General features: G+C 41.6%; 1 protein-coding gene across 1 annotated transcript; it reads left to right on the forward strand.

Moving 5' to 3' along the window:
- Positions 1–375: 375 nt before the first annotated feature.
- Positions 376–58,174, forward strand: LOC119660294 (helix-loop-helix protein delilah). The gene is made up of 2 exons (XM_038068765.1): positions 376–1,550; positions 56,338–58,174. The coding sequence occupies exon 2, from the start codon at positions 56,430–56,432 to the stop codon at positions 57,534–57,536; it is 1,107 nt and encodes a 368-aa protein (XP_037924693.1). The 5' UTR covers positions 376–1,550; positions 56,338–56,429; the 3' UTR covers positions 57,537–58,174.
- The last annotated feature ends 13,915 nt before the right edge of the window (positions 58,175–72,089 follow it).

Below are 72,089 nucleotides of genomic sequence, written 5' to 3' on the forward strand. Positions count from 1 at the left end.
TCTTTTGGTCACATTTAATCTTTTATTGGTGAACTTCTTTTGCACTGAGATCCCACTAGTAACAGTGGCGGTTACTCAGCCAATCTGCCTGTGTAGTGGGTATACCTGACTGGATTCAGCCGATCTTCAGAGTGAGGTTTCTTGGGAAGTCTTATACAAAACTCGGAGCCTGGCTTTTCGAAGAGAATCTGAGTTGGTGAGGAAGAGAGACTTGGGGTCTTGAGACTCGGTCACAGCATCTTAGGTAAAGTATCTAGATACGAGCTCCATGGAGCCTTTTTTTCTGCTCGATGAGGAGCCTATCTTTAAGAAGTGATCTTTTCACAATATTATTAAGCGACCCTCGATCTTAAGTCAGTCTAACATTGATAGCAGTCCAGCTAGGACGTATATGGACTATGCGCGGGTTTTTGTTGTCTTTAACGATTGTTGTTTAAGGAAAGTACGCGTGTTCCCAGTTTTCGAATACCAAACTGTTCGTGTTTTGAGCGGGGACTCAAGTGATTGTGGGAGTATTCGGAGATAGTGTTTTGAGTGATGAGAATTTCCTGGATAGATTCTTTTTAGTTTGAAAGAAAATGATTTTGGGAATGCACTTTATCGTATAAAGGAATACAAGTATCTTAAGTGTTCATTATAGATACTCCCCGAAAACAACTCTTCTGGTTTGCAAAATTGCCGACCATTCCTTTATGCCCTCCGATAGTGGAAATATAGCTCCATTCCTTAATTAGATTTCCACTAAAAACTTTTGCCACAATTTTTTAATTGGATTTGTTCAAAACAACGCGAAAGAAGTTTATTTATGGTTGAAGCAAGTAACCTTCTCCATGAAAAGGATTCAAGAAAAAACAGCCGACGTACCTCGTAAAGGAAATATTGTCACTTAAATTCATGATCATATATTTTCCTTAAATTATCGCTCATCCTTCCTTAAAGTGCGAATATAAGAACAGTACTTCGTGCCCAATATCGAGGGGTCCCTACGTGATCGCCAACCTGCCCGTATGTTGCAGGGAATTTAATTGCTTATTGATTTATGGTGCTCGGAAATAAATGACTTGCTTACATGCAACTCAGCGATAACTTTGTTATTTGAGTTGAAGATTTACTGGTCCCTCAGTTGCTACTGTTTTGAAGTTCGTAAATGGATTGGGAAATAAAAAGATACTTCTTTCGGAATATTTTTAATTTGTATTTTAATGCTGTTGCGTTTTCTTCAATAAATGAAAGTAAATAAAAGTGTTTCAGTTGATTCGCTCAACGAGACTAGTGAAAACTTAACCACTTCCATTAACAGAGGAATGCCAAGCTGTACCTCAGATAATAAAAGAATAAGTGGGAACGGATAAATAGTGAAATAAATTACAAAACAAAACCTACCAGAATTTTCTGTAGAAGAAAGGAGTGTGACAGTGGTCTGTGAATTCCCATCACAAGTTTACCTGGAAGTTTAAGGAGGCAACAAAGTTAAGAACTTGTTCCAAGACTGCACTCCATAATTGGATAGGCCGCTGTCGTCTCGGATGTTTCTTCGAATTTAATATATGGTAAGTCTTCTATTGAGTTTATTTTCTTGCTGGTATTAGATACATACAGTAGGGGATATATATGTGAGAATGATACAGAAAAAAATTTCGGGCTCAGAGTCAATGGACTGGAGTCCTTGCTTGTACTTGGTTTAGTTTGAAATAACGTGAATAGTGATCTCTAGTTTATTGGAATTCTTTTACAAAAATGGATAACATTTTCGGGTCTTCTCAGAATATATAGTATTATATGATTTTTGCTGTATATAAAAATTGTATTCCACTTTGTTGATTTGGGAAGGTTTCGCGGTTCATTTCTTTAATACTAGACGAGGTAGCTTGACTTGATAAAGGAAATACCCCACCATTTTAAAAGTATAGTTTCCTTACTGTGGCTTTTGTTTTCGTCCTTTTTGTAAACTCCACTGATCAGATATGCCGGTAATTTTATTTAACTCCTCGACCACGACGCTGAGGCATCAATTTTGGTCTAAAATGGGAAACCATTTTCAAATAGGAGATGCTCTTAATATACTGCCTCCCTTCGAACACTAGATGAAATTAGAAGCTGGGAACTAACTTTACTATCCCTGACTTAGCAATCTTATCTGGTGGATATTGACAAGGAAGCTAGATAAGCTGCTGCCAAAAATTTGCCATTCAAAGATGAAGATAATACGATGACACCAAGTATTATTTATACATACATAATGCTTGCTTTGGTAGACAATTTTCAATACGATTCAAAAGTTTTCGCGGATTTGGATGGGAAACTAAGGATCAGCGGTTGGGAATTTATAATTCAGGCTGACTTTAGGTCGTTCAATTTAGGTGAGGTGGAACTTCTTCTTTGAGTAACTCCTGCTTATATTAGTAGACGTGAAGCCATTATGGGTTACCCATGTATATTGTGTGTTCTACGAAGAAAAATTTAGAATGTTACGCATTGCTGAAACCGATTCCTGAATAAGAAGGGGGGAGACCATTGTCGAAATCCGATCTATATATTTTCGACACTTATGAATTTGTATCCAAATGAACCTGATAATTGTCTTACCGAAAACTTAATAAAGGTTATTTTGACTCCTGTCTGGACTACTTCATTATCAGTAGTAACATTACTGTTCTTCTCTTCTTCTTATCCCACCCTCAGTTCCTGATTTCCAGAAGACGAACTGGAAGCTTATCAATCGGAACCCTAAATCTAGACTTGCGCCATTTCTGACTCCATCCAATGACATGGTTTCGAACGACACCATCAACCGGAGGATCCCCCAGTACACTGAAGTAACTCAGGAAGTACGCAGAGAACTGATACCGTCCCGCCATCTCAACCACCGTATTTCATTCCCGGATTTTGGTTTTGGCAATATCAAATTCGAAAAGACCCTTAGGGGTAGACTAGAAATAGATATTCTCTGCAGTCCTCTTATCGCATTGAAATTGTGCACAATATCGACAAATCAATCCGTTGATGGATTTCAACTCTGTATATCGACTACTTCCACAAAGTCTCTTCAACAACGAACTGAACCCTGGCACGTTCACGGAAATCAGAAAAACTTCTCTTTGCCTGGACAGCACAGTCCAGAAAACCGCGATCCTGCTTGAAAATATCTCCACGCCCAAAAATACGACCACCCTAGCAAACCATTTTTTCCAAGACCGCCACTGCACCTTACGCATTCACAATCAAAGCTTCGAAACCGAAGTTATCGTATCAATTTTTCGACTCCAGTCAATCCCATCCTTCTAACGCACTTAACCCACAGAAAACCTCTTCAGCCGTCCTCTCAACTGCTCAACATACTTATCCATACTGTCGCACCGAATGGTATCCATCATGATATTTAAAAGCAGGTATGGGTGTTGGTCGGTAGGTAGGTATGGTGTTGGGAACTGTCAATAATTTTGCGAAGAATTTCAATCGAATAGGGACCTGGCTAAATCTTTTCAGGCTAATTATGCCTCCTAAATTCTTTCAAATCTAATAGTAGTGAATCACCCCTTCAGGTGCATTAAACTTAAAAGTCTCCTAAATGACCAAAAGTGGAGGCTTTGGTTTGTTACTTTTTTAAGTTTTTAAGGCAACTACTACTTTGAATAGGGCTCTCTATCTTCTCTCTCTTTGTTTAAAACACTTCACCCTTCTGATGGCAAGCCGAAGGTATTGCAGGAATGATGTCCCCCAATGAGTTCTGTCGGCTGATATCCTTTTAGGAAATAGTTAATTCTATGGCTAATATCTAATAGTTTATGCAAAGTCCTTTCAAGCTTAGCATGGAGAAAAAGAATGTTTCAATTAAGTTTGTTTTCAAATAGAACCATCCTAATTTAAAGTAGAATAAGTTGATGAGATCTCTCACACCCTTAAATATGCATATTTTTTTCTTTTGATAAAGTCAAGTAAATGGAAGTCCTGGAAGTTTAACATAACTGCCTGCCATGCAGGAATAATTCCGAGCTCCTCTTTGGACACGTAGTGATTTGGAGACCACAATCAGGGCCTCGCCGTGATTAGCACCGTGGTAGGCATTTATACTGAGTGCGGACTCAGTATTCATTACCAGTGGATGTAAGGCTTATCTAATGCCTCTGCCACAACTAAGGGGTACGGCGCCCGAGTTAACCACTGCAATTCCAAGTTTGAAACCTCAAGGGGTTATATGTGCGATATAAAAGGCCATCAAGGTTCCTATGGTGCCAGATAAACTCCGGTGCGGCTTCGTGGTATAAGCACTTCTGCTAAGTCCTATTGCAGGCTCGAGTCAGATCGCCCTCCTCGAGAACGGATGGCTGCTCCCCAAGGTTCGGCTTTGAAGGACAGTTACGTCCTGGTGTTTTAACGTGAGTACCTGCCATGTTGAGTTAATCCCATGGTCTTCTTAAGGTGCGGTTTGATTTTGTGACTACAATCAGAGCTCCGTTGCGATAAGACAACGGTACCAGTCTATACTAAGTGTATGGCATAATTTATTTATACTGGTGGATGCAAGATCAACTTAAATACTACGTTTGAGGCCTGAAAGTCTCTGTTCGCTTGAACTCCTATGAGATTCCCACTAGGTGGCCAAACCTAACAACCGCAACTTGATATATGTGAATTTAGGGGTTATCCCGGTTCCCAAAGCACCAGTATACCCCAGGCAAGAAGGGCAGGGAGGGAACTATATTGGGCGGGCCTACCAGGGATGGAGCAGTCCAGGGTGCTTATTGGGGGATACGAACCCATGCGTACAAAGGATTGCTTAAACCTCACCAAAAAGAACCTCCGAATCATAGTGGGAATTCTCACTGGTCATTGTAGGCTGAATTATCACCTAGGGAAGCTAGGGATATCTACGGACACTGTCTGCAGGTTTTGTGAGGAGGAGGACGAAACCTCTATGCACGTCCTGGGACAGTGTCCGGCACTTGTGTAAAGTAGGTCGATACATCTGGGAGAACCCTTAATACCAGATGCAAAGCTGAAACTTCTGGAAGTGGGGAACAACTAAAGTTCCTAACGGTTACAGGCCTGCTTGGGATACTATGATCAACAGGTACACTATAACCAGTAACGGAATAATAATAATAATACACCAGGCAAGGCTTCATGACAAATTGCCACTTCAGATGAGTCCCCGTGTAGACTCGGGTCTGATGGTTTTGATTAGGCCTTTGGAGCATTCGCCTATTGCATCATGGCCAGCAAACTGTAGTGAATACACCCCCCTCGGCCATTTGGGTATTGATTGGCCGACAAGGTTGCTGCCCCCTCTTCCTCATCGCCACCCCTTAGCACCGGGTTTAAAGGGCAAAATAATAAAAATATTATCAGGGTAAATTTAAAGCAGAAACTAACACAACTGTTTGAGTCAGCAGGGTAAACCCCCAAAAGTCTCGAGATGCAACACAAAACCCCCAACTTACCAATAGGGGAAACAATGAAACTTTGTAGTCAAATAGGTACATTGTAAAAATCTCTGTTTTTTTAAGAATTGGATCTTAAAAATATTTTCGGCTGCCCTGAAGAACATATCAAAAAAACGATATATAGCCACGAGCTCCATTTGCTAGGATGAGAGACTGGGAGAGACGCAGCTTTAAGCGATTATGTCTTTTTTCAGGTCTATTGGACTATCGCGTAGAATTTCTTACGTCATTCGTAGGGTTTTGTAAATTTGAGAACGTTTTCTAAAGGCGGAGCCTGCTCAGATTCTTCATTGAAGAGAAGTTTTTTCGAGGTAATCTCATATAAGGTTCCTATTTTTTTTCAACCAAATTTTTTTCATGTGACACTTTAAGTAGCGGTCTTTTATTAAAAGCTCTGTCAGGGTTATCATGTCCTTGCTAAGAAGTAATACTAATGCTTAAGAAAAATTTACTGCTCGAAGATGCAAGCATACATCGAAATCATGGATCTATACATCCGCTGTACTCGTTGTGGTGGAACTCCCCAGGTTTTCCCTAATGTAGTTCTACAGCATCAGAACAATTTGCAGGATTTCCCCAAACCAACTGATTATTTGCAGATCGATTCCACGATGCCTTGCCTTAATACAAATTTCTACGAACGAGGCGTACTTTGGCTCTTTGATGTCCATGAATGTGTTCAAGACAAATTTATGTTTGAATATAGCCTTCTCTCTTGTTTTCATCAGCTCACGGTCTCCGTGTATTTATCATCCCAGCGGGCATTGGCGAATGTTCATATCACTTATAGTTCGAGCTATAAACCTTTGCAGTTCTCTTGATAAAATGGAGGTTCGACTCAAGACATTAATGACGGACTAGTGGTAGAAGCAATTTTGTAAAAAAGTAATAGGTGGTACTTTGTTTAATTAAGCAATACCACAGATGCTGGTTCAGCTCTTTCCTGAAAGCACTCTCGAAGCCCTCGCCATTGTACCATCAGGAATACAAATTTAACGCTTCTATTTTGTAGCTGCTTATATAAAAACGGAACCTAATTGACATCAGTTTAATATTTGTCCGTCTGTCATAAGCACTTTTCTTGAAAATTGGTGTACTTATTGAGATGAAATTCTTCTTTCGTTCTTTTTCTTCGATCGCGCTGCAGCCCAAATCCAGGCCTAGACCTCCCAGATGCATCATTATCTAGTTAGGAAATCTTAGAATTGATCTGCAATCTGCGTCCACTGACTCCTCCCAACAACTGCTTGGCTTCATTTTTGATGCGTCGTCAAAAAATTCATGATTGTATCTGATTCGCCACGCATCTCCTTTTTTACGACTCTGAAAATCCTTCGGAAGAAATCTATCTGCTCTTCCGACAGTTGCGTCAAGGTTCACGTCTCGCATCCATACAACATCACGGGACGAATTCATATCTTGTAGATATTACTTTATGCGTAATTTATTGCGTTTGTGTACTTTTCTCGATCTCATTATGGAGAGGACCGCACTAGTAATTCGCCTATGAATTTCGTTTCCGTGTTTCGAGAGTAGGACTCCTAGGTCGACGAATTGGTCCATTTGTTCGAAGTTATGCTCGCCTTTTGCAATTTTCTGCATTTTGTTTTGAATTCATTGGCCCTGAGCCCCTCTCTACTCGCTGTAGACTCGAACTGCTCGAACACTTCCTTCGCATCAAGCGTCAATCAGACAAGAATATCCACGTCGTCTGCATATGCCACCAGTTGCGCGAATTTTACTAGTGACGTACCTCTGTTATCAATTGAGGCCACTTTTCTGTCGACGTATTCGAGCCCAAGTTAAAGAAGGTGGGGGCGAGCCTATCTTCTTGCTTAAGTCCTGACACTATAGAAAAGCTTTGATGATGAAATTCAAACAGATACAAACCATGATACATCACATACGGTGAAAGGCATCCTAATCCTGGAGAATATCAAAAAAATACCCTGGAAACCTGACCGATAACCACCACGCTAGTTTCTAGTTTGGAGGTTCCTGCAAGGGGAGTTTACCATTTTTCCGTTGATATTTCCGTTATCGTGACGTACTCTATGCTGCGTTGACCAGAAAAAGTCCAATGAAGTATGACTTCTTTCCTCAAACACATCGAATACGATGCTGACTTCTACTGACTTTATCATAGGGTCGTGGACCCTGACCAAATGGATTTTGAGAAGGAGGTGGAGATAGTCTGACTGGTCATCACACTCTGCATTAATAGGAGTTGGATTGTGGGCGTTGATTAATTTATCTACTTGAGTGGCGTGGCTTCTGCCGACGGCACAAGATCAATCTTCGCTGTTTGTCCAAAATCTGGAAACACAGCTATCCTAACAAAACTGGTCCATGGCAAAATTTTTTCTTCCCTTTCTTTGTCGCCGCTTTAATAAAATATCTGGATGGCTCAAGTGGTTGGAGCGCTGGACTGTCATAGCGGAAGGTCTCGGTTTAAATCTCACTGGTGGCAGAGGGATTTGTTATCGTGACTGGATGTCGGATATCAGTTGACTGACCTGTGAATGAGTACCTGAGTCAAATCAGGGTAATACTCTCAGGCGAGCGCAAAGCTGACCACATTTTATTGTAATGTATAATTACGGCTTACAATGAAGTGCTCTAACATATTTCACACTTCACTTCCGGTATGGATTGTTGCGCCAACGATTATAATTATTATATTAGTATAGAGCGGTACATGGAGCGTGACTCCTACACTTACTCGTAGGCTCCAAACCTTCTTCAACACTTGTCCGCATCGTGTTTACAGGGACTCTGCTCTGGCTTACTTTCAAGTGAGCAACTTTGTCAGCGAATGGGCAGATATCCATGGGATTGTTGATGAGAAGTTAGGAATGGCACGGGATCGCTCGCATATTAAGAAACTCCATTGCTGGTTCTACCATGGATTATCTTATTATAGTCTACGAGTCGTTAGCCCCAAAAATTCGCGGTGGAGAAGAGTGAAGAAGCAATACAGACTTCTCGGGAAGTTCTGGAGGCGTGCTTGATAATTTCCTTTTTTAAAAGAGACCCTCAGAAAAATATGCTGCGTGTATAGAAACTCAATATTTTTACTTATTTAGTTAGCACCTTCATAGACCCTTCGGTATAACCTAACCATTTGATTCAAGAATTGAAGAATCATATACTTTATTTCCTATTTAACAGTCGATAGAGAGATAAGACAACTTTTTTTTCTGGAAATAAATCTGGCTCCAATGTATAGTAGCCTCCACTAATTTTGCCAGGTCATTCTTGGCCTTTCCTCCCACGACATATATATATTCAAATAGATAGGATAGGCTGATAAAACGTTATGACTTAGTTTAACAAACTTATAAGCTTTCAGATTTCAGCATAAGACCAAAAAGAGATCCATAACTACTCACTTTGTTTTATTTCAAAATTCGTTCCCTCCGGTTAACGATAAGGATAAGGTCAACATTAGCCTTTGAACACATCAGTTCCTCCACAAAACTTCATGTTGCTCCGGAACCTGAAAAACAAACAAATGTCAGGATATATCGCTTGCTTATCGGAGGTAAATACGCAAGCTAAACCTAGGAAATCAAACAAAAACAATAACGGCTCGATCGGGTGCGTGGGGTCGGATAACTCTGGACCACAGTGCCGCGATCGAGAGGGAAGATCCACTATGGATCACATCCTCAATCGATACTTCTTCTGCTTCAGATATTCGTGAAGCGTGGTCTTTGGGATTCCAACCCTGCCTTGGCATCCCCAGATCATAATATTCGAAGATGTCCCTTTGATTATTGGGAATTCTGCGGGTTAAAAAGGGATGAGGGGAGGGAGTATCCTCAAATGGAAATACTAAATACTTAAAAAATAAAAAAAAAAACAAATAAAGAAATAGTTACGAAAATAATTGAGCGGTATTCAATGGAGACTCCTCTCCCAGAGCTCTAAGGCTGGTTTATATGAATAGCCCAGAATTTGATCCCAGAATTTTATTTATTTAGTTATCCCGCTTTCCATTAACAACAAATAAGTAGAAAATTTAGACCAGCATGACGTAGAATTCATTTCGCTTCCGATAGTGGCAAAGCTCTGGAGTAATTGGTTTTAGCGAATTTAGAATATAAAAGATTTTCCGAAACTCCAATGGAATTGCTGCACAACGTGGGGGAAAGTGTGGCTGAAAATGACAATTCCTCCTTGTCGCTATTTGCACTGCTTGGGATCTCTCTTAACTGTTTCCGTTTGTCGTTGAATCCTGGTACAAATCCTGTCAAAATTGGGCCAAGTGGTGTCTTTTCGATTATACTCAGAATTCAGGTAAAAGGTAGAACAAGTGAATCCTATTCTACCGCGGCCCCGAAGGAAGAATTAATAAAAATGAAACCTGGGTTGAAGTTCTAACATAAATCTAAGATAGCCGTCCTTTATCAAGGCGGTTTCCACCCAGTAAGCATCGCGCCATATCCTATCATTTGCGTTTTGTAGGCACAAAATTCCCCTTATCGACAAACAAGGGTTAGTAATGCACTTCAAAATATGCAACATGATTAAATCTACGTGCAGAGATCAACAAAGATAGTAAATGATGTTTTTCGAAATATTAGAATTACATATTAACCTTGAAAATATTTAAATGAATTTTAGGGTTTTGTGGGAAGTTAAAAGGTGAGAGAGTTTTGTAAAGAAAATTGAAAATAAAATATAACGTAATATTTTAACATGAGCGGGCATTGGAGTGGAAGATATGAAATTGAAAGGGCGCGATGGGCGTGCTGAAGGGGGTTAGGCAAGAGGAACATAGAAAGGGATGCTTGGAAAAGGTCAATGAAGTATTATACTTTTCCTCAAACACCTCGAACACGCTGATGACTTCTTCTCACTTTGTTACAGAGTTTAGACCTACTTGGGTGGAGTGGATTCTACCGACAGTATAATATCCGTTTTTACTGTTTATCCAAAATCTGGAAACATAGCTATTTCAACACCAACTTTAAGTTAAAACTGGTCCGTAACAAAGACGCTTTTGTGTAGAGATATACCTGAAACGTGACCACCACTGTTACTCAAAAACTCCATACCTTTTTCGACACTTTTTTGTCTACGTCATGTTATCGAAGACTCTGCCCTGAGATACTTTTAACTAAAGAACTTCGTCAGCTAATGGGCCAGATATCCGTGGAAATATTGATAAGAAATCAGAAGTGGCAGTGGATAGGTCGCATATTATGAAGGTGACAATTCAATTGCTGATTATGCCATGCACTATCTAATGATAACCAAAGAGAGTGGAGGAGGAGTACGCACTTCTCGGGAAGTTCTTAAGGTGTGGCTATTACCTTACTCGAATCAGAAGAACAAAATAAATGCAACAATAATTTCGCCTTTAAATGTAGGTTTGTATCGCAATTTCATGTAATTTTTTAATGATTCCTTCCTCCTTTACCAATTCGGCATACCAGGTAGTTATTAGCTTCCATTGTTTTTCTCTTGACCTTCAGGGTGTTGAGGTAACTATAGAGTTTCGACTAAATTTTCTAATTCAAGCTGATTTTTGGATAAGGAAGGAATTAATTTGATTTCATTACTGGTCCAAAAATCTGAAAATCTAATCGTTAACACTGTGTTGCCAGTTATTAGTACTGTTTTCCTACAAGGACTCATTGTTTTCGGTGAGATTGTGCTTGTTGCAATTCCTTTTTCGTAGATTTCGTCTGTGGAAGTCCTCCATTATATTTAGCCATTAATTTCGGGTTTGAGTCTCCCGATATTTTTCGTGTGGTTTCCTCACTTTTTTTCTGGATATTTCTTTTCAAATATGATGAAAAACTTAAAGTACAGTTTCAATATCGTGAATTTAATTGGTGCCTTTGCCATTTTTGAAAATTGTTTAATTTCTCCCCAAGCTTTTTACGTTTTCCGATTTCCAGTCCATCTGTATCTAGGGTTTGTGACTGTATTACGTTACCTGTGACTCAAGTGACAGGTACTTCTTTTGTAATTTAATTCTATCTTTTATCTTTTTATTAAAAATATTTGTCTTCATCTAAGATAAATATTCTCATATTCCGTTTAAAGCAATAAGCTAATGGTTCAAAGGCAAACCCCCTGGAATTTTCCGTTATCCTAAAATAAGGATAACGGACTAACTATCCCAAAGAAATAATATAGTTAGTTTATCGTTAGTGAAGATGGTGATTTCTTCATTCCCAGGAACACTCACTAAATACTTCTCAGCCACCATTAAATTTTTTACATAAATCTTAATCCCCGAAAGTGGGCGGAATTTTAAAACTAAGACTGCCTTATTAGGACTTCTCCCGTGAAAATAAAACAAAAAACGCGAAGCATCACAAAAAGCGCTGGTAAATCTTCGGGGTGGAAACAAGATTCTTGTGCTCTTCCATTTTTTTTTTTCGCATTGAAAACATGTATTGTCTCACGATTGCCAAAAATAGAACAAACTTTACCAAAAATAGAATTTCAAGCAAATTTTAATTTTATTTTTCCGACTCCATATGCGGATTTCATTTCTTTTTTCTTACGTCGCGAATATTCAGGTTCTTGGCATTCACGCCGAATAATTCGATATGACTCAAATGGATTCTGAATGAAAGTAAAATCTGGGAAGAAAAAATATTTCATTTTGAGAATATTTAAATTTTGAGAAGATTTTAATTTGAATCTGAAGTTGATTTTTGGATGAAATCTAGAATTTCTTAGTGAGATTTATTTGTAATAAAAACGCTTGTAGATTAATATGTTTTTCGTGGTAGATGTTTTTCAGATAGTGGAAGTTGACGAGTGAATTTTATGATAATTTTGAACTCATGATGACTTTTATCGGTGGAAGCGAAGATAAATTTTTGGAAATTGAGACTTTCATAGATTTATCAAGGGGTTTCATCTGAATAACAAATAGGAGAACATTAGCGATATAAAGTCAAAATAATAGTAATATATGAGCCCGAGATTGGGTATGTCTAGACAAGATATGGAATATAATATAATAAAAGGACCCATTTTTGTTCATGGGTGATTCGAATTATCGATCTTGGAGTAGTTAAGCAGTTAAGTTCTAAACCAAAGTAACGATTATTATGGGCCACTTAACAAGGTTGATGCGCCAAATAGTTCTATCCTTACAAGTAGGGCACGTCTTCCGTCAAATCGTTACTCCTTTGCAAATGTTGAAATTTAACTTTATGACCTCTCTTAGCATTTACGACTTACAACTTAGCATTTGCGAATTATAAGTGTTTCCCGAATTGAATGAATCTTACATCTTTTCTATGAATCTTAAAAAAAATAGGTGACAAAGTTTTGGGTATTACCTTTTTAGTTTTTCGATCTATAATGGACTAGACCAAGCTATTTAGCCTTGGAAAATAAAATGAATTATATATGCGAGTATTGTGGGGGAGGGGGGTCAATATCTCCTAAATGGAGCCTAACCATTCCACCATGCGCTCCACCATCGTTCCCTGCTAGACAAAATGCGCTTCAGCTCCTTCCAGGACTTTCCGGAAAACCTATTCTTTTCAGCTATCTTCTGCGATATGAACCTAGGGCAACCCACTCGTGGATCAATTCAGAAAAGTGGATTCCATTGCATAGCATAGCCAGCAAGGCAATATTTCTTTCAATAATATTTCCCATCTTTTAGGTTCAACTAGAAGATACTAGTATATATACAAGTAATATACATACAAAGTATGTGAAACATTTCAGTGGGATTAAAAAAGCATTTTTGAGATATTTTGCACACCAATTTGGAAAACATCGGCCTCTCAACTGGTTGTAGGTATCTTCCCTCTCAATTTATGCCCTATAACTTTGACTTCTAATCAACACTTGCACCGGTAACAGGCCTGTATGTCGTCTAAGGTCATCATTTCAGATTTTCTCAGTCCAGAGTACCTTTAGTAGAAGTGTTTGAGTTTTTGAATAAGACTGGTGGTCACTTTTCATGCGCTGCTCCCATATGTGCCATTTTATGTTGGTGCTAAGGTATCTGCATTTCTAAATTTTGGGCAAAAGCGTGAAGGACGATCTAGCGAATAGTTCTGAACAGGATCGATCCTTCGAAATTTCTCATTAGGAACGATTTTACGCTCGCAGGATTTACGGACAAGTCGAAGAAGCGGAGCTGCGGAGATAACTGGAGCTGCGATGAACAATTCCGCAGGAAGACCCTCAAAAGTAGCGAGTTGCTACATTTAATCGTATTGATGATTGACATGATTTCCCCTTTGTTTGGAGGAGTAGTTCACATCTGCATGTTAGGATTGCAAGTCATTTCATAGAGAAGAGGTGCGACTCGAGTGAAATATTCCCTCTACCTCTTAAGCTGCTCGTAGTCGAGGATGAGGAGTCTACTGTTAACACCCCTCATAGGGTCACCGGAAGACCAGCGGGTTGTTTTGTGACGCAGTACACGGTAGCGAAATCATAGTTGTTTGCGACGGCTCCTGCTTTCTTGACCAGCGCAGTAATGAATTCCCTTTTGTCATGGCTCATTCTGCACTTCACTTTCCGGGATTTTCCGCGAGTTTAAATGCGGCACATTTGTCTACTCTTTTAGCGGTAATAAGACCCTACAGTACCCTATGCTTCTTAATTTGCCTACATATCTTGACAGTCCGCCACATTTTATGGCACTCCTTCGGGAAGTGGGCAATAATCTCATTTTTAATGGAGAGAAGAGCATTTTTGTTCGCAGCTCAGTGTTCATCAAGGTTCTTCAGCGAGATATTCAAGATAGCCACCGATCAGCAGCACTGTCGAACGACAGTCGGGTAAGTACGCGGGCCGTCTTGAGTTTTGGTCTTCGAAGATCCCTGCCACGTCGAGAAGTAAGTGAAGGCATGCGATCATCAGGTAATCGAGACCGACGCTACCGCGTCTCTTACACACATCCGGAAGATGACTAATGTGCAAGGTGGCAGGAGCAGCAGGCAGTCGTAAAACTCTCACCATTATTGTTATGGTCCTGAAGTGTTTCCCAATCGAGCCTTGGCATTCAGATATCACATCACGATCGCAACATCCCTGCATTCAAAGCAAGCAAAAGTTCAGGCTCAATGACCTTTTTGATCGATTTGAAGTCATCCACAATGTGTTCATACCACCCGGACAAACAGTTGATGCAGTTTTTTACGTGGAAGTCAAGATAAGACTGGGGAAACGCATTGCTTGTGTTCGCCCGGTCATCACTAAAAATTGACAGCTGCACCATAACAATGCATATGGAGGAGCGTCTTGCTAAGCACACGATGGTAACGCTGAAATAGTGCCCTTTTCCTGTTCGGTTCCTGAAAATAAAATCAACGGTCAAGGGGAAGCATCACGGCTCGGTAGAGGCGGTTTGATAGGCCGTGATGGGGGAGCTAAACAGCATTCCCGTCCTGGCGTTCGTGAAGCAAAGAAAACTGGAAAACTGATTGGCAACAGTGTGTAGATGCGGCAGGATTTTTCGGTGCGATTGCCTCTCGCAATGGTTCGTTTAAACTTATTCTTTTGAAGGAGGACCAATGATCCAGAGAACAGTCGCAATTTGAAAGTTAGTATTTTTATCTAGTTAAAACCTATGCAGGAATCTGCGGGATTTTCCATTCCCCGGAGAAGTTGAATGAATTTAAAATTGATCTCGCTGTGTATGCATTCAAACATTGGAATTAGGAAGCAGTCTGATGATTAAAGGAACTCGACTCTTTATCGTAAGCGTGCATTTTGAAGTTGATTTCTTTTTTAGTTTTTAGTTAGTGCTTAAAATATTTGCACTATGAACTATACACAATCTCTGGGAGGGGATTTAAAGGAGGTAGTTGCTCATAAAGAAGGGCTGCATATTCTGAATCAGTGGTAACTTCTTTTGACAGATGTAAGCTTCATGATTTAAGCGACAAACACAGTGGAATGACCATTCCTTTGCTCAGCTTCTAAACGGTCATGGAGGTTATCAGCCTTACGTCCACAGGATCAGTAAGACAACATACGTAACTGTGCGTTCTTTAATGGGTTGGCGAACAACGCCAGTTATATCTTTTCTTCTGGTGGAAGGGGGACTGAAATTCATCAGCAGTCTATTCATTCACTCAGCTCTCTCCGGACAGCAATGGCAGAGGAATACTGACGAGTGTCGAAAGATGAAGCCTTGTTACTCATTACGTTCGGAATCGTCTACTAGCGAGGAAAATCGACGTTGACCGGCGGAGAGACCGGATGGTAGGGATTCTTCGAATCAACAAATTCCCTTCCTCCATTCCCCTTCTTACGTTGGCGAGAGGGATTCTCTATGTTGAATGCTCCATGAGGTGTGAGAATGGGAGAGTTAGCCCGAAGTACCATGTCAAGCAATTGCAGGCTAGTTCTCTGATGACCGAAATAGTGGCTTCTTTTTTCCATTGCCGTTTGTAACTGATTTGTTTCGCGCTCTTGGGGTATCGATTACTGGACCATCTCTACATTCCACGTTCTAACTGAGGTACTTCACCTTGAAATAACGCAATAGAGGGATTCCTAGTGCGTCTACTCAATTAAGATCTATGCAGATATCTACTGTACCCTTCATTCCCGGAGAGGAGTTGGGTAAAATTAAAAATGAACTCACTGTGTATTCAGTATATTCACTATTTTTGAATGGGAAGCAGTTTGTAGATTTAACCGTCCTTTCCAGGAAGCTTCTGTTGCTATTTGATACTCCTTATTTTGCCTTGTTCATAAGCTGATCAGAGAAAATTTAGTCTTTATCGTAAATTTTAGGCACATTTATTAACATCATCCTTCGCGATTGTGTGAAGACCTAAGAGCATGCGGTCCCTCGTTAAGTCAGGCTCAGTTTTCGGGCACAGCATGCAGTTTGCAGGTTGATTCCCTAACATAGCATGGCATAAAATAGTAGCGAGCTATTATAATCTGTATATGCTGCTTGTTATACTACTGAAGTTCCATGTATTTGAAATTATGCCCTCAAGGGGTGTTGATCACACTCAGTTACTTCGCCCAGAACTGAGCGATTTAAATATCTAGAGTCAATGCTATCAGCCAATGGAGAACTGCCTTATGAAATTAGTTCACGTATTAACGCAACTTGGATGAAGCAGCGTTCCACGACTGGTGTTCTTTGTGATCGACGTATTAACCAACGTCTCAAATCTAAAATTTACCGCAATGTCGTCTCCCCTATCGCTATCTATGTTTCTGAGTGTTGGCTGACTATAAAGGACAAACGGCGTCTTGCGATAATGGAGACGAAGATGTTGCCTTGGACTAGTGGCGTGAGAGTTTTGATCACATCCGAAATAAGGATATCCGCGATCGTTATGGGGTTGCGCCGCTCGTGGAAAAATTGCGAGAAAGGCGTCTTCGATGGTATGTCACGTAATTCATTCATATCATGGGATATATAGGTAGGTCAATGGCTGAAACTAAAATGGAGTGAGATCGATTATGTCCCAACTTACTTCGCAAGTGGAAGCTTTCAGCCTTACATGCACAATATCGGTCAAGCACGATCACCTGACTGTGTGTCCTGCAATAGGATCGTGGACGGTGAGGTGAGGTGGGATGAAATTCGTCAACAGTTCTCTACATAGGAGATGCTGGGGAGTGCTGACAGATAGGGCTCCACCTTGTTCCTGTTTGTGAAAGGAACTCCCTGGTTTGACAAGTTCTTGAGTTGGGAAAAAGGAAGAATTAACGCAAAGTAATATGTCAAATGATTTCAGGGTAGTTTTGGAATGTCGGTGAGGTATTTAATTGGTAGTTACAAAGTTAATTGTCGTAGTTGTTGAACACCTACTCGCCCGCCGTCACCAGCCAAAAGAATGGTGAGACCTATTTCTACCGTTCGGCCTTGAATCCTGAATCCAATCAATTTGTTGCTTCTAAGTGAATTACGTTGAGTTATTTATGGAAAATTTTCTCCTCCTGCATACAGTTTCCGGTAGTCTTATCTGGAATTCTGCATTAGAAGGGTATCCAGGCCATATGGATGTTTTTGCTTACATCTTCAGAGCAAGCACGACTAAATAGCGTCTATTTCAGACCAAATAGGCCGAAGGGATTTACGGAAAATCGAAGTATTGCTCTGAATAGCTGAGGAGAGGACTCTCCATAATTTCTTGAGTTCGTTGTTATTATACTCTAAATAAGTAGACTTTAATGTTAAGATTCTTGATGTAGTTGCAAAATGGTACTTTTTGGTGTTATTTCGGAGGTGTTTCTCATTAAAAAAGGAGGATGCAGACTGATTAGATACTCCATGTCGCTCTGAACTTGATTTTTGGCAATAATGGCCTATCTTTTCCTCTGCTATTCGTGACTTCCAACCTTTGCGCTCTTGAGTTGTCGATTAATTAGCCATTAATATACTTGACCTTTCGACTGAGGTATATTAGCTTCTAAGAATATACTGAAGCGATCGCCGGTATACCTTTTGTTGTTATTTTGGAAATTCCTGAAAAGTGACCACTGTGCGTCACTGAAAGTGTCAATATATATCGCCTGGCCTTGGCCCCACAACGTATCCCGATTTGACTAGAATAGCCTGGATTATACATATTTATTAAGATTTGATTACATCGTGTTTCTAAGGATATTTTTGCACGAAAAAATGATTAAGGGTTTCATTTTTTAAGTAGTATTAAGCTACGGAATTAGCAGGCCGAAAATATGCCACTGAATTTGAGTAAGAACTGAGATACGGGAGAAATGTGGTTTTCAGTGAAATCAATATTAACGTCTCAGATTAACACTCAAAAGTGGGCAGAATCCGTTCAAAACACTATATTTTAATGCATACTGTCTGGGGCTGTTTCTTAAACGGTATAGCATTATCATTCCCGCATGAATAGGAACTCCATTGCTGAAGTATGGTGAAAGCATGAAGATTTCATGACAATGAACTATTAACAGGTAGCCGGCAATAGTCGTGAAAACAACAATATTTACGGATTCGTGATTCCTATCTTAAAACAGCCCAGATATAATTTGATAATTTTCATCAGATGAATATTTCTTGAAAATTTTGATAACATTTACGTATCGTCATTTGAAAAACGTTATCTTTGATTAAAATAAACTTTTATTCGTCCGCTTTGTTTAGTCGGTGAATATTTAACTAGAAACATGGATAGATTTACAATGAGGCATGAGATCAAAAAGTCAAAAAGTCGAGCACCTTTTGGATGTATCTCATAATTTCCGGCGTGCATTTACCTAGGGGTTCCCTGGCCAAAGTTAAGTTGTTGAAAATGTTTTCTGTTTCCATTCTTCGAATTTTGTGAATGATTTTTGGTAAACAGCTACTCATATTCTATGCACATGGTAAATTCTCATTGGCTGTTGTGATTCTATCTATAAATTAAATTTATCTTTCTGAAATGGTGATCAGATTTAAGATACTCTGTTTGAGAATGAAGCTCGAAGAAAAAGAAGTTGAAAATGTCCGCAAACGCGGTAAAGCAATGGTAACTAGCTTCAAGTATTGGCAAACATCCATCGTATCACACATTTCGATAGTTATGTAATCCGTGTCAATCAGTTAATCAATCAATCAATCATCTAATCAATCATTCAATCAAACGATTCCATCAAGCCTAGAACACATAAAATATTTAACCTGCAGGTAGCCTGCTCAACACTTAACCCAGCCGTGAAGGTCTTCCTCCTTTACGCACTGACCACGCTTGATTGCAACCGCGGACAATCAAGCAATCTAGGTATGCAGCCTCCCTCTGTCCACCTCATGTAGGCATGTGTTTATTTGCCATCTGCAAATATTGACCACCATCGTAGAAATTCAAGCATCCGGAACGCGGAAAGGCTGTAAAGTGGCCGTGTATGTACTGTTTTCGTTGTGCAAGCTTTAAGTATGGAAGAGTTGACGGGAACGATGGTGACGGCGACAGAGAATGGAAGCCAATACTTGACCCGTGTAAATATTTTCTTAAGCTTTAATTGTTGCGTGAAAATTTATGTGAATAAATTCACTTCACGATTGATGAAGAGAGCTCTGTGGACATTTCTTGGAGAATTTTTGAAATTTTTCCAAGTATGTGAGCAAATAAATACACGCGGGAGTTATGAAGGAGATTGTTTATGAAATAATATTTTGATATTTGCATTTGGCTATTGAAGAAAGTATGAAGGAAACTTAATGGTTGATAAAAGTAAGAAATTTACTTAATAGAGTCTTTGCCTAATATGAATTGGAAGTTGCTAAGACGTTAAGTTCGTGCTGTGCAGAATGACTTTGCTTTATTGCGAGGTCGACTACAATTGGGGCTATAATGCTAAGACGGGGGTCAGAGTAGGAAGCGTTTAAGTAGGAGCCTCTGACGTTTTGCACGGTCCATAAATAGTGATGCAGTGGATACTATTTTAGACCAATAGAACCACAGTCGTAATTGTCACGAGGTCTTACAATTCAAATGTGATCGTAATCAGGGGGTGTAGGACCTCCTTCATAACAAATTCGCTTTTCAGCACCTTAAATATCAAGCCAGCGTATCTAGTACCCCAAAATCACTGGGCTAAATAAGAACAAATCATCGAGACAGACAAGTTTTTGGTACAGAAAGTGTTCAGAGATCAATCAACCGGTTGTCCTGGCACTATCAAAGCAGTTAAAAAAGAAACAAAGACATTTCCCCATTTCTGCCCTGAGGACAGCTAGACCAAAGCGGTTTGTAGTTGCACTGCTAAGACCGAAAAAAGTGGAAGCAAGCCGCTCTTCATAAACCTAAAAAGGATGCCGATTTAGGATCCCTTTATCCGTTGACAAGATATACCTTCTTAACCAATGTCCTATGTCTGTATTGCATTAATTCCAATCTGATAAAATTTTTGTGACAGTCATGGAAAGATGGCAGACCACCTTATTTGAGGGTACCAACAACGCCTCAGAGGCCATTCGGACACGGAAAGGCGTCTTCCTTTGTTGTTGTACGACAATACTATACACAGAAAGAGCAACTTCAGCGGTAAGGAATCTCATTATGCACTTTTCGGGTAAGGAGAAGGTAAGTAAGTGGTGTTGGTGTGTCGTTGTCGCCTAGATGGTTTTGTGTATGTGTTTCTCCATCTTATTTCAGCAGGAAACGGATGCATCCGAAAAATTGATTTTGGATGCATCAACTTATTTCCTTCTCACTTCCAAAGAGAGCAAACATGGATCTATTGCTGAAAATGTTGCGCTTGTTTGCTTCCACCAAGCTTCCCATAGGCGAATTTTGAAGAATAATTCGCTCAGTGATTCCATTAAGATACATTACCACTAATTTGAAATGAATCTTTAAGAATATTTTGCTTTTGGTTTTCGTTGGGATGTGGCAAGCCATAAACAGCGGTGGAATATCTATAGCTATGGCAGATGCGGCCACGTGCTCGCAGTAACTCGCAGCAATGTGGTCGCAACCACACTTGGACACACCAATGCACTGCACCACATATATGGCGCTAAAACCCGCCCCGCCCTTATGCACGGACATTTGCTTGCGAAACCCTCGTCGCGGTCGAACGTGCCCAAGACTTTTCCGCTTCCATAAAATTTCAAGGAATGTGCTGCTCTTTCATCCAGCCTTTGTAGCGGTGCTTAACTTGACAACAATTCCGGTACTAAAGAAGTGCTTAACTTGACAACAATTCCGGTACTAAAGAAAATTGAACCATCACATTATCCTCAATGAGCAACAGTATCCCTTCAGGCGTGCCTTAATAAGGAACTCCAGATATCCGCGCTCCATCTGAGGCAGAATCTGTCACATCTTTTGCTATCATAGTTACTGCCCTTATTGATTTTCCAGGTTGGATCATCCTCACTCAGATGGATTAGGTAACCCGTCCACCAATCAACTGAGCCGGATTTTATTCACAACTGGACGGTCTTGGTATCCCTCATAAATCGTCGTCGATATATACACGATGGAATTGTCCATCCTCTTGAAGGGGAATAAAAACTTTTCCGAGTGGCTAAGAGTTCCCAGTTTTCCTTGCTAAGCACCCGTCGCCGAAGAATACATGAGGACTGGTAAGTTCTTAGTCTTGTACACTAAGAGCTTGGATCCTATGATGCTTCAGAACAGTTTTTTTTAAGTCGAAAAAGGCTCTGTTGGCTTCCGGCAATCGTGACCGGATTTCATTGTCGCAGCTGTTATCGGTAGCGATTTTCAACCCTAGATAGGAGAAATTATTAACGGTCTCCAAGCTGTTGTCTTCTGTCTTTATTGTTCTTATTTGGCCAGTGCCATTTGATGTAGTCGCTTCTCTAGTTTTTGATGCTGACAGTGTCACCATATATTTCGCCTTGCCTTCTCGTTCCACCTGCGCGATCTGGATGAAAACAATTGACAAAGCTATCATAGGCGGCCTTGAAGTCGAACTAATGACCATATTCTCAACGCTCTTCCATCCCTTGCTGCACAGAGAAATTCTGATTTGTTGTTGATTTGGCTGGAGTGAAGCCTCTTTGTTATGGGGGGATGATGTTCTGAGTGTATGGGGCTTGCGCAGAATATGTAGATCATACTTAGCAACGTAATACCTTTGTAAGTGGCTGCACTGCGTTGTATCCTGTTTTTAAATATTAAAAAGATAATGCCTCTTTGCCAATCGACAGACATTGATTCGCTGTAGGGTACCTTCAGTATTAGTTGATAAACCGTTCGGGGTAATTGGTTGCCTCCATATTTAACCAGTTCGGTTGTGATTCCATCATCTCCTGCCGATTCGTAAGTCAATAAATTGTCCAGACAGTTTGTTCCATGTTTCGTGGTGGCAAAAATTGACTGTAGTCTTTAGTTGGTGGGACTTCTAATCCGCCGATATTCTGCTTATTGAGCAGTTCAACAAAATACTCAACTCACCGCGTCAATACGTCCATATTGTTGGAAATCAAATTGCCCTCTTGTCTCGGTAAGATGAGCATCGAGTTGTAAAGACTTCATCCTTGTCGCTTGTTTTGTCTAAGCTATTGGAAGCTGACGTATCCCTTGAGTACCTACTTAGCTATTAAAGTTTCCTTGGGAAGGCTTCTGGGTTTGTTGTACTGTTTCTTAGAAGGTATTCGACCCTGCGGTATCCTCTGCAGGGGCGTGATCGTTAGTGAGACTTATATCTCGAAATTTACCTCGCAAATATAGAGTGCATAGCCTATCGCCCTGTCGTCCTTGTTCAGTGTTTCTTTTGTGTTGCTGTTACATCGACCTTATATTTTACAGGATTTGTATTACCTCCTTGACAGCTCCTTTTCTATTCAGGGAGCGTACGTTTCATGAGTAAATGGAGAAATCGATAATCCGTTTCCGTTGCCGGGTTCGTCGTTGTATTATCCCTCCTATACGAGGCTTCTTTTCTGGTTTCGTATCAAATCGTTTTCCGTGTAAGGTTGCCTGGAGGACCAGTAATCACTTTGTCCCGTTTTTAGTGACGAAAAACTTGACTTCTTCCCTTCCCGTCTGCAACCTTTCATTAAGGACGAAGCTCCCAGCGGTCACTACGTGAGCGTGCAGACAAAGATTGGTAGTAGAACCGTCGTTGCTGATTCAAGTGTTCCCCAGGTTTTATATTTCATCGTGTGTACCAATGCACGTTTTCGCCCTATACTACCCTTTGCGCTCGTGGGCATCGTTCCCATCTCCTTTGGAATTTACGATGTTTCATTAATCTCTCTCATCATGAGACTCCTGTTTTCGGTTTTTAGTTTGGCCAGCGGCTTAGAAAAATCAACTTAGAGTTAGTTGTGCCGCTGTTCTTTTCAGAGGACGAGCATTCCCTGACGGTTTCCCCATTATTCATTTTTGTTCATGTTCTCCTAAATGGTTATACCGTTTCCCTTTTTTTTATTGTGCTTGGAATGTCATTGTTTCCAAAAAACTCGGCTATAGTCACCTGACTTGCACAATTAGACAAATTCGATTCTTGCCTTCGATCGATTGAAAGCTTCTGCCTTGGGTTTAAAAAAGTTTTTTTCTGATTGGGGTCGGCTTTTCTATATCAGATAGAGTGGCGTGAACGATGCTTTGCAATTGTGCTGCCCCTTCTCCTTTCTGTAGGATCGGCGATGCCTTCGCATTTAGCGTCCAGCCCTCATGCCCGATAGTTCATTTCTCTTTTCCGATTCACTTTCTTTTGTCGTCATTGGTTGATCCGGTCTGTTCTGTTTATCATGTTATCCGATGGGTGTAATGAAGCTGGGTATAAGGACATTTTATGGTTCACCAGTCCGACAACCCTTATAGACGTCCAGGGTACTTATCGCTAGAAGGCGCCTGCACTCCAGAACTCCCTTTGTGATGCGATGTACTTTGGGCTAGCGTTAGACCATCGTTTAGTTTCGAATATCCCTCCTAAGTCACTTATTATGAAGGATCCTTTTCTAAGCTTCTCAGCGGAAGTGAAGTATAGAGATCTCATGAGTCTTAATGAGATTATTCGCAAAAACGGTATTATCGAGAAAGCAAGACATGGTACTGTGAGGCGCTCTAAACGCCGGCAGTCGATATACATATGACACATCAAAGGTACTACCAATAAAGCGGCTAAGACTGTTCCAAAAGGCGGGGCAAAAATTGTCTTTTACATGTGTCTAGATTCATAAAACCAAGGACACAAAAATTAAAATTCAAAACGCATCCGAAATTGGCCCCGCTTGGAGTGTAGAAAAAATATGTTGCACGTACGTCGGTAAAAGTTTGGCTGAAACACACGTCCCCATAAGTGTTAATTCCCATGCATAACAGCTCTTTAATATCAAAACATTCGTTATAAATTCAAGACAAGATTATCGAAATTAAACTAAATCGATCCCTTTGTTCTCACCTTAGAAGGCCTTTATGCCTAAATTAACTTCGATCATGAGCTTCATTACCAATCATTTAGGAGCTGATTCATTTCACGTTTCATCCATTTTACTTTGTCTACATCACGTTAACAATGCTGCATTCATTACCCCAACAGTGAAACAATAGGACCATCAGCCGGAGCCGAAGTCATCATTACTAAACCAGTCAGTAACCCTATTTTGAAAAAGAATTATTCACCAACGTAAACACATAATAAGCATCGAACCTGAGGACAACGTTACAATATCGTCTCGAAATCTAAATACTAAAAACATTTACAATATGGTCGTGTTATGATGGAGAAACTGTGAGGCCACAAGAAGTGAACCAAATGTTGCTGTCCGTCCTCTTGAATGTCTGAAACCCTAAATGCGCCTGTAATGATTGCCGTCATTTGAATTGTCGACTTGCAAGACCTTTCCTCTCTTTACAACGGGGGTCGTTCGCTGGTACTGTCAGGAATCAAAGAGTCAAGTGGATTCTTCTTAAATGAACGCATTCAGATGAAATTATTTGTCTTAATTAAGTCGATGACGAGATCGAGATGTTGAATCATGGATAAATGCGCTGATCTGACCGATGCGGTGAAGAGGGTGCGAATCTGGAACATACGAACCCATTGTTCATGGGCAGTTTATTTGTTTCAAGGGAAATCTTTTATCCTTCAACATCCAGACAAGTCATAGGATTTATAGATGAAAGATTCAACTTTTTGGAATGCTAGTTCTTATGTTTTAACTCCTCAAGTTCAAATACTTATCTTTGGAGAATTAATTGACACAAAGCTAGGGTCAGATCCCTTCCAATTGAGGCAACTATTACTCAACCCCCAGATAACCTCAGTTGCCCGGCAACACAACAACGTTTAATACCACTAATCGATCTGATCTCATTTTACATCTAATCGCGACCATCCATCTCCATCTCGAAGATCCAGAAACACTTCCACCGAACCAACGACTGAGCGTCTATTGAAAAGTATCTTTTATTATTGTTATCTTTATGATTGTGACTACTAGCGTACAATGGATCTAATGGTCGATTGATTAATCGTTCTGCAATTTTTCATGGGTCATTGTGTTGAGTGGTTGGCGTCTTGGCATTGTTACGCTTTACGATCATTGGAACCATCAACATTACCGTCTCGGCTGCTGAACCGTGCTCCTCTTCTTTGGGTGCGGGGTCAGACTGTGTATGAAAAAGTCTTGATCTGTTTGATAGGTTCCATTCAATTCGATTGAATTTGAGGCTCCTTAATGTGTTCTGACGGTTTAATTTGTTGGAACTAATTGCGTTATTGGGTAGTATCTAATCGAAAATAATGAACGAATTATTGGTGTAATGGGAAGCGATTTTTGGGAGGCGATATGGGTAATTTAGTTAAGAAATTAGAAGTTCGTGGTATTTGAGATATTGAGAGGAGTCTTATCATGCTTAATTTGGACAAATAGTATTATATCAAAGTCATCTTCCGAAGGGATATAAGGGATCGAGACGCGGAGAATACATTTGAGTGCTTATTTGGAGACTAGGTAAGTTGACTAAAAGGACTGAACAGAATCTGATTTTTTTTATTTAAATCCAGATATGTCTGGAAAAGGGAGAAAGTAGAAGATCAGCTGCTTGGATCTACAAAATATACAGTGAGCGCAATTTCTATAGGCACACCCAATTTTTTTCAATTTTGAGATGAAATTCATGTTAAAACAAAATATTATATTCAAAGTAAAGTGGGCACATTTATTTTAAATTATAATACAAACAAAAAATAACGAAATAAATATTATTCTTAAAAAAATTAACAAAAAATAGCATTTCAGTGCGCAATTTCCATAGGTGCACTTTCATTGTAACACTTTTACCAATCGAATAAAAGACATCAATCAAACTTTAGTATTTTGTTTTTGCACCATTATTTCTTATTATTTGAAATATTCTGTTTGGCTTTGAATTAATAAGGGTTTTTAGTACATTATCATCGATTTCCCCCCAGCACTCTAATATTTTCTTTTTTAATTCAGCGACTGAGCTAAACTGCCGCCCATTTGCATAAACCCTTCTGGATAGTATTCCCCAAAGGTTTTCGATTGGGTTTATGTCGGGACTACGGGAGGGCCACTCCATTATTTTTATGTTTTTAGAATCTAAGTAAGATTTTGTGAATCGGGAAGCATGGACGGCGGCGTTATCTTGTTGGAAAATAAAATTTATGTTATTTTTCTTGTCGAAATATGGGACAAGAATAACCTCTAACAAATCGGTGTATATGTCTGAGTTCATTTTTGTGGGTACTATCCCAAGACGAAGTTTTCCATGATAGGAGAAAGCACCCCAAATCATTAAACTTCCACCACCAAAGTTTCTGCTCATACGCGGAGGGTTATCTTTTCGTAGGTCGTGCCAGTAACAACTAAACCCATCGGGGCCATCTAAATTGAATTTCTTTTCATCAGAAAAGATAACTGTTTTCCATTCATCTTCCCATTTCATATGTTTCCGTGCAAAATCTAACCGGGCGGTTTTATGGCACTGTGTTAGGTGCGGAGCTTTCGCGGGTTTCTTGTATTTTAAATTGATATCGGCCTGCAAAATTTGCTGAACACGCCTCTTTTTGATGGGAAGATTCAGTTTGGAAACAATTTCAGCCGGACTTAATTTATTTTTCGTCGCTTCATCCTTAATTTGTGTGATGAGCCTGTTTCCAACTTTTTTGTTTCCTTTCGGGTGCTTTCGGGCGGCGTATTTTTCCCCTAATTTGAAAAAATTTCGGATAACATTTAATGATCTGCCAATTTCCTTTGCTATAGCTCGCATACTGCATCCCAGATTCTTCATAGTGGCTGCTTTTACTCGTTCTGTTTCAGTTAATACTTTTCCACGTGGCATACTGTTGTTGCTATATAAAACAATAATATAAGACTATGGATTTTAACCTATATAACATTAAACAATACTATTACTAATAACACACCGTTTTTTGTACGAAAAGCCCCCTCTAAACAACACACTATAAATTTTTTTTCGTATGCACTTATAGAAATTGCGCAGTTGAAAACGGATTTTCACCATAAAAACATAGAAATTAGCACAACTAATCAGCTGATCACATTGCAAATGTCAAAACGCCTTCCCAGCAAACCCGAGAACAGATATTAATGCAAGTGGTCATGATACAGCAAGCGTTCTTTGTGCCTTCCTTGAAAATTATTAAAAATGCCATAGCACCTATAGAAATTGCGCTCACTGTAGACGTCAAGTGTGTCATTCGTAGAATAAGACATAATATCCAAGTCGCAAAAGATATTTTTGGAAATTTTCGAATTTTCTTGCTTCTTCTCATGATAAGAGAAACACTTAACCAAAATAATGAACTAGCCATCGCCATATTAGAAACAGCTATCAATGGAAGCTTGAAATAAAACGGATGGATAGTAGGGCAAAGGTAAAATCCTGTTCTGGAGTGAAACTAATGTGGGAACTCCCCACAAAATATCACAATCAGTTTAATTTTGACAATCTATACTTCTAGACAATCCGAGAATATTTCGGCCCACGTCTGTGTTCGAGGGATGGAGACTGTCTGCAGTCAGTTCTAGGGGGTGTTACGTGAGTACCTGTCATGGAGACTTAATCCCACGGTCTACTTAAGACACAGATTGATTTTGTGACCACAATCAGAGCCTCGCTGTGAAAAGCAGCAACGGTGCCAGTATATACCAAGTGCATGGCTTAGCATTCATACTGGTAGATAGAAGACCTACCTAAATCTCTACCAAACTAAGGAGTACGGCACCCGTGTTGAAACACAATACCACGCAGAAATCCGAAGATCTCTGTTCGCTTTAACGCAACCACAACCCCCATGAAGCTCCCATTAGGGGGCCAACCGCAAAGAACCGAGCTGTACTCACAACAGCAATTATACTGAGGTGTGCGAGTCCAGGGGCTATCCCGGTTCCCATAGTATCAGTATACCCCTGGTAAGGTTTCGTGACCAATTACTACTTCAGATGAGTCCCCGTGCAGACTCGGGACTGACCGTCCTGATTAGGCCTTTGGAGCATTCGCCAACTGCATCACGGTCGACAAGTCAATGCGATACAGCGTCTCCTGGTGCCACTACTATGGAGGTTCTCCTCGGTCACTTGGTTTTGATTCAGCCGACAGGGTTGCCGCTCCGTCTTCCTCTTCGCCACCTCTGAGCACCGGAGATTGTCTGCACGAAAGAAGAACTGCAGGAAAAGAACAAGAATAGTGGCAGAACAACGCTCTGTACTCTCAAACTGGAGGTCAAGGTTAATTGATTTGAATCCCCTTGAGGATCAGGTAGCATGCACTATGGCAGAGTTATTCCAACTCAACTGGTCGATCTCTACTTTTTTCTCACTTTCCTCGATCACGGCTTTACCTGAGGTCAGTACTACATAGGTTCATCTTAAATATTCTTCGTTTATCTGGGCTTTGGATTAGCATGCTATTCACCTAACATGGCGGCGCGCATGAATAATATCATAAAGGCAAATATAGGAAAAAGGCCTTCTCTGAAGATCAACCACTTTACTTACACAAAGGTTGCCATGGAAGATATTTTTCTTTTTTATTGGCTAAAAGTATCTTCTCTATACAAATGCATATTCCGGGGACCAACTTCTTCTTTATTGTTTTATCTTCTAAAAAATTTCCTTGACAGTTTGGGTTTTTATAGCAATTCCAGTGATTATATCTTAATTAAGCTTATATTCTTCCTAAAAGTACCACCATGTCTGTGTTTAGCCTTTTTTCGGGGGGAATTTTCAAGATGTAGGGAGTAATATAGTCTCTTAACGTCCTTCACTTCATTCAAAATATTGGAGTTGTCCAATGACAAATGGTGTTCCTGCTCTATTATATGTCTCGCAACGGCGGACCTTAGATGTGGGTTATTCTTATTTTTAGTGGATTCGGCCTCCTTTAGGTGTTCTAACACACTGGTGTGGCCTAGCTGCTTTATTTGTGCTACGAAAATCTTGTGGCAGTCTGGGCAGGAAATCTTATAAATGCCGCTTTTTTCGGTACACTCTTTTTTGTTCTTGACTGATTATAACCGGGTCCTAAGTGGGTATCGTCTGCTGTTCGAGGTCACCCGGAATCCACGTTTATGTACCCGGCTTTTCATTTTCCTTATCCAACCCGAGTAGGTTAGTGTTATCCATTGCTTAGGTTCTGCGTTCACCTCCTGGAAGAGTGTTGAAAGTTGCTGTCTTAAGACCTCGCCTAGTTTCTTTTTGATTCGATTTTCGATGAGGTTCCTGTTGTATCCCTTTTTCTTGGCTGTTTCTAGGATGTAGTTAATTTCTTTGTTTCTTCTCTCCTCATTGAGCGGTGTTGTGACTATCTTGTGAATCATAGAGCTGTTTGCCGCCATTTTATGGTAGAAGTCGTGTGTGTGTGTATGTGATGGTTGATTGTGTCTGGGTCGGTTTCTTATAGATGTCGAATTCAAAATCCCCTCTTTCTCCGATTATTTTTAAGTCTAGGAACGATATCTCCCCTTCAATTCGATCTCCATTTTACAATCGATGTTCCTATGTGCCCGCTTGAGTTTCTCAAGGATTATTCCTGGTTCTTCCCTTTTGATATTTGGTAATACATCATCCACGTATTTGATCCAGAATCTCGGGAGTGCCCCAGTTTCCTTAAGTTCATTTTCCAGGTTCTCGAAAAATACCTCGCATAGTAGCGGTGAGAGGGGTTTGCCCATTGCAGCCCCGGAGGTTATTTTATAAAATTTATTCCTGAATGTCAAATAGGATTCACTCAAGCACGTGAAGGCCAGTTTCTTATACAGTTTAGCCTTCTTCGTCCATTCGGATGAGTTTTTGTGTGTCGTGATCCATTCTTCGAACAAGTGTAGGACTTCCTTTATCGATACGCTTGGGAACAGCGCTTTTACGTCGAAGGATACTAGCATTTCATCACCTTGTACACCCCTGGGCTCTTTGAGTCAGGCAATGACTTCTCTTCCGTTTCCCACTGCACGTTTTCTTACTTTTAGGCCTAACCTTTTGACTTCTTCCAAGAGCCACTTCGCAATATTTTGGGTCGGTGAATTCGTTGCTATTATTATCTCTCTGACCTCGTAGACTTCTTTATGTATGAGTTCGGCTAACAAACTACCTCCTGATTCAAACCATTACATAAAGGATCAATAAGAATTCTACACTGCAAGGGTCCTTCAGTTTCTGCAAGTTCTAATTTGATCAAGGAATTCATTCACTAAAGACAATTTAGTGTGCAAATAAATAAACTTTGCGGTTTTTATTTTTGGGGGGGGGGGGGGGGGGGGGCTGGTTTTGGAACCCTAAGAAGCGACAAAGCGGCTCCCCTTCTTTCCGTCGCATAAAATAACAAAATAACTAAGAATTAGAAATGTCAAAATCAGCCTTTGTTTTCGATTTATAATCAAAAGGAAAAAGTCCCACATTGGGCGCCAGTTTAGAGTTGTGTTGAATAGTGAATTTGTTGTTCATTTCGACTTTTCTGAAAGCCGTATAAGCTTTCATTTGATTCAATTGTATCTGTTAAAACTCATTTTGGTCATATTTTCTCCTCATATGCAAAGTTCTAACTAAATTTTATACTTTAGCCCTTAGATACCCCCTTCATATCAACTTTTGGAACCGCTCAAAATTACACCTAACCCTTCAATTCCAAAAACGTGTGTAGACAGTAACTCACTCTGTTCCTTCTCAGTTAGATTTCGACCCCACTCATTCCTACCACATTTCTCTACGATCCATATCCAATCTCAACCTTTCAGAACAACATTGACTAGGTCATTCGATATCTATCTATAGCAGCAAAAACGACAAATAGTCACATATCTAATCGACCATATATATTTCATTTAAAGACCGTATACGCTGCGACATAAGAATGTTTTCTTATGCAAGATGTCTTGGATCACCTTGTCGACCCAGCGGCAAAAAGCCAGGCTGCCTACTCAACTGGAGAGAGAGTCAGCTTACCTTACTTAGCGAACGGCCTCAAACCAAATGTGCAGGAACAAGCACTCATACCGTAAAACTGGGTACCAAGGATTGGAGGACAAATCGGTGCATTGTGAATCATTAACGGTGACAATGTACGTTACGTAAACACTGATGGAACCCAAGAGATTACTTGTTAAAATATGTGAGAATTCCAAAGAGTCCACTGTCTTGAAAAGGAAGACTCAACCATTCAACTTTGTTCGGTGACAATGGGGTCTCTTTGGACTCAATTTATGGTACCTCGGAAAGAATGATATCAGGGATCTTCGTATCATTGAGGCCAAAAAGGCTATTCATCATTTTCCGAAATTATATTGAAATGAGTTAAACTGTACCAAGTCACCTAATTGTTCAGTACCCCATTAATCGAGGCTAGCGGTTATCGCGAAAAGCGTCGAGTGCAGTTACACAATATACCGCCATGGCAAGTTGTTATGGCCTTCACATGAAAAAAGACAACAAGAAGAATAAGTCGAGACTCTATAACAGTTTTCCAAATAAAGTCATTTCCATATAAATAATAAAAATCATCGATTGCAATGGCAGGTATTTCATTAATGCATTTCATCTGAAAGCTGCATCGCGGTGCATTGCCAGGCAACGAGTACGAATCGAGGAAGGGTATTCTTGTGCACCACTTGTAATCGGCGGTTATGGCAGCCTGTAACCCATGTCCGAGGAAGCAACAACGCGCTGAGTGACGAAAAAAGAACAAAAACCAAAATAAACAGCTATAAAGTGACAAGAAATAATTACTACATGTTACACCGCCAAGTACTTACACTCTTGAGGAGCTCGGAGACGAAAAAAAGGGAATCGAATGGAGGCGAGCGTCTGGAGAAAGACCAAACCACCGCGGTTGGCAAGAAATAGTGGCGACAATAACAAGATGATGCTCAAGGAGTGACGTGATTTGGAGTGTCCATCAGGGGACGGAATTATAATGATAGGATAAGCTGACAGACGGTTAGGAAAATAAGGAGATGTAATCAGGTGAAGTGGTCTAGCTCCTTTCGTCTAATGGGGATTTCCGTGAATCAAAATATTTTCTTTGAGATGTTAGTGGATTTTTAATTGGAAAAGTGAAGGAGTATCTTAAATCTTAGGATGATCGGAATTTGAAGTGAGCTCGCTTGTTTTCTCCTATCCTTTCAAAAATAAACAGATGGACATCCTCCATACTTTTTGTTTCTTCCTATAATTACCAATTATCATAGTGAACCTGATATTAAATCTAAGACTTGTAAAATTTATCTGTGGCGTTACGGGCGATGATAGATCAAAATGCAAATATCTTGATTCAACGCATATCACGTGTCTGGGCTACACTGGCCAGTCAGATCAGAACAAAAAGTATTCCAGCGCTCAACACAAAAGACAGCCCGACAATTTCATTCTAATCATGTTCCAGTGACGCCAGTTTGAATTGAATGAAAATTATCAGCAATTTTACGCCTTTTCAAGCCCCAACAGGCTTGAAGAGCAATTGAATATGACGCGTTACTTCCTCAAGCTTAAGCTGGGGCTTAATCGAAAATCTTACAGTGCGACTTATGGCAGCGTCTTTGGTTAGCTGGTGGTGCTGCTGGTGCGACTGTTGGAGCTGTTACTTGAGCCAACATCCAGCAAACCTGCGATATCTACAACATGTTGCTATTGCTCGTGCTGATATTGGATATTGAAAGTGTTGTTTTGTGGAATGGTTGTTATATTTTAGTTGCGTCGCTTAGTCACGATCTGCTGACTTAAAAAGGCTCCCGGTTTAATGACTTTTCAGTTTAAGATGTCTTTTCTGTGATAAAAGGCTTTGCTGTTTTCGGTATTCTTAATAAACTCGACCTCATGTTGATAATTAGATCGAGGTTAATTATCTTGTCACTATGGCAGTCACGGTTTTTATAATTTAATTTATTGGTTAGTTTAATCAGTGCAATGTATGGTTTTTGATATAAAGGACGTTGAAAACTAGATAAATGAGATTTTTACAAAGTAGTCGTAAGAAAAGAGGTGGTCTGTGATCCTAAGATAATTTATACTTGATGCAAAAGTTACTTCAATGAATTCAGTGATACATTTTTTTAAATTGACCACTTGCATACCTTAGCTTTAAAGCATCCTATTTGGTAACAGTGTTGACCCTTTGAAGCAGACCCGCCACTTTTGGTAATCGTAAGTCCTCAGATTAAGAGGGGAATAGGTTTGTCAAGCCATTCCTATTTCGGTTGACTGAAAAATAAACTTTCTACAATGCATGACTAAAGTGTAGTATAAGACTAGGCTGTAGCTCTGTCCATGTTGTCCACTGTGTGCCTGTGGGCCGCAAGATGTGGACTCGGCATAAACCCAACCAAAACGGAACTGATGCTATTCACCACCAAGCCAATGATACCTGAATTCTACCTACCATGGCTGAATAAACAAAGATTGGTTCTTTCCTCTAATGTAAAGTATCTGGGTGCAATCCTGGATCCAAAGCTAAATTGGAGATTCAACATAGAACTGAAGAGGAAGAAGGCCTGTAGGCCTTCTATGCCTGCAAGAGAACCTTTGCAAAGAAATGGGGTCTCCGGCCGAGAATGATTCTCTGGATGTACACCGCTGTAGTGCGTCCGATCGTAACGTACGGCTCTATTGTATGGTGGCCGGCTTTGAGCAAAAATACAATAGGATGAAGTTTAATAGGATTCAAAGGACCGCGTCTGCAGGTGCTACTAGGGCTCTGCTGTCCTGCCCGCAGATTCTCTCAATGTGCTCCTGCATCTCCTCCCCCTAGACTTCCACATTAGATACGTTGCAGTGTCCTCAGACTACGTGAGTCCATTTGCTGGGCAGCGAAGTCCAACATTTTAGACGAAGTACCTCGCAAAATCTGGACATTCCCCATGGACTACGCCACACACAAGCTGAAGTTCACGAAAAACTTTGCTGTGGACCTTCCAACCAGGGCAAAGTGGAAGACCGGTGGCGTGTTGTAGGGTTATGACTCAGTATTTTTTACCGATGGATTAAAGATGGCCTGTGGGGTCGACGCGGGGGTTTTCTCGAATACACACAGTGTATACAAGTCGTATGGTCTGTCATGTTTCCCGAGCGTATTGAAAATCTGTCGATGGCTAGAGCGAGATTCGAGCCCCAAGTGTAACATACCCATTCTGATCGACGGCCAAGCGGCTATCAATATAATGTACTCAGCAACGACATCTTCCAGGCTGGTGGGCCAATGCAGGGACGCGCTGAAATATCTGGTTACCGTCCTCTGGGTTTCCGGGCATAGGAACCTAGAAGGGGAATGAGCAGGCTGACGGATTGGCCAGGCTGTGCTCTGCTCTTGGTAGCCCTTCGGTGAATACAGTCGGTGTTTCGTTGGCAGCTGTCAGGGGCGGAGTCTATTCGCACTAGCTAGCAGCCGCGATCCTTAGATAACATAGGCTTATGAGCTGTGCCAAGTCAAGGATAATTTAGCTCGCTTATAATGTAGCCCGATAACGAGAGCTCCTGTACCAGACGAGTGCAAATGCATTCAAGATTACGGCGGTCTGCACGGGGCACTGGCCCATAGGGGACCATCTCCCTACAGTTCGCATTGCCGAAATTGTGGAGAAAGAAGGGAAACCCTGATGCACTTTCTCTGTGATTACCCAATTCTAGTTAGAGTCAGGCTACGAACACTGGGCAAACCATTCTTTCGGGACTTCAGAGAGATTTCAGGCTGCAGGGTGGGAGAACTGCTTTCCTTCGTGAATGCTACAGGCTGGCTCTGAAAATCCGAGCCGCTTAGACTCTGCCTCTTTGCTCTCATAATAGCAGTCAAAGTCTTAGGAGTTTGTGGTATCAAAACGGCGCAACGCAGGGCTAATTGGGCTCCTCGGAGCGGCCACTGATACCTACTTACCTACCTATGAATTAACCTTATTGGGACGAACTAAGGGAATGCGTGGCAGGATAAACTGATGTTGTCTACACCGATGGTTGAAAGAGGGAACAAGGCTCTGAAACAACATCCTCTTACTTGCTACAAAATGCAACGATCTTTCAGGTTATAGTGTACGCGATCCTCATCGTTAAAGAGCAGGCACATCACAATCTGTACTGATAGTCAAGCTGCACTGACGGCTTTGACCACCTTAAAATTCGTTCAAAAATGTAGAAACCGATCAAAATCCATTTCTAAATTGAATACAGTGGAATTACTCTAGGTACCTGATCAATGGGGTGAAAAGGAAAAAAAAATCTCGGAAATCTAGGCGAAGGGGGCTTTAGCTTCTATTCTGAAAGCAATTAAAAGTGGAATAAATTGACTTCGCAGTATTATTATGCTAAACTCAAAAAAGGTTGACATCCATGTACACTGTGCATAACTGGCATGAAAAGTTTGACAGCAGTTAGGGGCCTTTGCAAATTGCTTCGATACAATAATTCCTAAACCGTAAAAAACATTTATTTTATTCGGCAGATCCAACATTCAGCCAGATCTCACCTGAGTATACCAAATTAGTAAGTTCTTACGTAAGTAATATGTTACTTTTCCTGTTGGAGGTGGACAAGTTTGTAACCTACCGCTAGCCCTGGTCAACTTACATATATATGTGCCTATGTGGGTTCTTCCATTTTGAGGGTTTTGTGTGTTTGTTGGTTTGTTTGCCAGGCTGTTTTTTTTATAGAGATGGAAAGCGCCGGAAGCCACCCGCTGCCTCATGGGACTATCGCAATAACTACGTTTAGTCGTACAGGTCTCTGAAGAAGATTTCATGCTATCCTTTCTCGTTATAAAGTCTCTGATACTTTGCTTTGATTTTTGGATTCAATTAAAGCTGCCTACAGGATAACAGGCGAAATCATAATGTCCACAACGATTCGCATACCGACCACCGTACCCAATTAGAAACTGTAGAAAATGATAACATACTTTCTATAACTGAGAATAAATTAAACCCGGTTATATGAGATCAGCCTGTGTCCATTTCCCTTCGAAAGCTGTCTGAGGGTTCTTTCCACACCGTGACACCGTCATAGTTCCTTCGTATTATGATCAACGTATACCTTCCAATCGTACAATCTTCGAATCATCATATCCAGTCAAATTGTCAATGATGGTATCCCCTCAACTATGAATGCTGCTGTGTAACGTGAACTATTAACTCACACAGATGGCAGTAGCCAATCGTTTCTTTTTGTATGCTTTAACTTTAAAGTCTGCTCTAGCAGAATGAATGGAGATACTCTTGCGCTAATGCTAAGTTTGAAGATATCAAAGTTGATGCAAAACGACCAAAAGATCGGCGTAGACAACAATAGCCTGAAACGCTGGATGGTGATTCGAAAACCTCGTGGCTGCTTCGAGATCAGGCCAATGACAGAATAAAATAGCGCCACCCATCAAGGTGAGCCGATCCCACTTCTGAACGGGAAGAAGAAGAGGACCCTCAGTAGCAGCTCACATTTATATGGTTCAGATTCTTCAACGACAGGCATAGTATCGGTTCGACTATGTGTACTGCCACTGATGATCTTATGTTTTCTTTTGTTCCCGAACACTACTTATCGTTATCAGACGTTTAGTCTGTCCTTTGTACATCTTATTACAATCATCATCATCATCATCAACGGCGCAACAACCGGTATCCGGTCTAGGCCTGCCTTAATAAGGAACTCCAGACAACCCGGTTCTGCGCCGAGGTCCACCAATTCGATATTCCTAAAAGCTGTCTGGCGTTCTGAACTACGCCATCGCTCCATCTCATATATATTGCCCTTATAGGTTTTCCGGGCTGGATCATCCTCATCCATATGGATTAAGTGACCCGCCCATCGCAACCTGTTGAGTCGCATTTTATTCGCAATCAGGTGATCGTGGTATCGTTCATAGATTTCGTCGTTATGTGGGCTACGGAATCGTCCATGCTCATTTAGGGCGCCAAAAATTCTTCGGAGGATTCTTCTTTCAAATGCGGCCAAGAGTTTGCAGTTTTTTTCTTGCTAAGAACCCAAGTCTTCGAGGAATACATGAGTCCCTGTATGTTATTTAGTAGATCCCGCTTTTTTTCCGCTGTCAAAAGATTCTTCACGCTTCCCAGTAAATTCCGCAAGGTGGACGATAGACTCGAACCTACGACTTCCAGTTGAAACTTTTTTATCCAATTCTGATTTTAAATAGATAGGAATACGGGATACTTATCCGTCTCGTGGTTGCCTCCTTATGTTGCGAGAATAGTGTTGAAATAGGCATGCCTATTGTGTTACTTGATTTTCCTTAAGGCGTCTCAATAGTCTGAGGATTATACCCATTCTCAATAGCGGTGTCAATGATATGCTGTCGTTCCTTACTGAAGCCGTAGTCCGAAAGAGGGTATGTAATCAGTCGGTGAATCATGCAATTAGAGGCTGCAATTTTTTGGGAAAATGTATGGTGTAAAGTTACTGGTATCGTTCTCCGCGTTGCTGAAGACTTACGGTATATCTCGAACTTAAGCTTCCCGTTAGAAATGGACGATATTCTGACGATATTCAGATCTAGGAAGGGTAGAACCCCATCCTTTTCTACCTCTAGTGTAAACTCAATTTTATGATGAATCTCATTTATAGAGGATATGACCATATCGATATCGTCTCTTCTAACGATCGTAAATACGTCGTTTACATACCTAAACCACACTTTAGACATTATTCCCGTCGAATCAATTTCTTCTTCGGTTGATGACATGAACCTTTCAGTGAGTAACGGCAAGAGGGGGTTTCCCATCTCTACTCCCTAAAAATTGTATTTTGGAGGAAGCTACCCCGGGTCTATCAATTTGTCTTAAACTTGCACAAGACTCTCTTCTCTTCTTCTCTCTTCTTCTTCTTCTCCAGCTTTATCATTCCACAAGGCATTCTTTAGTAGAAAAAATGGTTCTTTTTCATAGGTCAAATTTAGTTTCACCACTTCGCCAAGAATACTGTATCTGCATGACTAAGGACATGAAAATTTCGTACATTGATCTATCTAGAACTAGCCACCTCCCAGCTTCTGCCGTTCCCGTGCGAATGTTCCCTTTCGACAGTCTACTCATCTGATTCCCATAAAGATCAAAATTTCCCGAAGTGCCATTTTTTGCGACCTTCCTCAACATCTAACTCGATCTCTGTTTCTTTCCAAAATATGCTTTCCTACATTTCCTTTACAAACCAGCTCGATTTCTCTGCTCTCCTTCCGAGTTCTTGGTAAGAGTCCCATTTTAAAGAGGAATCTTCAAATTTTATATCCAGGAAATGCCGAAGTACGATGGGAACTGCAAACGCGCCCTCCACCGGTATCTGAAGTTTAAGATGCATCAGATGTTGATGAGATTCGTATTACATCTTCTTGCCTTAATGGTGGCGTACGGGTATACAGTTTTTCGACGCTTCCAATCGTAAAACTAGCTTTTCACGGTTTTATGCGTTTCCAACTTGATGGGATTCGATCATACCATAACCTAAAATGCTGTGCATGCCGTGGACTGAACTGTCCAAAAGGACCTTTTCACATTCCAGAGCCTAACTTGGACCGTAGTATGCAAATATGGGCCATTTGGGTACTTAAGTGGACTTAACTGCAGGTGGCCTGCAACAATTTCTGCTTTTGGGGTAGGACTGCCTTTCTGACCATTATCAATTGGGATGGTTATTTTGGCGGTTGTGTGTTATTTAAAGATTACTAATTTGAAATATCTTATATAGGAGATGGTTATTTTACTGTTCGCACTCAGTTTATCGGAGACTCATTTTAGATATCGGGAAGAGCTTTCAAAAGGTTTTTCAGCTATTCTCTATAGAATGATGGGAGGTCAATATTGGCAATGCTTCTGTTCTCATTGGTTTTGACAACAGAGTTACAATTCGCGTTTATCGTGGTTGACTGTGCTGTTGAAGTGCTGACAATTGACTATACTGTTCCCGTCGGGAGCAAGGTTGCGGCACGGATGTATTACGATACGATACACCAAAAAGGAACTGGGAGCCGGATAGGGCTATCTTTTACAGGTTCACTTGAATGGAACAGAACAAATATTCTGCTTCATGTTCGGTGCTATTTGTAATTGACTTTGGAATGGGGTACGGTTAAACTGACCATCCTGGTTAAGAAAGATCAGCCGGGCCCACAGATTTTGCGATAGCGTAGCCTTCATTTCAGCTTTCACCATTCCCAATTCTCTAGTTCGTTACATGTCTTCTAGTATGGTGCAATATGAAGCACTCTAGTGATGATTAAGAAAGTCGAACTCAGTTACCAAATCCCAAAACTACCACAAATATCCGCATCATCCGATAGTTGCTCAGTTCTATAGCTGAATGCTAGGCTTTGAGAAAGCATAGGCGATTAGTACTAAAAGAACGAACAACTTCGAATCGCACTGGTCAAACGAAAACAATGAAGATAGGAGACTATAACTTTCAGACCGTTGAAAATTTCTCCTACTTAGGGTCGAAAATCACAACCGATAACACCTATGACGATGAAAGCCGCGCACGGTTGTTGGCAGCCAACAGAACCTATTTCAGCTTACAAAAACTGTTCCGCTCGAAACGTCTCACCATAGGGTCAAAGGTCTCACTGTACAAGACAATGATCTTGCCAGTCCTTCGTCTTAGCAAGAAGAATTGCGAACTCTTGGCCGCGTTCAAAAGAAGAATCCTCCGAAGAATTTTTGGATCCCCACATGAGGATGGACGATTCTGTAGCCTACATAACGACGAAATCTATGAGTATGGATAAAATCAGGCTCAATAAGGACAATATCTATGGTAGAAAAGAAGACAAGGAAAACCCTGCCTGAGATGGAGCGATGGGAAATCGAATTGGTAGACCTCAGCGCAAAATCGGGATGTCTGGAGTTCCTTATTAAGGCAGGCCTAGACCGGATACCGGTCGTTGCCTCGTTGGTGGTGATGATGATGAAGTCCGCATCAGCTTGATGCAAATTTTCAATAAAAGATGTTTCTGAATACTGATAATATTTGCTGTCAAAATCTATTATGGAAATATCCCTCGCCTTTCCCTAACTTTATATATCATGTTCGTTTAGGATTATGTGATCTGTTAGTCTCCAAGGCTTAGACCGGTGGCTAATCCTCTCTTGACATTTAAATCTACTTCAAAATTACCCAAAAGTGCACGTTCCTTATTTCGGACGCATAGACGGGGCTTATACATGACTAAAGAAATGTAGAATTGCCTAAAAATCGTTTTCAATCTTATTTCAAGTTGTCCATTATATCTTTTATCCCACTCATCCAAATCATCTGTGAATACAGAAGCATTTTTGTATACTTTTTTCTGTCACTACCAAACATAATAGACACGAAAGTATCTGATAATGATGTGTTAAGATATCGAATTAATCCAAATGTTCTTCGATCATTAGTAACATTGTTCAATTTTCAACCACTTTAAATACCAAAATTTGAAGAAAAGTAAAATTTCGAGTGATTTTTAAATCTCAAATCGTGGCCCTTACGGGTTCTTATCTTTTCAACTATTACTCAGGAATTTGAAATAGTTCCCACGATACCTTCCCCTTTCAATGAAACTTTATTTATGATATTCCCTTTTTATCTCTCAGTAATTTCCTACAAAACCTGGACATTATCTCTTAATACAATGTCAAATTTGTTAAGTCCACACATAATTATAAAGCTTTATCTTGCACCACTTAAGATACAATATTTGTTTCAAGAATGCAGTTATTGAGTGACTTAGATTCCAGGTAAAGTTATGCATTTACTGGAGACAGGTTTCAAATCAATAATTATTGAGTCTAATGATCACATCAAAAAGTCAATGGAATAAAACATGAAAACGATGAGAAACTAATCCATTTACATCTCTTTGGGAAGATAAGATAGTGGTGATCTGACTTGATGACAGAACAAATCAAAAAATTTTTACGAGAAAAGTCGTAAAAGAATGTTGGGATTCATTCTGTAATTTGGATAATGCAATGTACGGTCTGGACTAGTTAAAAATGTCGTTAAGTGTATGTTGGATTTTTTTATTATCTCAAGATAATCTTTGATATCTGGACAGTCAATTTGTTATAATGGACCCTTATCAGAATTTGTAATCTTGGAAGAATGCTCGAGTTGTGAGCGAGCTTTAGATGGAATTATTTTATCTTGGGAGGGTTTAATGTCTCCTCGCGTTATGGGATTGTTGCAGCGCAGCAGGGTAGAGGTGAATATCTTCGGAGTCATGAAACCCGCGAGATTCATTGTAGTATTTTGTGTTTTTCTTAGACTTGATCGCTTTGAAAGTCCTTAAAAAGCAAATTATTTCCTGAACCTCCTTTCACGCCTAAATTGCTGTTTGCTGGCCGAAAACACATGAAATACACCAAGTCAGAAACATTCCGGCCCAAAACAAACACTTAAATCACTTGACATCCCGTTGTGGGTAGTTACAGTCATGTAATTTGATACGTAAATTGAGAAATGTTCATTTATAGGACTTTGTGTGTTTGTCCGCGGATAAGTGAATGAACTGAAAATTCAATTAGACTCTCTATTCTGTTTACAAATTGCTCTACACACCCAGAACACAACGCCTAAGACACGCCATTGCATCCACTTTGCACGACTAATTTATGAAATGACCAACCGACTTGAAACTCTGCAACATAAACATAATGCAAAATGTCGTTACAACCTGACTCGGTGAAGAGTTGCAACATTTATGGAGCAAATATAAAATGAGCACGAGGTTCTGATGGTGGGCAGGGACAGCGAAACTAACAAAGTAAAGGCAACAGCAACAAATGACACTAAAACATTTTCTATTTGTTTTTACTGCGAAGACAAACAAGTTATTACATTTTGAGGGTAAATTAAACAAATTTATCGGTTACTTGTTGAGACAGTTTTGATAAAAATATTAATAACGAACAAGTTCTGCGGACTCTCCGCGAAAGATAGAGCACGTACTGAAATTTCAGAAATGTTTGAAGTTTAAAGTGAACGTAGGTTTGACGAATGCAAGAAACATTGGAAAGTCTCGCAAGGAACCTGAATTCTAGCTGGGTCGGGAAAATATACGCAACTAAGTCATTATATTTGCATTCGCCATCAATTAATCTTTCACTCCACGTCAATTTTTTATGGGACTCGATATTAATAGTGCTTATTATCCCAGGAATTGGCTAAGCGATAATAGTTCCTTCCAACCTCTAAAGATATTGCAGACCTCGTTTTGAAGTATGGCTCTAGCGAGGATAACGGGGTGGCCAGTTGAAGCAAGGGAGACGGATAACTTAACGCATTACTTTTCTGCACTAAAGTGCTAATGAACTACGAGTGAGTAGCAAATTAAACATAAAATAAAGGCTACCATCAACCGAATTTTCGATAGTTTTTTTAGTCTAAACCTAGCCTACATGGGGGACAGTAAGGCAGGGGAATGTGTTTACGCACAGAGTGCCGGACTCCCACAACATAACGCCGTCGGACTACTAAATAAACGCCTCTTTGTCGTCAGAGAACTAACCTGAGACCGACACATTACTTCGGGCTAACCCTCCCTCTCTTCCAGCTTTGGGAACCTTCAAATTAGAAACTTCCTTTCAAAAACGGGGGGGGGAGGGGAGTTGTTAGTTCAGTGAACCCCTTGCCATCCGGTCCCTCCGCCAGTCGAGCTCAATCTTCTTCGCAATAAAAAGAGCCCGAACATAATGCGGAACACGACTCCAGCTGCCAGCGCTCCTTAGCGTCTCTCTGAAAATGTTGTCTGGAGAACGCTCCGCTCCGCTGCCAATGAAAGCCGTCCCACCTTTCATAAGAGAAAAAGGTATGTTCAACGTCGTCTGCCTCTCCATTTCACAACACAGAATCACGAGATCGCGCCTTCCCCATTTTGTGCATGTAAGACTGAAAACATCCATACCCACTTAGAAGTTGGGTAAGGAGGTAATCAATGTCCCGTGCGTTCGGTTCAGCCACGGGTTGATGAGCCGTGCAGTCCATCTGCCTCGCTCCCGCGATCTCTATCCCGGCCAGTTCAGAAACAGTCCGATAAGCGGACGTCACTCGTAAAGCTCCCCGTCTCTGTAATTGAACAAGCCGCTTATGATGCACCTTCTTGTCAAGATTGTCAGCCCATATCTCCGCGCCATAGAAGAGAACGAACTCCCTTGCTCCCATAAAAAAAATGTCTAATAGTAGATATAAGGACTCCAACATTCGCCATTAGCCAACTCAAGGCCGAGACTTCAGCGGCTGTTGCTTTAATTCGCTCGAAAAAATGAGATTAACAAACTAAGGCATTTAACCGCTGGTTTTGATTCTACAGTCAACTCGCCGATCGATGTGGGACGCAGGGTTGGGAGTCTTTTTCAAGCCAAGATGACTACTTCGGTTTTTTCCAGCGCAAGGTTGAAACCATGAGCAGTCATCCATCCGCTTAGCCGTCTCATAAATATGCCAAGTTTGCTTTGCGCCTGTTCAACAATGCGTCCCGCAACAAGTAGTGCAACGTCGTCTGCATAACCGACCAGACGCGACTCTTCGGTCATATTGAGCCTCAGCAGACTATCGTACGAAGCGTTCCAGAGGCCTGGCTCTAGGATGGATCCCTGTGCTACTCCCGATGAAATTTCCATCCTCCTCTAGCACCTCATAGAGCAGAGAGTAGGCCTTCAGATAATCCCTCAGTATCCGCAAGAGGAAGGTTGGTACATTTCATGAGTTTTATAATGTGCTAAGCATATCTGTCCATCTTACAGGGTTGAAGGCATTTTTGACACCAAGTGTTATAAGGAGCACTATCCGCCGAGATTGGTGGCTGTTTACCTCGGCTCGATGAAACGTATCCACGACCTCCATAATAGCATCCACTGTGGATCTCCCTATTCTGAACCCGAACTGCCTTGGGGATAAGTCCCTGGCAGCGTGGGTTGCTTCAGCGAGGTAACTCCTGATGAGTCGTGTTGAGCATACAAATCGGTCGGTTGCCTACCGGCAGCTCCAGGTCTGCTTTTCCCTTGCTGATCAGCGGGAGTTTGGCCCCCTTCCAGCGACAAGGAAAAATGCCCTACTTCAAGCAAGTGGCGAACGCCCCGAGCAACAAGTCTGACCTTTGGAGGAACATCGGTTTGTAAACTTCCGCCGGGATACCATCAGGACCTGGCACCTTCTTGATTTTCATAGTGAGAACCGCTTCTTTGAGCTTCCTCATTATAAAAACGGGGCAGTCCTCGTCACTTTCTGCGCTTTTAATATCAACCCGTATAGGATGTCTGGGGGATAATGGAGTCCATCTGGTCGGTATTGAATATGCAGGGTTTCCGCAAATCCCCAATTTTCCGGGTGACAAGCTTATAGCCAAGCCCCCTTGGGTCCTCATTCACCACATTAGTGAGCAGTTGTTCAGTTGCATACTACTTTTCTACTTCTTTTTTTTGTACAACTTTTCCGATTGCTAAAATGTGGAACAACTTTCCAGTGGCTCCAATCTTTTTCACCGAATATAGTCATGTTGAGTGTGAAATGAAGGGTCTTGATTGATGGAATGGAAAATTTACTGCAACCCACAGTGCTAAATATCAAAATCACACTAAAGTGAGTAGCCTGACATGCTAAATGTATTTACGTTACGGAATACTTACAAATTATATACTTCTGCACTTAACTATACTTAAATAAGAAACAAACAAAACCTTTCATACCTGAAGCGCTGAGCTTTCGGTTTCCCGACTTGTTTTAATTTAAAGGGCTCCGATGAAGACAAAGAACATGTAAATTACTCTATAATAATTTATGGGATGAGGCGATGATTAGAAGACCATCCATCTATGGTTAAAGTCACACCAGAACCTGAAAAATAAAAAAAAAATATTTTGCTTAAAACTAGCGGAAAGCAACATAGTTAAAACTGCAGAAGAAAAAGTAATGACGGGTTCGCGGGTGAAGGCCTTTGCGCATTTTTTCCCTTCAGCTCTGGTGCATGTGTGCTCTTCTGCTAGGTTGTTTGATTTTTGTGGTTTCAGTGCATGACACGAGAGGGGCCGAAGTGTTCAAAAGGACCCTCCCACACTCCTAAGCCTGGCTAACAAAGAGGCCTGCAAGCGCATGTCGACAGAATACTTCAGTGCAGGTTGATGTTCGTTGATGTGTCGTCCTTTTTACAATTATGCCTCCGCTGCCACTGAGAATCTCATATGCTTTCTTCTGGCATGAAATCATGTTTCCGAAAGTTTGGTTGGCTTTGAAAATATATGCGAAAGGCTATGCATACTGCGCTTGCGAGGCAAATTTAGAAATATAATCCTCATAAACGTTCACGCCTATACAGAGAAGACTGCAAAGTCGGAGAAGGATAACTTCTACGAGGCAGTTGAGCAGACCTTTTAAGCCTCTCCGAAGCCAGGCAGGGATGGAGTCCGTATCCGTGGGTCTCTCCAGACGGTAATTGAACGCCGCCACCTCTCAATCTTGATGAATGTCGGAACATATAGGGGGACCAATATATACTCGGATCACTATCTCGTAGGCATAGTGCTCCGGGATCGAATTACAACACCACCTACAATCCCCTCTGGCAATTAGATGAGAGTGGATACTAAATCTATTCACAACAAAGCGCTCCATGGCACCTTTAAGGGGCAAATGGATGTTGCAATAACCGCAACTAACAGATGCCTTGGAAACAAATCAACAAATGATCTTCGCAACCACCTGAAGAGCTTTATCATAAATACGGCCACAAACATACTTGGCCCCAGCCCCAAGGAAAGTCGGAATGGCTGATTTGACAATAGATGTAAGGTAGCAACGGAACGGAAGAACGCAGCATACCGAGTAAAGTTTCATTCTCAAAGAACACGGGCACGCGCAGAGACCTACCAAAAAATCCATCGAGCGGAGCGGCGACTTCACAGACGGAAGCTTGGGAGAATCAACAGGTCCGAGAACTCGAAAAGTACAGGAAGCAACCACACCAGGCGCCGAAGTTTTCCCAACAAGTCTGCAAGATGAAGCCTTATGCACCTCGGTGCTCATCCTGCCGAGACAAAGAGGGAATTCTTTATTGACAAAATTCATCTTCTTTAAACATTGAGGAAGGGGACAGTTAGTTCTGGAAATATTGTATTTATTTTTATTTTTTTACCTAAAACTTTGGTTAACTAACCCAATCATCAAATGGATTATCTTGACCCTTCATAAGCTAGTATTGACACATAGTCTCTGCTCGCTAATTTTCTAATTGTCTAAATTAATTAATTTAAGGAAGGTCTAAGTGATCATTAAGTTATCCTTTATGTAAATTCATTAATTAGAGGATGTAATTAAGGTTTATCAGTATCAGCTCATTTTGGAAGGTCATTAAAGAACTAGTATAAAATGCCAGGATATTTTTCAAAGCTTCAATTCAGCCCTAGCAAAGGAAACAAAAGCTTCTGGTATCTCCTTCCTTCACCGCTTTATACTAAAAAATGGCCGAAAATAATATTAGATTCCTTACACCCCGTCGGGCTTTGTTTGATTTACCGAGTGATAATACATCACCAGCTATTCGTAGATTAAGTCTAAACTCATCCTTGACGTGGCTAGATGAGGAAATTATTCGTCAGCGAGGACGACGAAGTTTCGACTTGAGCCCTACTCCTCAAGAGAATAGGCGTAGGTCCTGCCGGAATCCTTTACCAGATGACGCAGAAGAACGACGAAGATTCGACTTGAGGCCTATATCTCAAGAGTCTGGGCAAAACAGGCGTATCTCCTGCCGAAATCCTTTCCCAGATGAGATGGAAGAGCAAAGTGGGTGCACTATTCTTGAAAACAGCGAAGAAAATACCGTCAGCCCATTCTTGGATAAGACGCTAACTATTAATAAGCGACAAAGTCGAAATCTATTCTCAGATGAAACAGAGATAAATGTAGGACCAGGCAAATATCTTGATATTAAGAGGGACGGGGTCAGGCTGGGTAACCCATTATCTGATAAGGGAAGGCCGTTTCACAAGCGGCGAAGTTTAAGGCGACTCTAAAGTCGATAATGGGCCAAGGCCAGCAAATGGTTATAAGACTACGGGTTCCGAAAATGCTCCTGGTGAAGTACAACTTCCTTCATAGATATTATCATTGTTGTTTTGTAAATAAATTTTTAGAAACATAGAACCTTTTTGTGTAGTTTTCTGGTAGTGAAGTCCCTTTCATCCTATATATAACAAACCCGCATATGATGCCAACTTCCCTTGGTTCCCTTTGATAGTTGTCCTTTATTTTCATTTATTTATTTTTGTTAAGGACAAGATTCCTGAATCATGGAAGCTCTGCGAACTACATAATGGAGCTTTTACACCTGCGAACTGCTTGTGCGACGCAGTGTCTGATCAGTTGCTTCTGACCTGTTACGAAACCGGGAAAACGTCTTTGCTTTTTAACATTCTATCAGTTTTTTTGTGCACGGACCCCTCGTTTTGGCTATGGTACCTAAACTTAAAAATGCTTTCGTTAGGGCAGAACCGATAGTCATTTTCTTTATTTGAATATTTGAGCGCTGTGTCCAAACAACAGATGTCGGCCGATCAGAGATGATGAGTTGCTGCTACTTTGAACGAAATGGGTCGTTTTTTTGAAAACTTGGGTGACATGCCCCAAATAAGAATAAGCTGTTCTCCATTTCGTCCGGTCTCACATCAATAGGATTTGGGATTCCTCAGACCGTAACGATATACTACAGCATTACGGTATACTAGAGGATTACAGCACCCTTTAATGGCAATGTGGTCAGTATTGCGCTCGGCCGAGATTATTACCCTGATTTGACTCAGGTACTCATTCACAGCTGAGCCCACTGGTATCCAACGTCAAATCACGATATAAGCCTTGTGCTCTAACCACTCGGCTATTCGGACAAACGAAGATGATGATGGCTTTCAAACAACACCAATAAGCCTTGAATCACTTACGAAACAAATAAAATCCCTCAGGTCGTTGGAAGGGGAGGAGAACTTGTTGAAGTAGTAACCTGTATGAGTGGTGCTAATGGACATACTTCCCGGCACTTGCACTCTTCCCTAGAAAAAATTAATCTGCTGAGTCGATAAAAATAAAATAAAACCGTGTACGTAGCATTCATGGTTTATATCGAAATATATCATGCTTAGGGCCAAGAAATCGCTCTCCAATAGGAGAAGAGAGAATTGCAACCCGGCAGTTTGGAATGTTATTATGAGAATCATCCGAGAAAGCTGTAAATTTGAAAACAGTAACCATCGTTTAAAAAAAGGCAGGTTTTCCCCACCGATAGAAACTCTCTGGACCACGATGACTACTTCTCGGTTATTTGTTGGGTACAAACCTGAGAAGCTAGCATTCATTATGTTATACCTTTGCCTAAGCTCGGGATTGTAACAAATTCGACTTAGTTGTCATTCCTCTACTATATGTTTATAGATCAAATAAGTAGGGGGTTTCCGGATGGATACCTTTTGAACTTAGCAAGGACGGAAAAATAGACCTTCAGAGTCAGCTAATAGCATTCATGGAGGATAGCAGCTTCACTATCCTGCAACTAGAGATCATTTTGGAGCCCCGAAAAAACTGTTTACCTAGCGTCCGCAACCTAGTTAGAGCTGCGCAAACCAAGTGCCTTAACGTCCTGCTTCCTCTTTACAGTTTGAACTGTGAACTGTATTCATGCGTCCCGGCACTGACCCCCCAGCCTGGAGAATATAGTTACTGAGTACATAATCTCAATCTGCGGCTGAAGACGTCATTTCTCTCAAAGGTTCTGAGCCCTCAGTTCTATGTTCAGTCTAAATTTTGATATTTTTTCCACCATTGTTGAGGCGTAAGTGATACAGTCGATCAAATCTCAATCGAGCAGCCACCAAACACAAAAATAGAGATGCTTTTGTAGATCAGATTGATAAGTAGCTAAAACAACCTCTGAAAAGAAGACATTCGGGACCAATACGACATATCTTTGAGAAAAATACCTTCAAAAAGTCGGAAGGCTCCTGGACGGACTCTTCTAGCGAAACCATGGAGCTGCTGGTTCAAACGCACTTTCCCACCAGCGAGGAGGACTGTAAGTCAGAACCTTGCTCGGAGGGTTTGCGGCAACTCCCGGTGTGCGAGACTATCAAATCGATAATTACCGATGGTAGAATCGGCTGGGCTATAAACAGCTTCTCCGCGTACAAATCTCCGGGCCCAGATAGCATAAAACCAGTCATGCTACAGAAGCAACAGGAAAGGGTTGTACCGTGGCTTGTTGAGACTTACCGGAGTTGCGTCTCTTTAGGATACGTACCACAGTCCTGGAGGCGCGCACGAGTGGTTTTCATACCGAAAGCGGGCAGGCATGGTCATCACTCCGCGAAGGACTTTCGACCAATCAGCCTGACCTGTTTCGTGCTGAAGACCCTAGAACGGGTCCTGGGCATTCACTTCAGGACGATTATGGAGAGAACGCCTTTCTCAAAGTCCCAGCATGCCTACGTCAAAGGAAAATTCACTGAAAGCACAATCCACGAGGTAATTGGGATGGTTGAGCGGTCGCTGCAGTACAAACAGTATACCCTAGCTGCCTTCTTGGATATAGAGGGAGTTTTTAACAACGTCAGTAACAACGTCATCATGGAAGCCTTGACCGGCATTGGATTGGAGGGGAATCTTACGCATTGCATCATATCCATGCTAAATACCAAGATAATCCAGTCGGATCTGTAAGGCAACCACTTGAGAGCTGTGAACAGAGCCACGCCCCAGGGTGGCGCCATCTCACCGGTGTTCTGGTTAATAGTAATTGACAAAATTTTACGTACACTGGACAGCAGCAGGGTGAAGGTGTTGGCATATGCCGACGACGTGGTGATATTAGTATCTGGCATATTTCTGTCCATTATGAGCGACATCATGGAAGGAGCGTTGCGAAAGGTGTGCCTGTGGGCCGCGAGATGTGGACTCAGCATAAATCCAACCAAAACGCAACTGATGCTATTCACCACCATGACAAGAATACCTGAATTCCATCTATCACCGCTGAATGAACAAAGATTGGTTCTTTCCTCTAATGTAAAATATCTGGGTGTAATCCTGGATCTAAAGCTAAATTGGAGATTGAACATAGAACTGAGGGTTAAGGAGGCCGGTATAGCCTTCTATGCCTGCAAGAGAACCTTTGCAAAGAAATGGGGCTCTGGCCGAGGAAGCTTCTCTAGATGTACACCGCTGTAGTGCGTCCGATTCTAACGTACGGCTCTATTGTATGGTAGCAGGCTTTGAAGAAAAAATACAATAGGATGAAGCTTAATATGGTAGGATTGAAAGAACCGCGTGTGTGCAGTCCTGCCCGGCAGATGCTCTCAATGTACTCCTGCATCTCCTTCCCCTAGACCTCCACATTAAATACGTTGCAGCGTGGATTGCCGTCAGACTACGTGAGTCCAGACGTTTGGCAGCGATGTCCTATGGCCACATCCTAGATGAAGTACCTTGGGAAATCTGGGCATCCCCCACCGACTATGCCACACGCAAGCTGAACTTCCCGGGCAGATGAACATAGAGTGGAATGAGCGGGCTGTCGGAGAGCCCCTAGAGCCAGGCTGCGAACACTGGGTAAAGGCTAAGGAAGAAGAGAGTGGGTTGATTTTTGCGTGCCTGGTATAGAGTTCTTAGGAGAAAATTGGATGACCCTCAATACGTTTGAAATGTGAGATGACGACAATTTTCTTAAGTATCTTGGTCTCCAATATTTTTGAACTTCTAAAGTTGATACTTTGTTGAACCCATAGGCTTATCTGAGAATAAATTACTTTTTTTGAATAAGCTACTCCCGTGGCATATTTCAATGGCTTGAAGCTCCCATTCTCGGCCAATCATAAGTACCTAATATGACATAAATAATTTCTGTACAACTTGAAAAAACTCGTTAAGATTTAGTGCCCCTAGCCAGAATACGTAAATCTTCTCTAGCCATTTATCAAGTCGTCTACAACTGCAAAATGAAGAATCAACAATGTTCGCATCCATTCAACAGGAAAAAAACCTCAAAGAAAAAACTATAAAATTGGAAACTTTCTTGTTCGCAGTTTTGTAGTTTTGTTGTGTACATGCCCCGGTGAACATCAACCAGGACTATAAATATTTGTCCTGAACCATCATTCAGACAATTCATTGCATCTTCTTCATCCATCTAAGATTTCCTCCTGAGACATACAGTCGCAGGCCGGAGTCATAGACATCATCTGAACGAACACCCACATAACAAAGGTAAACACTCATCATCCCGACAAGTAGTTGTCCCTTGTTGGAAGTGTTCTTCGGTGGAAGTTTTGTTGTCGTTGTCGGCAATCTTTTTTTTAATGTACAAAGGTGACAATTGAAGATACCTTTTGATGACCGTAGCTTAAATAGCGTTTATGGTTACACAGAGAGATTTGACTGACGCCGCGTTTGCAATAAATTTTTCTTTGGGTTTTTTTGGAGAGATTGGAAACAGAAAAGATCATCTTTCAACGGGTGTTTAAGACGTTCTTCATTGTAACGGTTTTATGTGCTTTATATTGAAGAAATAGATGCGAAAGCACTAACTCCGCGCCATTTAATTAATTTCAAGAGAATAACGCCCTTTTTCTATCGATTCTTTCATTCCTTTCTGAGTTCCGAGAGTTCTAACAACAACTCCAAATAAGGTTTCGTAACATACCAGACCTTAAACACCACTTGAGAGAAACCCTCCTTCTGGAATCGCCCTGTGCAGTATCATCATTTTATTGATTTCTTTTTTAAGTGTCGGCGTTTAGACTATCGTAAAATTGATGGTATGACCGTGACTAGGTGTGCATTTACTACACACAAATTGCGCGAATCTTGAAATGTTGATGTGATAGCGTCTCTTTAACGATCGCTTAAAAGTTGATCGAAGATCTGTTAGGGTGGTATATGGTCAGCGTCATCTGCAAGCAATTTACCATCCGTGTTCAGGCATCATGGGCCTTATAAAAATGGACGTTGGCGTGGGAATTGCTTGATTAGGTTACACTAAAGACGCGGAAAAAAGCCTAGTATTCATTCTAAGTGGTAAGGATGGCGGTTACAACTTTTGTTGTTTCTTTGTAATCGGAGGAGGCTGGGTCGGGATGCTTGGATAGATGGGGATGGTTTTGAAGTGAGAAATAGCGTCGATGACTATGATCTTATCGAGAGTGCATTTATGACCTTCTAAGGCGTAAATCGAATTTATTCGATTAACGTGTGTAGGTGGCTCACGATAGCGATTTTATGGAACTCGATACTGCAATTATTTTCACCAATTTAGAAATACTTAAAAATTTTCTGCAAATGTTGAGGATTATCGTAATTTAATGATGCGCTTAAGGGAAGTGTAAGTAGCTCTTAGCCTGTGTTGCAATATGGCAAGCTGTGGCCTTGTGGTGTCGTAAGATCAGATAAAAGAGTGCTGCGGCTAGAGTACAGAGCAGTAACATCGGTGGTTCCTGGTTCCCTGCAAATACGACAGACAAAAATCTACTTCCCTGTGACATGGCTCCGCCAATCTTTTACAAACCACATAGTTCTCGGAGTTATAAGTTCTGTAACAAAAATTGCGATTCACTCTTTTTTGTTAGCAAGAATACATTTCTGCAATAGAGATGGGCCTTGAACTGCTGGCGCTGTAGCTAGTATTTTTCTCCCCCAATATTGTTGCAATGGGCCCAATTGAGATCGCAATAGCACGCTAGGCAGAAGACCCCGGGAATTTGTATTTTAAAACGGACACTTGTCAGTCTTGAAGTTGAGCTGCAATAAACCATGCAGAAAATCCAACATTCCACCGTTTTACCATCAGCTGAAGGATAGCCCAATTATAAAAGCATTTTGCGGATACCCCGCAAGCCCAGTTTCAACTAGCCTTGCCTCCGCAAAAAGGGGCTCTGCCTAGATCGACTTACTTTCCTCGATAAAACTGCAGCCATGGCAGCCAATTATGAGAAAACAAAAAAAATAAAAACAAAAACCTTTTAAAATGGACGGGCACAAGCAAGTCCTTTCTGTCAGCACTCCTAACCCCAGGCTCTAATCGGCGCCACTTGCTGAAGCTAAAGTCTTGCCCATGGGTAAGCACCTGTCAACGGACAGTCAGCAGCCCTCGGGCAAACCGCTTCGGGGCAAATCAGAACCCATGGGCTATGCCAAGCTGGATAGGAAACCGAAGCGGTAGCGGTCCTCGGACGATCCCAAGTCTTCGACACAGAAGACAACGGAGGGGCCTCGGCCGGCAATGGCTAGGCCTTTATTTGCAGCCAAGGCTATCGAAGTCGATGGATGCGGCTTATATGACGACTCTAATCCATCCGGTTACGATACTGAACAGTGCGAACACGTTAGGAGGAAACTCCTCCTAACTGTAAGGATTGCCTCTGCAAGGCATTAAGCTTTGTTTTGAGTCGGCAGGTCTATACCATAAAATGTTATGGCTAAAATTTGCCGACGAAGACACGAACGAGTGGCTCAGGCAGTACTGCTCCTCCCTCAACGATGGGTGGGAGAGTGCGCGACTAACCCTGAAAAAGGTCTCTGAGCTGCCATTGTTAAAAAAGGGCTTCCTCTAGCTTCCAGAAGAAGAGCGGAGTGGTGCTGGAGTTCTGGAACAACTTGGTGCCCAGGATAACCTCAACACTTCCACCTAGATGCTGCTGGGCAGCAAAACAGGTGAGAGAGCCGATAGGCGGGAACTTTTCTCACTATCGGCGTTCTCGAATCCGATGTTAAAAAGGTTCGGAAAAAATCACACTGCCGGCTCTACTAGAGCTAAGGACCGTCACGTCACAAGTGTCGGCTCCTAAAACGGTTGAAGGGGACGTGCAGCCCTCGCCATCTTCATTTGAAGTTTAGAAGAAGTGCCACATTTCCTGTATGATAGTCTTAAAAGTCTTCCAGGCTAATTAGGTTAACGACCTATGTCGACCTAAATCAGGGAAACCCACCTACATAGACGCAAAAAGCTTTCGACCGATTAGTCTAACGTCCTTTCTACTAAAAGGACTAGAAACACTAATAGATAGGTTCATAAGGGATACACACATTCCTAAGTGGCCACTTCACCATAGCAACATGTCTACCAAAAAGATAAATCCACGGAGACAGCACTCCATGAACTCACGGCAAAATCGAAAGTGCCTTCAATTATGCCTCATTCGCGGAAATTTGCGATGTGGCAACACAGCATGGAATCGAACCGCTGTTAATCAGTTGGATATATCACACGCTAGAGAGGAGAAAAATCAACATATTGGCCGGCCAGTAGTCTATTGAGGCCGGATGTTTTAGGGGCTGGCCACAGGGAGGGGTTCTCTCTCCGCTGTTATGGCTCACACAGCTAAGACATTCTAGAGTCAGGGAGAATGGGAGCGCCCTTAAAAACGCTAAGCACATTAAGTAGTTAAGGATCAAGGGACGGTAAAGATTGAATTTGGTCCACCTTAAACAGAAGATTAAGTGTAGCTGATGCCCCTTTCGGCTAGACTGTGAAAGTCATCGCAGCATGTGGTACTGCGTTGAGCTATATAGAGGAACCGGAAGACTGACAACAAAAGGAGGTCGCTTAGTTTAGCCAGGAGAAGAAGTGGGGAGTTACTTATATCGTTCGTGGCTTACGGATCTCTCATGTTCTATGAATGATTATTGTATGTTGAACATGTTGACCAAATTACGAAGGAAAGATGACCAAAAACTTCCGCGGGGCAAAATAAAATTTTTGTCTAAACAACTTCGAATACCAAATTACTGATTTCCGTAACTGGTTGGAATGAACCTTAGGATTCGGCTCTTGCTTCCAGGTTTGCTTTGCCATTGCTAATATCAATCCTCCACACTTCCCCCAAACCTCCTATGATCAAAAATATGGTAAAAGAGGGGCCGACTACAGAATTGAAATTGTTCAAACTAGCGCCGTCAATAAGATGGGGACTCCGATGTCAAACACTGCCTCAAAATGGAATTCGCCAAGGAAGGGGATCTGATAATTCAACAGAAACTGTTCTTCTCAAAAAAGGTTGCCATTTCCCAATAGGTAGGGTCATAGGAACAAAATCCGGGTCGAAGGTTTTAGTCTTTCCTCAATGGTGCAAAACATTCAGTTTTGGTGAATGCTATATTCTGCTCCCGCTTCTTTTGGAGAAATCCAAACCGGGAGGAACGGGCCACTCGCTACTCTCTAGAAGGACCTTACAATGTACCCTTACTAAAGTCAACCGACCCCAACAAGAGACCAATAAACCTTTAAAAAAAAGACGAATCAGAAACGACAAAAAGGATCTGTATTATAGAAACTGATAGAAACTCTCAGCTCTCAGAGGTAGATGAGACAACTGGCCAGTAGCGGGACCAGTTCTTCATTACCTAAAAAGGACAATCAGTTCTGCTCATATCCCCGCAGCTGTTCATATCCCGCAGTATACTTAGTACTGATATTTTCGAAGTCCCTTTCACGGGGCTCGAAATCTATTATTCACTCCCCGATTCCGCGATTATGTTGGCTCTACAGCGCCCTACAGATTGGGTCTTTTGGTTATGTCTCCTTCCTTAGTTTTCAGCGTAAGTTGGGCAACTTGCTTGCTCCTCCTTCTGAGGACAATATCTAGTTACAAATTTACTTTTCTGTGAACCATTTAGTCATTGAGGTGGGGGCAACATTTGTTAAGATTGGCTGCAATATTTTCAAGTAAGTAAGATGTATCCCTGCTACTGCATCCCTATACATATGTGATTCTAAACAATCAGCATCTATTTGAAATGCAGTTCTCGTCCAGGTTTTTCATATTGCCGAAGCGAATGTAGTGAACATGTTCGTTCGCAAACAATTCAATTTTTCTAATGCTACAAAGTAAGAATTAATAATGTTGAATTTCACTTCTATATTTTTTCGTTATCCTTCGACATCTCACTCCTGTCATTAGTACAAATAACGCAATAAATCAAATGTAAAGAAAGACTTTTTTCCAGCCTAGAACCTAAGCCTATTGTATGGAAACAGCAAAACTAACGATCCCATTGTCTCCTTTTTTCTCATTTTAGATATAATTGATCAAGAGACTAATCACCAATTTCGTGATCGATCGAAGAACGGATCCATACTGCATCACTGACTTGGCTTGCACCAATACACAATGAAGTCAATGACTTTTGATCAGTCAACCATAATGTCGGACGCGAATAACAATAGCTCCGGGAGTCTAGGGGGAAGCATGTTGAGCGGGAGCGGTACCAGTAGCAGCATCAATAATCCTATCAGTAATATTGGCGCCAGTATCAACAACAATAACATTAAGAAAGCAACAAATGAGAAATATTCGTTACGACAAAGACAAAAACGACAAACAAGCGGCCGGGGAGCGGCCGCGGCTAGTGGTGCATCGGCAACTTCTTCAGCAACCTTGAAAGACATTAGCTCCGATCAGCAGCCGACCGTTGCCAAGGAGAAACCTAAACCCAAGGCAGCACCGTTGAGCAAGTATCGCAGAAAAACAGCAAATGCCCGCGAACGGACAAGAATGCGTGAGATAAATTCTGCATTTGAGAATCTGCGACGATGCGTTCCGCATTCGATAGGAGGCGGTGGTCGGACTAGTCCTAGCAGCACCAATGAGAAACTGACTAAGATTACGACACTGAGACTTGCCATGAAGTATATTAGGACGCTGAGCGAGGCCCTGACGAATCCTGGGTACGATGTTAGTTTCCTATGCGCCTCGAACAACAATAGCAATAACTTCAATAACAACAACCAAGTCAGCAGCATTCCCTGCACCGCAACCAGTAATTTCGATAATCTATTCACACAAACCGTAGTGGAAGCACCGATGGTACCAGTCAAAGTCCGTGCCACCGCGGCTAAGTCCCAGAGCAGGTCCCGACAGAAAGCCAAGCAGAAGTTGGAGCCAGCAAGTATGGATATTAGCATTCCTATGCCGTCGACCTGCTTAGAAGATAATCCTGCAGACTTGGGATTACTATTGGAGTCCGACGGAGAATCTTTGCACTTATCCGAGCCTTGCTTGAGCCCTCTTGGTCAAAATATGAAACCATTCAATTGCAATCCTGCCAACGATAATCCTTTGGAGCTAAGCCTTCTTTTGGATTCGGACAGTGATTCGCTGCAGTTTTCAGAGCCTTGCCTTAGCCCGCTGGGAGCCCTCGATTCCTTCAATCCATTCGGGGATCTTCTGCATACGGAATTTGCGGAACACACATCTCTAGATATGTATCTGACGTGACCAGATGTCTTGATTATCCTACGGTCCTTTACTGCTAAAATTATAATAGGCTAAAAATCTCGCTCCTGTATATCTAAATAGGGATTAATTCTAGGACACTAATTTATCAAAATTGTGTATAAAGCATAAAAACTGTTTATAGTGTAAGACGTGCACGAGTATCTAATTGAAAACTATCGAATTTAATTCGTGTCATTCTGAGATAAGAATTAGATTCCAAACTACAAAAAAAGTAAATCCCATTCAATTCTCGACGTGTCATAAAAGTAGGCTAAGTAGAAAAGTAAATTTTTGTTGCCAATTTATTGTATAAAGAAATAATAGACAATTAATTGTAATGTAATGTAATATATCTACTCTAAGTGAAGATTTTTTTACTTTATAATTTAACATTAATTGCCCATTATACGGCGCACTTATCTCTGTAATTTCTAATTAGATTTATCTTTTTTATGTTCACTACTGACCGCCAGATGTGTAATTTGAAACTCGTTTTGAACGAAGTAGTTTATAGCACAGAACTGTATGAAAAACTGATTAATTGAATTTAAGAGTAGACAAATTTGTAAGTGTAATAGATTAATTAACTTTTTTAATAATATTTATCTTTTTTTGTAACGCAACACTAATAAAATTCCTTTTTCCAGAAGAAAATTGAGTCTTTTAATTTAATTTACTTAACATTTCTTGGAAAGGCACACATGGTAATTAAAGACAGGATTTGAATTGTATTGTATCTTAAAAATTTGAGTGTAAGATATAAATGTGTTTAAATAGAGCTGCTGACAAATCCCATCCTACCTTCCACAAGAAAAAAAAGTGTGAGGGGCGTTGTCCACAACTTCATTGCAAAACACAATCCGGAGATCGTGCTTTTCCAATTTTGTGCAGGTAAGACTGAAAACCTGCATGCTCACTTAAGAATTGGGTAAGGAACTAGCCAGTCTCATCATGCCTCCGATACATCCATGGGCCTAAGTTGCCAATGAACTGCCCAATCCATCTGCCTCTAGTTTCATTTTGCCAAGAGAGTTGCCCTAGTCTGGGGTGCGTTGCCTTTCTTCACGAGCAACCACCTCCCTTGGCTCTTCTTCCTCGCGCTTGTATATGGTTTGACGCTTCTTAGCAAGAAGGGCAACGGGGATCCCTCGCGCGATCACCATCGCGGCCGGCTCCCCGTCTCTGTACTTGCGCCAGACGCTTACGATATACCTCCTTGCCAAGAGCGTTAGCCTATATCTCTGCGCCGTAAAGTGGGGCAGACTACGTTGAACTCATCAGGAGACATCGCCTGCTAGGCTTAGGAGGAAAGCTGATATTTGAGTCAAGAGCCAGCGCAAGGCTGGTTTTGATTCAATTATCGACTCGCTGAAGTATACGGGACGCAGGGTCGGAATTCTCTTCTTAGTCAGGTTGACTTCTTCGGTTTTGTTCAGTGCAAGGTTGAAACCCTAAGCAGCCATCCATCTGCTTACTCGTCGCATCAATACACCGAGTTTGCTTTGCACTTGTTCGACAGTGCGTCTAGCAACAAGCGCCCTAGATAATCGAGAGTTACTTCTCGGAGAGGCTCGTTTGGTACAAGACGGACGACGGGCCGAAGGAATATCTTGTGATAGCAAGTGTTCCCCGAGGCTCCGCACTGGGGCCCCTACTGTAGAACATAATGTTTGACGGAGTGCTCGGCCTTCTCATGCCAAAGGAGATAACATTGATTGGTTTTGCAGACGACTTGGCAGCAGCACTAGTTGCGAAACACCACGAGGGCGTGGAACTGTATATAAGTGAAACCCTTCATCCCATCGAAGTATGATTAGAAATGGTGAAATTGAACCTGGCAGAAGATAAGACGGAGGCGGTCCTTATTACCTATCGCAGGAAAAACAACACTCCCAAAATCCGGGCTGGTAATCGGTCATTACATAATTACAGGTAATGATCGATACCAAGTTGAGCTTCAAAGGGCACCTGGACCATGCACGCAAAAAGGCAGCGAAGGGTAGTTCATCTCTAGCAAGGAGGCGGCTGCTTATCGCAGGGGTGGTGAAATCCATCCTGTTATATAAGGCTCCTGTCTGGTTGTGCGCACTGGCTAACACAGTGAAACAGGGAAGGGTAAATTTGGCATACCGGCCAACCGCGTTGAGGGTGTGCAGTAGAAATAGGACGGTATTAGATGAGGCAGTGTGTGTCATGGCGGAGATCACTCCCTTGGATCTTCTAGTGAATACCAGGGAAGGAGGGTGAATCCGGCCGAATTGACGACGGGCGCCCGTAAGGCCACTAGGCAGGAACTATATAGGAGATAGCAGTAACGGTGGGATCATTCTTAAAAAGGCCGCTGGACCCATACACTGATCCTGTGTATTGAGGGATGAATTGAACCAAACATGGAGAATTAAATTACAACCTAACGAAATTCTTTACGGGACACTGAGGATATAGGTAGTACTTGCATAGCTTTGGATTGGATCAGTTTTCAAACTGTCCCGAATGCCCCGCTACATCCGAAGACCCGGAGCATAATATGTTTCACTGTCCGAAGTTTGCAAATGAAAGGGGAATGTTAACCGATGCCCTCAACGCAGCTATCGGACCCCATAATTTTGTGGAGGAGATGATGAGGTCCGCTGCAAACTGGAGTGGGTTAAACGCAACAGTAACTGCGATACAGGAAATGCTGCAGAAATTGGAATGAGCCCGGCAAGTGCGACGGACGCGTGATTTAATTGTGCTGGTGTAAACCAGACGCCTCCTCGCGAAGTAATATTTAACGGTGATCCCGCCGCGGATATGGTCAGAGAATTGGGGGTGGTTTTAGTAGGTGAAAACCCCGCACACCGCTGTAACCCGGCACAGCTGCGTCTTTTTAAGATTTCCTCCTCCACCAACAAAAAAAAAACAATTTGAGATGGAGAACCTTGTACGAGATTTATTATAATCAATGGAAAATCTTAATGTTCCTTCTTTTTCTTCTTCAGCTTTTCTTCCGTACAGTTGCGGGGTCAACTTGTTTAGACCGGGTTCGCCAATTTACTCGGTCATAGGGTCAAAGGAAATCACCATCTATTGTATTATCGCTGTTTCAGCCGAGGAATCGTGGAGCTACGGTACCCAATTTATCATGAAATTCGGACAGATTTACAAACCATTTGAGTGAGGAATACGAAATGAATTCAAATTAGTCGGGTGACTGGAATCAACTTTTGACAAAGTATCTCATTAAATCAGTATCCCGATAAATTTTGCTGGATACTGCTTTTGAATTCGCCAGATACCTTCAATGAGTGTTGGACAATGTAGCAGATCTTGTTTGGTTTTGTACATGCGAGGCAGATTTTTATGCTGACCTGTGCAGATTGTCTACTGCTCAGTAATATCGCGAACACCGGCTAAATACCATGCGAACCTTTAAGCAAACTAATTCTAAATCACCAACTTCTAGAACTAGCTATAAACATTTTGAATAAAAATTGTTCAATAGGAATAGAGTCTATTTGGCGCCTAAATTTGATTACCCTTTCATTAGTGAAGTGGGAATGAGATCCATCCAGAGAAAGGCACGTAGTCCAGAGCAAGACATCGTCGAAAAATATTTCTTAGATGTTGCTCTAAATGCTCCATACCCTCCTTCAGCATCGTTGGGTTGATGGCAACGATGCCAGGTGCTTTGAAGTATTCAAGTGATACTATAGCAGCCTTCGCCTTTTTATTGGTAACAGCTCTGGAACTCGTCAAAGTTCACTCATCCTTACTAAGGACTCTTAAACAGCTTTTCTCCTCAAGGATTACATTTACTATGGCCGCAATATGCTTAGCGTTTGCATCACACCTTGTCAAAAGTTCAAGACCGCTTGATTCTGCATGCACTACCAGATCCCTTAGTTCTTGCGTCGGCGGAGGGCACAAAATATCATAGGGGAAGTAAGCATAGCCAGCTATGACATTTCTCCTCTTACCATTAACCTGTTATTGTAAGTTGATGGCAATAAGGTCCTGGGAACAGAATTGTCCCAGCATGGTTGCCCCTAACCATTTTGACATCAGAACGCAGGTCCTTGGTCTAGAGGATCTTTCATCGAAAAATATCCTAATACCCTTGACTCTTAAAGAAGAAATATCTAAGGACAATCCTGCAAATTTGCTTGCCTTGCCGTCAGTAGATAGGAAGAAGCTTTGGTATGCTGCAGATTAATTTGACTAACTCTTATGTTTGTCGCTATAAGTGGAGTTTAATATGAAAGCCGCCGCTAACTGAAAAGTTTGCTGCGTTCAGTGTAGATTTCACCCCGGTTATCAGCTTGTCCTCAGTTTCACTTCACTTTCACTTTCACTTTCACTTTCACTTTCTTGCGTCCAATTTCTCTGAATATCGCCACACTTGGTGGCGTAGCAACGTTCATGTCCTCATTTCCAAGAAACTTTGCCTCGTTTCGCAGTGTCTTCCATTCTGGTCGGCTAGAAGTCCTCCCAGGTTCACGGTGTACGGAATATATGGATCTGTTTCCACATACTGGCGTTAGATCAGTTGTGTTCACAGTATCAGCCTCCTTTTCTTCCGTTTTTCCGGGTACATGCGGAGGAGAAGGTTCTGACAGGGAAGCCTGTAGTCCCTTCTCTTTTGCGGCTAAAATCTCGTTCTGCCAAGCCGTCGCCTCCCATATTTTAGAAGAGTTAGGAAACAGTGTCACCAGCAGGCCGACGCATAAGAGAGTTGCTGTATTATCCTTTTTGGCTGACCGCGACGTAGACACCGAGAGTAGGTTTTCCACTGAAGTAGAGAACCTGTCTTCCACAGATTTCTTCGTGAGGAACGTAAGTAGGTGAGGCCTCCAAAATCCGTGCCTCGGCTACGACTTCATTTCTCAAAGTCGCGGGTGGATTCGAAGTCTGTGACTTCTTACCACTTGGAGAGTTACAATCCTTTGTTTCCTTCTTCATTTGTTCTTGGACATCCTTAGTGTAATAGTAAACTGCCACAAGCTCCCCCACCACGACAAGGTGGTGTCTGAAGAGGAGGTAATAGTAATATACTATAAGCAACTTAACTTGAGTAGATATGGATACGGAGGGTATTTTGATGATTGGATCCCGTACAGAAGGAGCTTTGTGATTTTTTTTTTCAAATTTTTCGATTGGGTTTTATCTGGTAATAGGTCTGTGAAAGTAATGATCAATTTCCGGGGTCCGCACTCTATGCCTGTGTAACAAACGCCCAAACTATAACCGGCTTTAAAAAGGACTAATCGAGACCTTTCATTTGATAGCCCTATATTTGATACACTTACACCACCTTTGCATTTATGATACCCCCTCCTCTTAAACTTAACGTAGAAGGATATAACTTACTGCGTGTTTGAGCCTACGCAATTTCCACCTACCCACCAAATTTCGTGTCAAACGTTTCTCAGAAAAATACGTGTGGCAAATAGATAGACATTACTTTAGTGTGATATTCATACTTAGTTCCAGTTAATTTACATGGTAAAGTCAACTTTGAGCTACTGTAACTTTGTTAATATCATCAAACTTGGGAATAATATGCTTCATATTATATTCTATACGACTATAAATCTTTATAACACTAGGATAAACTTAAGGGCTGGTTTTATTCAATTAACTTACTATTATTAACTTAATTTGAGCAGATATCGGTATGGAGAGTATTTTGAAGCCTGGACACCATATAGAGGCAGCTTTATGATTGTCAGATTTTTCCGTTGGGTAGTTTCTAAGAATGTTCGTTAAAGAAATCATGACTTTCCACCCCTCCCACTCCCCGCCTTTCTAACAAATGTCAAAACTAAGACCGGCATGGAAAAGTACTAATCAAGCGATTTCATTTGACACCCAAAATATCCAACTATATTCGGTGAAAAAAATTGTATACCCCCTTTTGCATATATGGGCATCCCCGCCCACTTAAACTCAACGTAGAAGGATATTACTCACTGCATGTCTGGGCGTTTACAGTTTCCGCCTTCTCACCAAATTTCGTGTCAATCAGTTTAGCCGTTTCTGAGAAAAGTGCGTGTTACAAACAGATAGACGGACAGACAAAAGCTTTAGGGAGAGGTTTGGTTAGATCAACCTGATAATGTAGCGCCTTTAGGGAAAGAACCGTCGCAAAAGCATCCATGCCTAGAGGGTGCTCATTCCCCAGTAGAAGACCAAACTACAGCCAGAAGAGCGGCTCAGAGTCGATCAGGGACAAAAAGAGCGCGCTTATTAGGCAGCCTGCAAAACTCTCAAGCTCGCCATTCAGCGAAGCAAGAAGAATTGCTTTAAAGAGCTCTCCTCAGAAGCGGACGTAAACTCATGGGGAAGTGCCTACAGAATCATGATGGGCCGATTCAGAGGCCATTCATCTCCGGAGATTATGTGTCCTACCCTCTTGCTGAAAATCAGCTAGGGGTTATTCTCGCAGCAAGAGGAGCGCACCGACACATTCCAACCATCTCTGAATGTGACGGCAATTCTGCCAGTCACCAGAGACGAGCTGATGAAGATCTGCGGTAGAATAGGAGACAATGAAGTGCCGGGCCTAGACGGAGTACCGAATAAAGCCCATAAGCTTGCTGTAAAATTCAGACCGAACATGTTCGCTGAGTTGTTCGAAGCGTGCATATCTGAGAAGGTACTTCCAGCGGCATGGAAGCAGGAGAAATTGGTATTTCTGCCTAAGCCTGGTAAACCTCCAGGTGACCCGTCCTCATACAGGCCTATATGTCTTTTGTATACTGTGGGGAAAATGTTAGAGCGTGTAATCTATAATAAATTACTCCCGGTTGTTGAGAGCCAAGGCGGCTTTTCAAATCGGCGGTATGGGTTCCGTAAAACCAGATCAACCATTGATACCATCAAATTGGTTACTGGCTTGGTCGGAAAGGCTAATACCAGCAAATATTGCGTGGTAGTAACCCTGGATGAGAAAAATGTTTTCAATTCAGCCAATTGGAATCCAATACGCCAGTCCCTAGCGAAGGTTGGTGTTCCCGTCTATCTCGCTGCTATCGTCGGTAGCTATTCAACTGAAAGGGGGCTCTGATACGACACTGATAACGGACCCCAGGATTACGTTGTTTCCGAGGGTGTCCGGCAGCCCTCCATATTGGGGCCACTACTGTGGAATATTATGTACAACGATGTATTCAATCTTCCCTTTCCGAGGGAAGCCACAGTGGGTTACGCTGACGACATAACGCTGGTTGTTGTCGTAAAGCATCTCGAAGATGCCAAGTTATACTCAAACGAGACAATCAGTACTGTTATAAGTTGGCTAGAGAGCTCTGATCTGACATTTGCGGAGGAAAAAACAGAGGAAGTCTTCACCACTAAGCGCCGGAAGAGAAATAGAATCGAGAATCCTATCATCACTTTCAAGTCGACTATCAAATACTTGGGGGTGATGATAGACAAAAACCTCAGATATAAGCAACACGAGCAGTATGTTTGCTACAAATCATCCACTGCTAGTATGGCCCTAGCAAGGATGATGCCGAACGTGGGAGGGCCACGGCATATCTCTAGGTTGCTTATAGCCAGGGTGGTAACTTCAATTATGCTTTATGCGACCCCAGTTTGCGGATGTCTGTTAACACTAACAAACTGAGTGCAGTCTACAGGAGGACAGCCCTGAGGGTATGCTCTGCCTTCAGGACTGTCTCAGATGATGGAGTGTTCGTCATCTCTGGAATGATGCCGATTGACATCTTGGCAAATGAGATGGCAAACATATACAATGCGAAGTCAATCTCTCCCTCATCGCAGACGAAGAAGGCTGAGACGGGGAGATCCACAAATAGATGGCAAGAGCGGTGGAAACCTTGGGAAAAGGGTGGATGGACTCACAAGCTCATTCCTGCCATCAAGGAGTGATTGGAGAGACGACACGGAGATTAATTATAATCTCACTCAATTTCTCACGGAACACGAAGGATATCGCCAATACCTGCATGGGTTTCAATTGGAAACCTCACCCGACTGTCCAAATTGTGATGGATCCTAGAGGACTCAGAGCATGTATTCTTCTACTGTCCAAGATTTGTGGAAGAAAAGAGGAATCTAGAGGAAATTGTGGTACCAGAAAATCTGGTGCCGAAGCCGGTAGCACATCAAGAAAATTAGGATGCGGTCAACTTCATGATCGCATCTATCCAAACCAAACTGCGAAAGGCAGAGGAGAGGAGAAAAGCGCGGTCACGTACGCCGCGTATAGAAGAAAGGTGACTAAGCTAGAGTGAACTGACTCCACCCCTAGGGCAGGGAGAGGTTCGGGGGTTGGTTTTGGTGGGTCAAAATCCCTTACACTGGTGTGTCCAGGCAGAATTATGACATTGAGAAATGAGAGTCTTGCTTTTAACTCAAGAGCAGTATTAATCAACCACCTTTGCATTTTCAGCTACTCTAAATTATTTTACTTTGCCGACAAAGGCGAAAGAAGAAAAAATACAATAAGGAACTTACCATTCATTACAAAATGAATGAAAGATACTTGCTACGAATTCAATTTTTCAGTTTATAACTTTATAAGCTCGAGTTTGCAACTAATTGTAGAATACAATTATTTGCGAGATCTAAAGCCAATTAGGGAAATTATATTATCGAAAGAAAGGGCAGTTGTTTCACTCTGTAGGGAAGGGTGGAATGAGTGGCGAAGGGATACTTATTTACTAAGGTTAAGAGGGTGAGAAACCAATGAAGCTACATACCACTTTAGAGAGGTGCATTTTGAATCTAGCTGGAAAAAATATAGCAGATTGGTATCCTCCATCCGACGATCCAAAACTGAATATGGAGCCAGAATGGGCCAACTCCGAAAGTCGTAATTTTATGAAACTTATTACTTTTAGGCATCGCACGGTTTTAATGAATTTTTAGAGCGTGATTCGGCGAGTATTAAGATTTGTGAGTAGCTAGTCCACAATTAAGCACAACAAAAATCCCGAAAAAAAGTAATGTGGTAGATTAGGAAAGAATTGTATTCACTTCACTTCACTTCACTTTAATTCACTTCACTTCACTTTACTTAATATATTGCTACTCTTCAGAAGAATTTCATAAATGGGCATTTCTTATATTATTTAATTTTCCAAATATCACCGCGCAAATCATTCATATTCGAATTTGAACGTGTTTTGTACAAACCCAGGTAGTCGTGCAATGAGCAACAAATCGTCAAGTAAACAAACAACTCAGTACCGTAAGTAAGTACTGATAGTTAGCCCTGTTAGCAATAGTATACTCTGTATAGAGGAAATCATTGCACAGCAATACCGAGCGTGGCAGAATACTGATAAAACCATCTACCTGATAACTTAGAAACCGTTTTACTATTTTTTGTGCAATCCATCAGGTAGAATTTTGCAAGGCATTTTTCGAATCTAGCATACGAGATACGGTAAAGTATTTATTTATTTTTGTAATTTTAGTGCACAGGTACTGGAAAAAATCGTGCATTCTTCTCGTGATAGTGATCATCACAGATTTTAATATAGTTGTTCTACGGAGCTAGCAATGCACTTTATTTTACCGATATGTTGAGCCTAGTTTGACCACTTTAGATTGATCAAGAGAATACTGAGTCGCTCTAAAATAGCGCAATTAGGCCTATGCATCGGAGGCTCGTACTATTGATTATGGATATCTAAGGAAATATGCATGTATCTTTCCTTTTTTTCAAGTTTTTAAAGTTAAACTAAATAAAATTATCATATTAGAGTTGTCGGAAAAATGAACTTGCCAATTTATCAAGCTCCAATCCAACACTACCCGAAAGGTAACTTGATACTTACTCTTTTGGTAGCATTCATTTTAATTTAAAAATAAACAGCGTATGTGCCTCTGTCAGACCAATCCAACGTCATTATTATCAATCAGCCAAAGCATGTCTCCAATCAATTTTGTCAATACTTAGATCTACTTATCGTTGAAAATCTCCCTTAAGTACTGACAGTAGTACGTCTTAATCTCTTCTTATTTCTAATCCACGATGAATTCCAATCATAACTGAACCAACGTTCTAAGTGAAGTGCTATCTCTTCGAATGCTTGATTTCGTGCCCGGCATGGCCGATATTGCTAGTTAAGCCTCAGAAGACGCATTCTGAATGATAACTCATTTCTTTGAGATTTATCAATCAAATTAACCTAGAAAGTGAGTTGGGTAAAGAGAAAAGATTTGATAGTTAATCCTATTATCTTTTGAGTTTTAGATGAAGTATTTCGGGCCTCGAATGATACCAAACTTCTTGCAAGTATGACTTGAATATGTGGAGAAGATGATAAGGTGTTGCAGTGCATTGATGGTGTTTATAATTTTATAGAGTTTGAATCGATTTAGTTTGCGATAACCCGACTAGTTGAAATATATTTCAGACTGTCCCATGAGCGCTAGTTTTGTTCAGAAACTACCACTGTATGTTTATTATTCTGTTAACTGCAAAGTCCCACCGCGGCTTTAAAGAACTATTGTGTCCCTTTTGGTGGTTATAGCGCACCTATTAATCATAGTACCTCAAGCAAGTCTATAATCGTTAGGAATTTTAGTATATTCCTTACTGCCAGATCTTTCAACTTTGCATCTGGTGTTAAGTGTTCTCCCAGATGTCTCGACTACATTGCACAAATGCCAGACACACCATGTATAGAGGTTTCAGCATACTCCGCACAGAAACTGCAGGCAGGGTCCGTAGATATCCCTAGCTTCCCTAGGTGACAGTTTAGCACACTGTGACCAGTGAGAATTCCTACTATGATTCGGAGGTTCTTTTAGGTGAGGTTTAAATAATCCTTTGTGCGCTTGGGTTCGTATCTCCCAATAAGCACTCTGGACTACTCCATTCCTGGTAGGCCCGTCAAGTATAGTTCCTTCAACCGTTGCTCTTTATTTTTTAATGTCATAACCATGAACCCATTTCCGATTCCACGAAAGGGTTCCGGCCCGTGTAAAAGCGTCCCTGCTCCCTTCTTGGCTAGTTCGTCCGCTGCCTAGTTGCTTTTCAACCCTACATGGCGTGGAGCCCAGAGTATCCAGACCTTGTTGAACAAGCCGAGCGTATTCAGTCTCTCAAGGCACTCCCATACCAGTTTATAGTTCACCTGGTTGGATCTAAGGGCTTTGATTGAATAGCAGTGTTCTGTTCCCTATAGTTTCTTTGGAGATTAAAGGTGACCCATCTGTCTTTGGCGTATATTTGCGCCTGGAATATGGTAGTATGCTTACCTATTGGTCCCAAGTATATTTTGCTAGGACCAATGACCCCGGCACCCGCTCCCTCTGCTGTGAGGGATCCGTTAGTGTACCAAGTGATGACTTGCTCGTTTAAGCCGTATGCCAAAGCCACGCTCTCCCTGTTTACATTGTTACTCCCACGTGTTTCAAACTTCTTATCGAAGTGAAACCTCGTTGAAATGTTATCCCTTGGTATCAACACTAAAACCTAGAAAGAATATCAGTCTTCCTTTGATTTAGACAGCTCCCTGCCTCACTGATACTCCAAGCCAGTGACTTGTGTGCTGAGTTCAATTATTTCTGCCCAGATTACTGCCCCATAGGGAATCATTGGCCTTACTATTGCAGTGTATAACCAAAGTAGTATCTTCGGCCTGCAACCCCATTTTTTTCCTGCTATGGACCAAAAAATCATTAGAGCCCTCGTAGCTTTCTGACAAGTGGCTCCGACATGTGACGTCCAGAGCAATTTTTGGTTTAACGTAATTCCCAAATATTTGACCTCTGTTTCTCGTTTCACCTCCATGTCATGTGACCTTATGGCTCTCAGCTCATCAAGCTTACGTCGCTTAGTGAATGGTACTATGGTAGTTTTAACTCGATTGATCTGCAGTCCCACCTTCCTGCACCAGGGATTCGTAACCCTTATTCCAGTTCGAATTCACATTGGGTATCCTCATATTTCCCCTTATAGATTATAGCAATGTCATCCGTGTAACCATGGACCTGTATTCCAGTATTTGCTAACATGTCCAGGAGTTCGTCCACTACCATACTCCACATAAACGGCGATAGTACCCCGCCCTGTGGGTTATCTTGAGTAGTATTCATGACAATAGAATTTGTACCTGTCTATACTTCTATTTGCCTACTCTCTAGCATTTTGCCCATACAGAATGTCAGGATGTTTCCCACTCTCCTGCGACCCAAGGCATCTTGTATCTCTGTGTGCCATGTGTTGTCGAATGCCCCTTCGCTATCCAAAAACGCACACAGTGCTATTTCTTTTGTTTCTATGGCATCCCGTACTACATCCATCAGCTGATACAGAGCAGTTTCGGTTGACCGTCCTGCCCAGTAAGCCTGTGACACTGATGTAGTCGATTACGCTTTAGAATGATAGTTCTAATATAGTTGTCTATGACTTTCTCCACCGTTTTTAGTACGAATGATGTTAGGTAAATTGGTCTGAAAGATTTAGGGTGAAAAGGATGCTTTTGACCTACTTTCGGAATAAAGACCACTTTTGCCAGTCTCCATGCCCTTGGTTTATATCCCAGGACTTTGCTCTCCCTTACCATCCTCAGAAGAGACGCTAAGATAATTCCTAGGTCTCTCTGGATTAGTGCTGGGAAAATGCCATCCACTCCAGGTGATTTCAGTGGTTTAAAAGTTCCCACTGCCCACCTTGCCCTAGCTTCCGAGCAAGCCTCTTTCGATAGTTACCAATTCACCTTTCTTACCCTTTTATTCGTTGTTGGGGTATCAGGCAGGATGTTGTCGCCTGCTGCCGTGGAGTTGGACCCCGAAAAAAAAGTTCTGAGAAGCAGGTGTACTCTGTCCTCCTCATTCTCGGTAAATGTTGCATCTTCCTTCCTCAAACAGACAAAGGATATTGCCCCGTCCTTGGCTATAGCCTTGTAAAGCCTGGTTGCTTTTTGAACTGCTCGATCCCTTCACAGAATTCCCTGAAGCTGTTCCATTTTGCTTCCCTGATCGCGTTTCTATACGTATTCAATGCATTTTTGTACCTCTGTCAGTCCCCGATTTATTTTCACAGGTTGAAGAGTTTTCGTATCTTTATTCTCATTCTAGCTAGGTTTCTGTTCCACCATGGTACATCCCTTGATGACTTAACTATATGCGTCAACGACGGCGGTGTTGAGCCTTTCCATCACTGTTTCTTGTTTCAGTTCGCTATTGATATCACCGCCCCTTTGAAGGTGGGCCATACTGTTACTCAGGTGCGTTGCATAGAATTCCCAATTCTTTCTCCTGGGATTCCTCATTATTATTTTAACTTCATAGTTACCCTCAATGTCGAATCTGATTATTCTGAGATCAGACATAGAGGGCTCAACCCGTTCATTGGAGTATTTCCTAGAGTTATGTTTAGTACCTCCTGTCTAGTGCTGGTCACAAATATTGAAGTGTTCCCTATGTTATACATTTCTAACTTATTGCTAAGAATAAATTCAAGAAGGTGCCCACCTCTTCGGTTGGTATCGCTGCTTCCTCAAACTTCGTGATGGGCGTTGGCATCGCAGCTGAGGAGAACTGGTAACGCGCTCTTCTCACAGTACTTCTTCAGTTTAACGACTTGTTCCGGTGGAACTCCGATGTCGTCTCTTAGGAAGTATCCCGATGCCACGACTGCCTCTCGAGTGTTCCTCCCGGCTTCCGGTGAGACTTGGGTAGCCACAAGGTCCCTGGTCTGAAATTCTGAAAGACATATATGTTTTAAATTACGTTTAAGAATTATGCAAGCTCTTGGTTGTTCAGAAGAGGGGTCCCAAATTACCTGCATGTTTCCTCCTTGCAGACCGCGAATCTGCCCCGGCTCCCCCAGGGCTCCTGAGCCAGCACTTTTCCAATGTTCTCGTTGGAACGTGCCCTTGCAATTACTGCAGATGCAGTTTTCGCATGGTGAAGGTTCATCTGGGCTATCTTAGTGCTGGTAATTGGCTTCGTTACTGTTCGGAGGTCTTCTCTATTGTTGCAGTATCGCCCTCTTCCTCCGACATGGCGTTTTCTTGTGCGTCGCTGTCAACCTTGAGCCCTAGAAGTCATAGGCCTAAGTTGCTTAGCTTCTACTCTTCTCTGGGCAGCGGGTCCATTTCCCTGGCTGATCCAGTGCTTTCCATCTCTAAGACGTTGAGACTTACACGGAGACCTCGGTATGCTTTTCACCTGGTGTCTCTTCTGAGGTGTTTTTCCGCGGCTTTTCTCATTCTGAGCGATTAGGAGGTCCATGAGATCTTCCGACTCTATGTTGTGGCTTTTGGGAGACAAACTGTCAGCATATGTGCTCCTGGTATATTATCCCCAGTACATGTTGACAGTTTTGTTCTTTTCGAGTTCACAGACTTGTTGGTTTTCCCAGGCTTCTTTTCTCTGTCTGAGATGTCGTTTCTCCACTTGACGAAATTCATGATGGAAATCTGCGCATGCTCATGTTCTTTGAGAGTGCAGCATTGCGCAGTATGCTGCATCCTTCCGTACCATTGCTAATTTACATTGAGTGAACAGTTGCCTCGAATTTTTTCCGTCTGGGGCGAAGTATGTTTGTGGCCGTACCAAAGATAATGATTGTGAAGATCA

The sequence above is a fragment of the Hermetia illucens genome, chromosome 6, assembly GCF_905115235.1.
Source record: "Hermetia illucens chromosome 6, iHerIll2.2.curated.20191125, whole genome shotgun sequence".
Classification (NCBI taxonomy): domain Eukaryota; kingdom Metazoa; phylum Arthropoda; class Insecta; order Diptera; family Stratiomyidae; genus Hermetia; species Hermetia illucens.

Excerpts from the sequence above, each read along its gene's own strand:
- LOC119660294 (XM_038068765.1), top strand. The coding sequence starts at position 56,430 with ATGAAGTCAATGACTTTTGATCAGTCAACCATAATGTCGGACGCGAAT.